Source organism: Echeneis naucrates, chromosome 13 (assembly GCF_900963305.1).
Source record: "Echeneis naucrates chromosome 13, fEcheNa1.1, whole genome shotgun sequence".
In the NCBI taxonomy this organism is placed as follows: domain Eukaryota; kingdom Metazoa; phylum Chordata; class Actinopteri; order Carangiformes; family Echeneidae; genus Echeneis; species Echeneis naucrates.
The window spans coordinates 6,823,337-6,884,150 of NC_042523.1; the positions used below are offsets into that span (position 1 = coordinate 6,823,337).

The 60,814-nt window shown below is 42.1% G+C and overlaps 4 protein-coding genes across 5 annotated transcripts; 2 read left to right on the forward strand and 2 right to left on the reverse strand.

The window, feature by feature from the left end:
• Positions 1 to 538: 538 nt before the first annotated feature.
• foxo1a (forkhead box O1 a) lies at positions 539 to 25,717 on the reverse strand. The gene is made up of 3 exons (XM_029516718.1): positions 24,665 to 25,717; positions 5,192 to 5,383; positions 539 to 4,819 (listed from the first exon to the last, which is right to left on the reverse strand). Exons 1-3 carry the CDS (start codon positions 25,355 to 25,357, stop codon positions 3,632 to 3,634), a joined length of 2,073 nt encoding a protein of 690 aa, XP_029372578.1. The 5' UTR covers positions 25,358 to 25,717; the 3' UTR covers positions 539 to 3,631.
• Positions 25,718 to 27,438: 1,721 nt separating this feature from the next.
• Positions 27,439 to 31,615, forward strand: slc25a15a (solute carrier family 25 member 15a). Of its 2 annotated transcripts, none has more exons than XM_029516720.1 (8): positions 27,439 to 27,710; positions 27,835 to 27,890; positions 28,357 to 28,615; positions 29,300 to 29,440; positions 29,539 to 29,714; positions 29,803 to 29,961; positions 30,882 to 31,008; positions 31,462 to 31,615. In XM_029516720.1, exons 2-7 carry the CDS (start codon positions 27,836 to 27,838, stop codon positions 31,001 to 31,003), a joined length of 912 nt encoding a protein of 303 aa, XP_029372580.1. In that variant the 5' UTR covers positions 27,439 to 27,710; position 27,835; the 3' UTR covers positions 31,004 to 31,008; positions 31,462 to 31,615. The 2 variants fall into 2 exon arrangements, with proteins under 2 accessions (XP_029372580.1, XP_029372581.1); XM_029516721.1 differs by having other exon boundaries at positions 27,832 to 27,890; positions 31,462 to 31,596.
• A 1,146-nt stretch (positions 31,616 to 32,761) lies between these two features.
• stoml3a (stomatin (EPB72)-like 3a) lies at positions 32,762 to 36,393 on the forward strand. The gene is made up of 7 exons (XM_029516722.1): positions 32,762 to 32,890; positions 33,490 to 33,593; positions 34,324 to 34,396; positions 34,635 to 34,717; positions 34,825 to 35,028; positions 35,488 to 35,622; positions 35,747 to 36,393. The coding sequence occupies exons 1-7, from the start codon at positions 32,812 to 32,814 to the stop codon at positions 35,933 to 35,935; spliced, it is 867 nt and encodes a 288-aa protein (XP_029372582.1). The 5' UTR covers positions 32,762 to 32,811; the 3' UTR covers positions 35,936 to 36,393.
• Positions 36,394 to 37,005: 612 nt separating this feature from the next.
• Positions 37,006 to 44,750, reverse strand: mtus2b (microtubule associated tumor suppressor candidate 2b). Its single transcript, XM_029516719.1, has 9 exons — positions 44,694 to 44,750; positions 42,150 to 42,216; positions 41,566 to 41,780; positions 40,240 to 40,345; positions 40,078 to 40,151; positions 39,843 to 39,941; positions 39,644 to 39,763; positions 39,328 to 39,425; positions 37,006 to 39,009 (listed from the first exon to the last, which is right to left on the reverse strand). The coding sequence occupies exons 1-9, from the start codon at positions 44,748 to 44,750 to the stop codon at positions 38,802 to 38,804; spliced, it is 1,044 nt and encodes a 347-aa protein (XP_029372579.1). The 3' UTR covers positions 37,006 to 38,801.
• Between the last annotated feature and the right edge of the window lie 16,064 nt (positions 44,751 to 60,814).

The window sequence follows — 60,814 nt, forward strand, 5'->3', positions numbered from 1 at the left end:
TGACTTGAGGCTTGACACTATGGCTTGACTTTGACTTTGACTTGAGAATTATCAATCCCTCATTTCATGAAAGCAATAGTAATAATAAAAAAGATTCAAAACCAAATCTACATAAAATCCTGAGCTCATGCTCATGTTTCAGTACTCTTTAGGCATCCCTGCTGAAAAACAAACAGAAGTCATGATACTGATACGATTGATAAAAATAATTGTAGCAGTGTGTGGCTGCATTCGCTCATACAGACTTAAACAGCAGGGATTCAGCTTAACTTCACCGATTCTCACCACAACTTGTGACTTGCACGTGACTTACTCATACCTCTGGATAACAGTAGTTACTCGCCACCACCGAACAGTGACCGACAAGATTACTCACATGCAACAGAACAATAAAGGCTCAAACAGCCAATAATTAGCTTTCAAGCTCATTTCATGGTCTTCTTCACTGATCTGCCATCTACAATGCAAGTCACGTTAGTGCCAAATCCAAAATTCACAGCTGCTCATATCCTCTTCTGCACCTTTCTCATTGTTCAATGACAGATCAGACACATCTTTAACACAGAAGTACATTTATTCAGGTCTTAATACATTAATATTGAACAAGTTACATATTCTTATTGATTGCAAATCACACGTCACAATTCCAATTTATTGTATAAGTTAAATGTAACAGATTTTTTTATTTTAAAATATGTATTGGGTACTCTTCCTCCTTTCACGAGGAGCACTTTGTTATAAAATGTAAGTAAAAGTGCAATATCTTTCTATTCATAAAATTACAAAAAAATTGGTCCGGAACCTGCATTCTGAGCAGAACGTCTCCGACAGACTAAATATTGTGTGTTTCATTTTAAAAATGAAATATATCTGAACTTTTTTTCAGTAATTTGCTTTTTGATGCTATTTTCTAAAAACTGTAGCTAAATACAAGAAATACAACATTGTCAGTTTACAAAAGCTTAGCATATCAATCACTGCATCATCTAATTTTCTAAATAAACTTCATTTTTTTTCCCATATAACTATCTGGAACATAGAGTTTTGACAACAACAACACCATAATATCTCACAGCGCTATGTTACAATAAAATATCTCTGTCATAAATCCAAAAAGGAAAAAAAAAATAAAAATCAAAAAAAAAAATAACAATAGCAACATAAAATTAAGGAATACAATGCATAGATTCAATCATTTCAAAATGTAGAGATATAATTTACTTAGTACAGCTCTTTTACTTTTTAGAGTGAACCCTGTGACACTGACTACATGGATTCATTACAGTTTATCCTGACTTGAGTGACCGGCACAAATATATATAATTCTGAACATATATCGCATGATAAAAATGCTGAATATATCATTTTGACTTCAAAGGCAAATTTGGCTATAGTACAATATGGCATGTTTGGGTAAGAAAAGGCAACACCTGGCACCAAAGCCTAACAGCAGCTTCTTTCACGGCTTCTCTGTAGAGCCTTTTGAAATGTTAAGTATTTCATTTTACTCTTCTTAAACCTGCCTGCTTCATGGCTTTCGTAAAAATCTCTCACAGCGGCGGCAGATCATGTGCAATTTCTGGTTTTGGGTGTATGCAGGTTTTCATTTCAGCTAAACACCAAAACTAATTTAAAGAATTTGCACACACCAATTCCGTACACAACACATGATCGGACACACGCTGCTATATGTGGTTTCTGTGGAAATCAATTTTTTTTAATGTTGCAATCGAACTGGCAGTTTTCAGTTTTAGTTAGCTGTGTTTAAGCCAATTGGTTTTTCAACCACAGAGCTGGTCGACTTCATGAGAAGCGGTGATGTTAACAGACAAATCTTGCACACAATATGTGACCAACAGGCTGACAGGCTCATTGTTAGTACAGCAATAAGTGGGAGAAGTTGGGAAAATGCAAATATACAAGCTTGATAAGATACTTAACAATTAGTAGAGCTCTTCAGGGGAAATTTTCCAAAAAAAAAAACAAAAAAAACAAAAACAAAAACAAGTATGTGTTATCAAAAAGATGACTGGAGCTATCGCGCTACCACCTGTTACCATTATATAAAACATTTAAAAAGACACAGACAGGTAGAGGTAGGAGGGGCAGACCGAAAGTGGAGTTTCATTAAAAGCGGTAAAGCTGTTCCTATTGACGACATCAGAGGAATCATACTGTACTAATCTAAATCAGTCACACTGAGGAGAAGATGAAAATAAAAATAAATAAAAATCTGATAACTGAACAGGAGGACAGGCTGGTTACTCACAGTGAGTTTAATGACTATCTCTGCTTGGTTTCAGCCTCAGTTGGTATGAAAGCAACACATGTAAAGCTGAGAATATTTCCCAACGTTCACTAAGGTAACCCCGACGAGAACGACCCACAGCCACTCGCTTCTTCTAATGAAAGCGGGGGGGTGAAAGTAAAGGAAATTCACTATTTCTCTTCAAGACTGGTGAATTTGAGCATCTTCTGGACCGTAGACATTTACATTATAAAACCCTTCAAGCCTGCAGTCTACTCTGTTAGGCACGATAAATAGGCCTCTGTGGTATTAAGGTTCAGAGTGACGAATAACTCAGAACAAGTCTGTCGTCTGAGCGCAGGTTATGCACCAGCATAAATCTATATTAACCACAAATAATTTAGGTCTCAAATATGTACTAAATCTAGTAAACACCAACTACATCATTTTTAATATACATTCGTAATGTATGTACAAGGAATCAGAAAATGTATTACCATTTTACAGCCTAATTGAGAAGGATTCTCAAGCACAGATCTGTCAACTAGACGTGTGATTTGAGGAATCGGATCCAGTTTTCTCTGTGAACTCATTTCTGCTGCCTTAATTTTTGCTTCCAGTCTGTAAACACTATTTACAGTCTTATAAAATACACTACAAGACCTGATTTTACAAACTACATGATGACATTATGTACATTCAGGCAATAACAAAGCCGTCTACTATGTAACATCATCCGAGGATCCCTTGAGAAGTCTCTTGCTTCACATCATCCACGAACCCATGAGCCAGATTACCTTCATAATTTGTCTGTAGTGGTAATCAGTTATCCCTACACTGTACATACAACAAAGTTTGATTGCAGAGACAGTAAACAGTGTGGTATGAGTTTGTACACCTGTACAGATTGTGCTGCTGATGATAAATGCGAGTTGGCAGTGTCTCCTGCAAAAAAATAAAAAAATAAAAATAAAAATAATAATAATAATAAAATAAAAATTTGCGGATAAAACCACTGTATAGTATTTCTAACCTTGGTGATCAAACCAGAGGAGGTGTGTTTCAGTTTGGCTCTTACGTTAAGGCAAAAATGTTTGGCACTTATTGTACACTTGTTTGTACAGAACGTGATATTTCAAAAAATAAATTTTCTGATTTCGTCCTCTTCAGTTCAGGGGCTCTAATGGTGTTGCGTCCTCAGCAGAAGACGACTCGCTGAGAAATGTTGAAATGTTACAGAAACTGCAGATGATGTTGGGATGACGATTACTCATCCTGCGACACATATTTTATTTATTTATTTATTTTTCTGTCCAGGTCCTGTCTTGTCTCAAACAGCTATAACAAGTCAGATGCACGGACCTTTCTTTCATACTCCAGTTTCTACCCTGACACCCAGCTGTGTGTGGTGGTCTTCACCCCGTGGGGGAAACCCTGTTGGGTCACCATTGGCTCAAAGTTGAAGTCCAGCGAGTCCCCATCCATCAGAGTGTCATGGAGAACTGTCTCCATGTCAAACTCGAACTTCTCGATGGACATGTCATCCAAGTCGCTGGGCAGCTTCTCTTGGTGTAAGGGCGGCACCAGGCCCGGTCGGCCGTATCCATTGGTGTTGAGGGGGCAGAAACCAGCGGGCATGCCTCCTCCACTTAGGTGGCCGGAGAGGCCATAAGGCATCTGCATTGGGCTTTTGGCTGTAGGCAAACGTGTGGTGCCCCCGCTGTGACTCAGGGACATGAGCAGGCGCCCATTCATAGTCGGTGACGTTGTGGGGGCTTGGCTGTGCACGTTGTGGGGGTGTGTGTGGGAGAGGCTGTGCAGGTGACCGTTTCCTCCCCCAATGAGTTTGGCTGCATGCTGACTGCTGCTGTACGGCGGAAGCATGCAGCCTCCGCTGGACTGAGACACCACCGTGTCCACTGACGGCATGAGCTCCCCGTGCTGGTCTGTATCTGATGTCAGCAGCTCCTTCAGGAGCCCCGCAGGACAGCTGTACGGGCCCATACTGGGCCCGAAGCCGGGCTTGCTCTCTGGCAGTGTCTGCAGCGGCATGGGCGACAGGGTGTTCATTCCTGCTTGACCATACACACACTTGCGATACTCCTGCTGAGGCTGCGTGACCATACTGGGGGAGCTGTAAGTGGGGTAGCCAGGACTCGGCTGCATCATAGGAGATGGGGAGGACTGGGAGGAGCCAGAAGTCGTTGCACCTCCGCCGACTTGAGAATTGTTGGGCGAGAGCAAGTTAAGGTTGTCCAGAAGGTTTTCCATAACATTCTCAGAACTGTGTCCCAGAGAGCCAGTCATTTCTGTTAGGCTGGGCAGCGTGGCTGTCATTTTGGCTCCAGGGGCTCCTGGGTAGCCCATATGCACATCTGCCTCCCCAAGATCATCCTCAGGCATGAAGGGTGAGAGGCGGCCACTCAGAGTGCTGGCGTTGGAGCTTGTCCGAGGCCTGAAGCTGCTCCATGCATCGAAGTCGTCGTTGCTGTGGGAGTTGGGGCTGCCAGGCCACTTAGAGTAGGAGCCGGGGCTGTCTGCACCACCGTCTGGGCCGCCCTGCAGAGACAGCTGTGGGGAGACAGTGTGACATTTAGTCTGAAACCACTGGAAATAATACTGGCTGGCTGATAGAAAGAAAATCAAAAACAATAATGTCATGTAGCCATAATAGGATACTGGGAATGGAAACCAAGCAATAGTTACAGACAATAGGAGAGATGCAATTCATTATCAGTGCCGACATGATTCCTACACACAAAGAATCATTCCATGAGTCTGAGAAGTTGAAAAATTGCAGATCTTAATTTTAATGTAGCATTCTCATTTGCCAGATTAAGATGATGTTTTTTGGGCTTTCACCGCTTAAATCCTTCTTCAATTTTCAATTCCGAAATCCAATATCTGTACCCCCTTTAGGCCAAACGCATTATATTTGTTTACCTTTTTCTTAGCTGCTCTGCCCCTGCTCTTGGAGAACTTGCTGTTGTTGTCCATGGAGGCTGCTCGGCGTCGGGGGGACTTGCCGCTCTTCCCACCCTCCGGGTTTAACATCCACCATGAGCTCTTGCCGGTCCCCTCATTCTGGACGCGAACAAAGCGGCTGTGCAGAGACAAGTTGTGCCTGATGGAGTTCTGGATAAGAGAGGGCGGAAAAACAGAGGAGAGCTGAGTGAGGAGCGGACAAATAGGAAGAGACGCGTGTTTGCCCTTTTCCCCAGAACACCAAAGATCTACTTTAGCGTCCAAGTGCAAATCCCCCAGTACAGGTGGCTCTTGTCTAGAAAACAACAGGCCGGGCTTGCTGGCTGACTTATGGAGGAGAAAAGGAAGATTTTAAATTCACACAGCGTCCTCATGCTATTTGCAATTCAAAGAAACACAAGTACAAACACCCATACACAATAGGTGCCAAAAAGTTTACTCCATGAGCAATACATCCTGAGCAGACTGAGGATTAAACTGCAGACACTCTTATCTCCAAACACACTGTACAAGTGGGCCTTTATTTCCTTTACAAAAACAGAGGGGCCCATTGTAAAACACTATTGTACCAACACTCACATTCCACCTGACTACGTGTCTTGTCTAAACCAGCACAGAATCAAAGGGAGGAAACAGACTAATCTTTCCTTCTTACAGGCACATGAATTCTGCACTCTAATGTTGCTTAGTGACACCCCTGGTGGAAAAACTAATTTTTGTCAGGAAGCTAGTGAAGCATTATTAAAACACTGCAAACAAAACAGCGAGAATATTGGCCAAGCATCTGCTGAGCAAACCTCAGAAAGTGAGGAGCCGGCGTTTCAGGCCTGCTTTACTGCTGCTGCCGCTCGTCTGGGACAGAGCATTTTTGAGCTCATTTGCTTTTAAACCTGTTTTAACTTTCTGACTCTATCTAAGCCCTAACTATTGTTTAAGTGACATCCACCCTCAGAGAGTAATTTATACTCTGTGTGCTCTGCAATGGCCTGGCTTGTTTTGTGGCCAGGCCATAACATGAAGTAATGAGCCTTGGCCAGACATTACTGTGCATGCGTGAAGCTTGTTGTTTTGAAAGAAAGGCTGGAACTCCCTGCACACATTCACACTCTCAAACACACACACACACACACAGAGCTTAGCGTGCATAGTGGCTAACGTCATGAAGCCCATTCCTGTTGTGACTCACTGCTTCACATCTGGCTCACAGTCTGCCGTCTCCTCCGCCTTCACCTCAGCTTCTTCTCATCTCTGCCATCTCCTCTTCTCATTCTTGACTCTCAAACCTCATCCCACTCACAGCACATTTGTTTGTTTCAATTTTAATTTCAATTTCCCAGCTAACTACTCAATGGGTTGTCTAGTTTTAAGTTTTTTTTCCGTTGCACATAGTGATGCCTTCAAAATTGCTTGTTTTTGTCCAACAATCCCAAATGGAAAGATTAAATTCAATTTACAATAATATAAAACAGGGAAGATTAGCTAATCCCTACAAGTAAAAAGCTGTTTTGGCATTTTTGCTGAATAAATTAGTTTAGAGATGAAAGACTTTCTGCCTTTAATTTTGTTGCTTTGTTAAATCTCCCATAATGGGATAACAATCCATTTTATTCAACTTTAGGGACATCAGCGACAAAGTAAATGAGTAAAACCGAGTTCTCCTTTAATTATTAAGTAACATTATTGATTTCTGAAATTCAACTGATCCGCTCCATAAATAACATCATCTTCCATTTATTCCACTTTTTTTAAACAACTCTACTTCTTCTACTTGCCATATTACAACTTATCCTCTTCTCGCTGTACAACCAGACTCCAGGGCACATGAGGTCGCTCCAGAACACTGGGCCCTAAACAAATGAATGAAATTACCTCTGACTCAAATGACCCAACTGTCTCAGCGAATAATATTGGTCTCGTTTGCATGATCTGGAGGAGTTGACAACCATTCCTTGATTAGCCTAGCAAATGCTTTTCTCCCACTGCCCTGCCCCCACACCTTTTACTGCACATTGGTCGCTATGACAAAAAGCTGAGGAGAAAAGTTTGGTCATGAGCCTCTCTTTCCCATGACCGCTAAGAGTGCTGGTAATTTCAGCTGTGCTGCAACAAGGAATGACTGCAATGTGAGCGCAGACGCCGGGATGTCCTGTTGCAGCCCTATATCATCCTGATGACAGAAAGCACAGAAACAAACTCCACTTCAGAGTACTCTGGTTTCTATTTTGGTTGACGTAACAGTCAGTTTGCCGGCTGCAATGACGACCCAGAACGTTTTAAAACTAGTTTAAAAGTCCTGATGCAACAGGGAGAGTACGAGGGTCATTAAAAACTGTTCTGATGGGAATTACCAGAACTTGATGTGCTGTGTGTGGCTGAGGTTGACTGCTGGGGCCAATGGAAAACCTCTCCCACTGTGTGTGCGTGTGTGTGTGTGTGTGTGTGTGTGTGTGCCAGCTTATGTGACAAACAGCAGGGGTATGGTGTTAATTTTGTTGCTCACTCCACTGGAGCCAGTGATATTGTGGTTTGATAAACACACGCGATTAGGAGGTAAACACACACATATGAACGCACAGTCACACTCACACACACACACACACATGCGCGGAGAGATATGCACATGGCCACCCATAGCCTTGAACATTTTCTTTTTGATACATCAGTCTCATTTTCTTCAGAGACTACTGTATATCTGACAGTGATTTATCTTCAGAATGCAGGAATCTAAACATTCCAGCTAATCACTGAGTACAAAGTTCAACTGTAATCACAGAAAACTTCTTAGTATCTCTTAGGAAACAGTATAGGCAGGATTCCCCGCCAGGCAGTCATCACAATCAACATTCCTCAGCAATGTTACAAAACCTACGATTTGACAGAGCTGAACTCTGCTGATTACTGCTGCTAGAGGATGCTTCTATCTTTCCTATCTTGTGTCATACGAAAACATGACACTTACAACCTCCAAAAACAAAATGCAACACATCATGGAGAAAGTTTTGAGCAGGAGAATAGCGTGGACTCAGTGACATGAACTCACAGCACACTGTCTGCAGTTTCTAGTTAAACTGAAAATGAGTAGACAGTAATCGGAACAAATGGCGTGACAACAGGCAGTAATCTGACAGAAGTGTTTCTCCTAGGGCTCCCTCACGCAGCCAAAGATAATAAAAAAAATAAATAATAAGACTTCTCTCTGTCCTGAGTGAGCCCACCGCGAGGAGCACCACCTCAGTACTCTGAGTCAACAGAACAGAGCAGTGCTTGGCAAAACACGAGGAAGTGACCACATGAAAGCGCAGTGACAGGAAACAGAGCTAACTTCCTGCCTCACAGGAAGCATGGCGGTCCTGAGGCAGAGAAAAAGGCAAGGAATGCGAAGCCGCAGTGTCGTCAGTCAAGAGGACACCGCAGATTTTGCTTTCGCCCTCCCCCATGTCCAGCTACAGACACTAATACCCGATGTCACACTTTATCTGTTAATAGACAGTAATATTCACTTTGCTGTGCGCTGGCTCAAAGAGAGTTACATGACTGGATACGTAATGACTCAACATGGCCTCAGACCCTGTGTGTGTGTGTGAGAGAGAGAGAGCGAGAGAGAGAGAGTGGGCATGGATCAGTAAAGAACACACTGTGCTGGTTTAAACTCCCTCACTGGCAGCAATACTGAAAGGCCATAGTGTTCGGTACATCACCCTGGCCTTTTCCTCTCCTTCTCTTTATTTCTCGCCTCCCTCCCTTTCCTTTCTTGTTGCCTCCATCTTTTAATCTTCTCTCCCTCTTGCTTTGTTTTGCCCTCTCTCAACTTTTTCCATCATCTTTTCATCTCTTGCTTTTTGTCCCTCATTTGGTTTCATTCCTTCTCTCCTCTCCTTCTTGTCTTGTGTTATGTCACCTCCTTCTCTTTCATCTCCTGTTCTCATTTCACCCACTGTCTCCCCCATTCCTTTCTTCATCTTGTGTCCTTCCATCTCCTCTCCTCTCCTCTGCTGTCTCCTGCAGACAGTCGCCAAGTACCTGCAGAAAGCTGAAAAGAGAGTGTCAGGCCGATGTTGGCACAAAGACCTCTCATAGCTGCTCAAATGTCAACTGATCTAATGAGAAAAATCCCCAGAAGAGTGGAGTGCAACACCACCTACTTGCAGGGCTGCTTTGAATCAGGTGAAGCCACAAGAGAAACCTCAGCTGCAAAGGCCATACAGCTATACGCACATAGAGTCTGCAGCAATGCTACCTCCTCACAGGCTGAAAGCGTGCAGCAGGTAGAAAGTTGCACGCTATCAACTCTCTGAGTAGTTTCACATACAGTTATCAGTGATATGGAACTGATGGAGGTGAAAAAATGTGGTTTCCCTGCACTATTTCCACTGAACGCACCAAAGAAAAGGTGCTGTCCTCAACAAACTTTTTCACCTTTTGTTGCCTACGTTCCAGCAGGTGAATTCTAGTACTGTAACTGGCTATTTTCTGTGTCACGTCTGCGGCTGCGACGAGGACAGCCTATAGGAGCAGGCAGTGCACCATTTCTTAACCGCCAAAGTAAGTAGTCCTAAAGCTGTAGCTTGGTCATGTCTGGAGCTTTTGTGCTGAGCGAGAGCTGTGCGGTTAAGGCAGAAAACGTGTAAACCTGTTATTAGGCTAACACCGGCTCAGCAGGTCAGCCTTCTTAACAACAGCAGCTCCAGGTGAGATGGCGGGGCAATGAGTGATGGGGAACCACCACTCAGTGGGATCATGGAGTCATCAAAAGAGAAGCTCACAGCAGGTTTTTTTCCCCCCTAGGTGTCAGATATACTTTAGTGAACACAGATTACAGCTGATTCCCTTAGATTATAAAAGCAGGCTCTCTAAAAGTGGGCTAACTGAGTGATAACACCTGCAGACGGGGAAGGAGCAGCACAGACATGAGCAACAGGGATGAGGCAGTAGTTATTTTTCTCTTCTTCTTGGCTGATGGTTCTATGAGATATGTGTCTATAGAGCATGAAAAAGCCATCAAGTGAAAAAAGCTGACATCACATGTCTGCTCAGATAATCTCATGTGCTTGCTGTTTTATTAGACAGTTTCTGAATTATATCTTAACTTGGAAAACGTCTAGAGTCTATTTATCCAAGCCTTTGGACATATTTTGTAGGAAAATATATTTATGGCCCTAAAAGTTTTCATGAGAAGTATTTAAGATATCTTCGGGAACAATTTCACAAAGCTTTCAAGCCATTTTGACTGTTGCTTTAAATCTTCATGTCCAGCTCCATTAAAAACCTGTAAATCAGTATGCAGGATTTCTACCTGGGTCCTTAAATGGGGAGATTTCAGATTTTTTGTTTTTTTAGGCATGAATAATCAACAAGGACATGACCTAATTACATGAATTTTTAGGGGCCTGTGACCAAATTTTGTGTATTGGGATATTTGGTTTTTAGTGGAAGAGTTTAAAATGGCATTTCACAGATTCGTTTATCTATTTATATGGTATTTATCTTTTGGGTGATAATAATAATATTGTGCTTTAAGCAGTCTGGACATATGTATCATCAGCTAAACGCAAGGACTCAGTCTTGCCCTCACACAAACGCACACACACCATTACCACGTTCACAGGGCAATATGAATAGCCTGTAATGACTTCATGCGTTTGAAGTTTCATAGGTAATCATCAGAGCCAATATTGAACCGACCAGTGATAATCACTCACCTATTTACTCAAGTCAATACAACAATGATGATAAAAGGCATTTAAGATTTAAAAAAAGAGAGAGAAAAAAAAAAGCAAGGCACAGGAAATGTAAAGCCTTGGCTCTTTTTTTATTATTTACACCCTTGGTTTCATTAAAATGGTCTGGAGAAAAGGAAATGATTGTTGTCATTAATGTTGCGTAGCAGCAAGCAACACACCACAGCGCCCCAGGTTGGACTGGGCAGGGCGGCATAAACGAGTCACTGTTAAGAGTGATATAAAAAGAAATCTGTTAGGCCACAATTTCTGTAAAAAAAAAAAAAAAAAAAGTCTCAGATTAAAAATGGAAACTGACCCTAGGATATGGTTCGAACCCGAAATAGGTTGCTTTTACCCTCTCCCCTCCATCCTTCCTTTCTGCAATTCCTCTCTTGTCCTTTTCACTTGGTCCTCTGGGATATCACGCACGTACACTTCTGGCCACAGCTGATCGCGCGCTTGTGTTGGAGCAAAAAAGGTCCCTTTCTCACCCGCTGACGTCAGCTTCCAATAATTGAATTTGGCAAAGAGAGCGCAGAGAGGAGGGCCCGGACACAGGGCGCTCAGTGTGGAGCGCCTAAAATTCACTTTAGAGTTCTATGCACTCAAGTAAGTCTATATCTTCCAGGAAAGTACCTCTTTAAAATGGTCACTGTCAGATGCTGAGTTATATGACCATTAAAAAGGCAGAGAATGCAAGTCATGCAGAAGCAAATCTGTCTGCAAATGTATTTACTGACGGCCTCTTGGCAGGATCTCCTTTTCACAATCCGCTGCAAGGAGTGCAAGCAAGTTCCCAAACCCCCCATCTCACACACACACACACACACACAGTTGAATTTGGAAGCCTGAATGGATAGTGTTTGGTTCAGCTGAAGATTGATCAGTCTCACAGACGCTACAGACAAATGATATATAGCCAGTGGGTGGTTTTGTGCAGAAGCAGCTAAGCCACTGACAGCCCAGGTTCTTTCATCGCCATATGATAGTGTGAGACGAGTGGAGGAGTGAAGGGGCTATTAACAGAACTTCCTGCCGCATTGTATCCGCACAGGAAGAGCTGGCCAGTCCTGATACTGATCCCACCAATGCCTTTGGTTTCTATGTAAAACACTGTAAAAATGAGGCACTGGCAGGTGCAACGTAAGGGAGCAGCTCAAGAAAACAGTGGGTTCAAGAGCCACCGCTTCCTAATCAAAACTCAGTAGTCTGACTGGGCAAAACAAGAGGAAAAAGTGAAGACGGGGGCCTTTGTGCAGGTAGGCTTTAAAAGGGAAGACATAGATCTAACTGCACATCTTGTAAGCGGCTAAGATTCCCCCTCATAATGGTTCCAAACAAACAGAGTTCGGTGAGGGAATAAGAAATCATCTTCTATTTCCGTCTGGCTTGGCCAAATCAAACTGTCCTTGAGAAGTTTAAGCTAACTTAAAGGAAAACAAACAAAACAAAACAAAAAAAAAAACCCTTGGCCATTGCTTCTTCTTAACTATGGCCAAGTTGTCAATTTGAATTTGTGTTTAGTCACTCTTAGGCTTTAGGTTGTTATTCAAGAAATTCTACACTGTTGTTTGTTATGATGTATAATGATATGATTAGTGCCTTGACTATAACTCAGGAAAAATTTCCCAAGGAGAGATTTAACATTGTACCTGTTTTTAAAAGTTTCAAATGCTTCGAGTTGAAATCAAGTGTGAAAATTGTTCTTGAGGAACGTATTCAAAGTCTAATTAATCTAACCACAGAACCCTAAAGCCAACTGAGCTGGAAGGCCTATAAACGTTGGGTGCATTGGGGGTTCACATTACATTTTGCATTTCTTTCTGACGATACGCATTCTTAGGTAGTCGGGGGCGATGGCAACTGTTACACATATTTCTAAAATAATGTCCCAGCAGCATGTGAGTTGCAGTCAGCGTTTGGTGTTTACATGCTCAGCTCCCACCTATGCTTGCTGATTTCCTGACCCAGACTTAAGCTGCACATAGCTCATGTGTACAGACAGGGCCCGGGTTGTGCTGGCAAAGCTTACCATGCTAAAATATGTGCATGTGTTGCTATGTGCAACACAATGTGAGTCTGTAAATGCACAGAGCGGTGTCTGTGGAGCGGGGATATTTTTCGCCTCTGATCAGCAGAGCGGCTGGGCTGGGCCTATGCCTGCTCTGCCTGGATAAAGATGCAGTGTGTGGACCACTGCTGGGTGCCTGTGTGGCGGCCTGCATCCACAGGCCTGACCCACCACGAAAAGGTGGTGAGGACAGTGTGTGTGTGTGTGTGTGTGTGTGCGTGCGTGAGCGGCGGGTTTATATTTATATGCTCGTTACCCCAGTTCAACCTAGCAAACATGGGGATATCCCCAAGCTGTTTTTATGGCTGGATGTTGATTTCAGCAACAAATATCCAGTTGGTGACAGAGTTGGTAGGAATTCTCTTTGGTACTTTTCTGTTGTTTTATTAAATTAAATTTAGCTAAAATACACATGTATAACCTTTGAACTTACTTTGTATATAGAGGTTAAATTATATGCTGATGATATTCTATTTGTATTTGTAATCCTTTTACCCCTATCCCCAATGTGTTAAAGATGAAAGAATAAAGTTTATCTGATCAACTGAAACGCTAAATATTACAATATTCACATCTTGTGTCTTTTCCTGTTAAGTAAACTCTTTGCTTAAGAAAAAAGAAATGTAAGTATTGGACCAAAGCTTATGTTGATGTCAGATCCTATGGATGGATAATGTAATCAATATATAGCTGCTGAGAGCAGGTTAGGGTGTTTGTGATCTCTTAACTTGTCTTCCTTTCCTTTATTTACATGCATTGAGTCTGAATGGAATTCCAAGCCAAATCTTGATGATTTTTACTCTCCTTCGATATTAATAATGCCAGAAAGAAACTTGAAAAACTAGATGTCATGCACTTACCTGTTTACTGGTTGTAAGCATGACTCACTCTGTGCAGCTGCAGCTGCAAAAAGGTTTCCAAAGAAGAAAGACAAGAAACCTAAAGCAGCCATTACAGTCACTCAGATTTTTTTTTTTTTCAGAGGCTCATTATGAAAAGGAAATATCAGTGACAGATCAGAAAATATATAAATATAAGATGGCCGAAAGGGACGTTATTAAACACAATAAACACAAAGTAAAACACAAAGTGTTGACTATGTGGTGACTCTGCTCTGATTGTCACGGTTAAGCCATCGTGTTTTGAAATTAAAAACTAATATTGTTATTATGCCTCTTTTTTTTTATTAGTACGAAGTGTTATTGCTCTTTGGTCTTTATGTCGTTGAACCGGCCTAGATGAAACACGTTTGGTCTGTTGCTATGCTAAATAAAAGTCTTACAATGTCTTTCCTCTGCTGCCTGGAAAAAAAAAAGTTTTATTGGTAATTTAATTCCTTTGTGGATTAATTGATCAGTCTGCTTGGCAAGAGAAATGACACTCAGCATTCAAAATCTCTAATTAACATATTCATGAAAGACTGCACTGGTCAAAGTGAGAGCTCACATTTTCGTGAAGCATAGTAACAACTGTGACATTAAACCAAGGCACCAAGACCTGGACTTGGCATCCCCGAATCAGAGGGGCCATTATCAAACTGGCATGCATACAAGTCAGGACAGAAGGTGCACATGAGTAAACCAAAGCCTGACTCCAGCATTTACTTTGGCACTATTTAAATCAAGTCCATAAAGTTTTATTTAGCTGATTGTGAGTAAACCACAGAACGATTGCCGCATTATCTAAACATCACTATTGTAGTTATTTAAAATGATCGTGTAGAGTGGATCAGCAGCAGTGTGAAACCATTTCCCTACACAGAGAAGACATGCGAAGAGCAATAAAGAAAAAAAAAAAAACAACAACAACAAACAAATAAACGATGGAAACACTGGGAAGAGGAAGAAACCGCTGAATCTGACGTCATGCTCTGTGCTACTTCCTCTCCTGGTGACATCATTACCCTGGTACTGCATACTTTCTGCTGCTCTCAAAACTGTGTCTTCCTGTCAGGCTGAACCCTGCAGCTGCTACAATCACTGCATCCAGCTACATGTGCTGACATTAAAAATGTCAAAACCACAATATAAGGCAAGCTCATTATTATATTCAATTTATGCAGCCATTTATCACTGCAGGAACTTAATATAATAAATGTTATTATATTATATTCCTGAGGTCATGGTGCTTTGAAAAATCCAGATTTTTTTATTTATTTATTTATTTTTTTGCATTTATCATCAGGACAGTAATGAGCACTAGATAAGACAGATGATAGCAGACAGAGTATTTAAGTAATAGAGGATGTTGACAATATAAATGCGCAGAAGAAGGCCAAGAGTTACAAACAATTTCATTTTGCTTGTACTGTTGATTTTTACAAATTACAAATATTTTACAAAATAAAACACCCAATGACAATGCTGTCAAAGGATGAACATTGTGATTCTGGATTCTGGATTCTTCACCTCCCAACATAAACTGCTGTGTCCTTCTTCTTTTCTCTTGTCAATTGCTTCAATCAGGACCTTAATGAATGATTCATTCAGAAAGAAATGGACGCACATGTGGCACCATATCTGATCTGCCTGGCACTACCACAGTTCCTAGAATCAAACACAGGAACCTGAATGGGCAGCTGCACTGGAAATTGCCACCCTCAGACCTTACAGTACGTCTACATGCAAAACCTACATGGTTGTTTATATCTGGCACAAATATCACAAGGAAAACTACATTTTTGTTACTCTCACCATCCCACATTGGGTCTGGAAATCAGTAAAAAAAATTTATTTTGGACCTAAGACTGTTTTTATTCACTTTTAGCCCATGGTGGTCTCTGCGAGTAAAAGCTGATGTCAAGTGAAACCTGACTGCTGGTAACCTCTCCCCTCTGTGGGGTTTTTCTTTTATAAACACTATGTCAAGCAAGAGTTTTGCTATACAAGACGGACAATAACGCTGCTGTGTTGCAATACAAGTGAAAACCAAAACTGAACACTCTTGAGGGCACTTTGGCTACACTCTTATGCGCTTTGACCCCCGAGACCAACTATTAGCTCCTGTGACAACAGGAGCGGGAAACTAGCTGTGTGATGCACAATCATAACAACACCGCTGATTAAAGTTAGTGTTTAAATTTCCACCCATGCTGGCCAGCTCTACAGCTCCATTGAGTGCTCATGTATGTGATAGAGGGTCTGAATGCATGTGTGATTGTGTGATAATGCCAGGCCAGTCTGACAGGCACCATGCATAATCGCTTTAGGGCAGGAATTGCACAACAATGTGGGTCTGGGTAATGCCTGTGGTTTGGGGCCCTCAACAGTAAGCGGTCCCGTAAAAGTGCTGAACTGCTCGCTCCTTGTGTATTCGCAGCCACGCATATGCACACGCACACACACACACACACACACACACACATAAGCTATGAGAAATTGATGGGACACCACATTTTTCATGTGTGAAGAAGTGCTGAGGGTTTTCACTTCTCACTTCAATGGTGAAATTATTTAAATCTGTACATTAGTTCCTCTTCCCACACCATAAAACACAGCTGATGTCTTCCCGTTAACCCCACAGGAGTTTTTTTTTTTTTTTCCCACTTTTCTGACTGATGAGAACTTGCAATGGCAGACAGAGCCGCAATGTAATCTGTGAAACAAACTGCCATGCCCGGGCAAACCCACTGCCAAAACAAATGATCACATGCTCTCGTCCCACTACTACTAAACCCGCACTCAGAAAAACATAACAGTCTGACTCATCCTAAATGACTGTTTACCTGACCATGGAGCTGGATGTCAACTCTATCTTTCAGGTTCTCGCGTAAAGCAGCCTGCGTAGGTACCTGTCCCTTGTCCTGTTGAAGGTGCTTCTATTCTCTGCTGGTATCTTTTCTTTTTCTATTTTTGTATCACTTACACTGTGTGCAGTTACTGGAGGCTACACTGATCTGTCCTCTGGTCTACAGCCAGAAAAAAGGACTGACAAAACAAAACTCTGGCAGGAGTGCCGCAGGGTTGTGTGATGCCAGTGTCTGAGGTGGGTTGGAAACACCCGTGTACACATTTGACATGATTTGTTTGACTTCACTAAATGAAAGGGGCACTTCACAGGGTTTTTCCTGGGTCCTTTCCAGTGAGATACAGCCGCTTTAAGTGCAAAGCTATCAGCTGTGGCACCAGCTGTGTGTTATAATACAGTGAGTTCAGCTAAGGAAACTTACAGTTTAATGAAGTATGTTTAACTAATTTGCAGTCAGAGTTTGGCCCCAAGCTGGTAAAATAGCTGCTTTCACTTTGCTCAGAGCCTAGCAAGCGATTTCATTAAAGAAAAAAAGAAAAAAAGAAAGCAATGTAGAAAAACATTTGAATCATAATGAAGAATATTTTATATGAAGATGTGGAAAAACTAGCTATATGATGGAACACAATTTACTTTTGAGGTGCTGCAATTCATCACACAATATTTTCACAAATCATAAAATTTGCTCAGATTGGAGTCCAAAAACCATGACTGAGTAAAGCTTGTTTACATATTAAACAGGTTCTACATGTTTTTGGGACATTGGAGTGAAAACAGCAAACAAACTTTCTGAGACAGGTCTACAAACAGTAAAGCCTTTTCAACAGCCAGCCGCACGCAGGTAGACAGGCGTGAGTCGCTGAGCGGTATGCATCTCACGGCATCTGTCGCCGCCCATTGGCTTCCGCCCACGCCATTCTGGACATGCTGTTACTGTTACTAGCTTTACTGCAAAACTGCGACCCAGACAGCACTGGCACATGGGATACTTGCTTGAGGTTTAAACTGGTGTGACTTCATAGCTGCAGAATGCCTGCATCCATAAATAAGTGCACATGTACCACACACAGATATAAACATTCAAACGGCATTTGATATCCCTGCTTTGCCACACTGACCTGCTTTCCTGGCTCTGTTGAGCTTCAAGTCAGACATTCATCTCCCATGATGTTGTTTTTTTTTTTTTTTTTTTTTTTTCCTTTAGTAGAGGAAATAAGAGGCAGACACCAACACAGGGTGTTAATGCTGGGAGGGGAGTGGGGCAAACAAAGCAGAACATGATGGAAAACATGAAGTTGTGAAATAATCTGCGGGGCTACTAGTTTCACAATATTGCCCAATCAAATCAGTGTGAATGAGCATGATTACATCACTTGGAAACGACAATGTTCTTCAATCGTCTGCATCACATTTTCATTCCATGCGGAGCCAACGGCACATAAACAAGTGGGTCTATTTGTGACAGCTGATTTAACTACACTTGTTTTCATCATTGAAGTCATTTATCAACTAAAGAATGTTCTGGTTTATTTCAATTGTAAGACATTGGTCGTTTGTTTCTTTTGTGTTACTAGGAATGGAGTAGTCTGTGGGTGTGAGTGTTAATGGGGCTATTTGTACGTTTTAGAGGGTATAGTACAGGGACAAGATGTGCGGAGGCTACATGGTTAGTGTACCACCTTAAGAAGGAAAAGCTGTGATACAGAATAGAGTTTACATTGATGGTGCTTTCCACTTCCGAAGACAGCCCTGGGTAAGTAAAAGAAGAGGGTTTTAGGCTATTCTCTTAACATTCTTCTTGACTGCCAAGTTTACAGATGTTTTTTGAACTTGTGATGGTCATTTGCAGTTTTTTGACATAAAAGACTAAAAAAAAAAAAAAAAAAACCCAACAAAAACTACAACAACAACAAAAAAACCCAACATGTTAAAAGAGATTATGTCAGTCCAAGCGTCTACCAGGATGTTTTACGAAGAGCAGAACAAAGACTAACAGGTAGTTTTCATCAGCACTCACAGCTGCTTTTTAACACCCGCAGTGTTGCCAGCCATGGTGATTCAGCACATCAAAGCACTAAGTGATATGAAAAGCAAAGGCGGGTGAAGAAGCAGTTGTAAGAAGATACTGGATTAAAATCAGATGAGGAGAAAAGGAAAGAATATCACGCCACAATAAAAAAAGATATAAAAGCCTGTGCTGGAATGTTCTCTGTGTCAGCCTGTCTGTCTGCCTGCCATCGTGTCTGTGCATCTGCCAGCAGCAGGGCTTTAATTATGAGGCCCAGGTTATACACATATACACATACACACACTAGCGTCCCACATATCTCTAACACAGTGCCTCACAGTTCCGCTGACTAACCAGTGGCACCAGACTTTGGCCTGCGGCTCCCTGATTCCAGTAAATGTCTTGTTATGCAACTCCTAACAAGTGTCACCCAGTCTGAACTTCGAGCATTCTGGGACTCTGCTGTGCCCTCCCTCTCTCTTTATCTCTTCATTCTCCTCAAAAGACAGTGAGCGGTTAGCTCCTTGGTTCAGCTGAAAGGGGGAAGGGGGGGTCCTGTAACCCTTGCAAACACTAAGTGTGGCCTGCTTTGTGCAGAGGCAGAATATCAGGAATGGGAGAGGCAGGCGGTGCAAGCAGGAAATGGGGAGTAGGGTGAGGAGAGCTACTCTAGCTCTTTGCCTGAGAAACACAGCTGCCCCTCATGTCTTGGGGCAATGCCAAAGTTGGACTCCTAGACTGCCTCAGGGGTGGTGGGAGGTGTACATCTATGTGTGTGTGTGTGTGTGTGTGTGTGTGTGTGTGAGTGTTGCACCAGTAGAAACAGGAGGACTGCTGTTCTTTCCAGCTCCCTATCCCACTAACGCACATTCAGACCCAGAGAAACAAGCAGTTTGTGACTGATGGTAAAGTTTAACCAGCTCAGTGCTCACTCAGCAATAGAATGCATTAACTCCGCTTCTGCTCAGCTTCTGTTCCCCATGGGCCGCAGGTTCTTGGGAATTATTATTTTGACCAAATGCAGCAATTTCATTACACCTCTGCATCATCACTACCATGCTTATAAGGACAGTCTGGCACAACTTAATTATCAATCACTTAAACTTGAAGTAGTTACAGTCATCAGGAGCTTTTCATCAAGTTTTTTCTACTGTTGCATGAGGTTCCTTGTATGGTGGTGATAGTGTCTTGACAAAGCAGGTCAACCTACGTTGTCTTTGTAATACAAGAGGTTAGAGTAAGCCCTCTGAGAAGCACAGGGGCAGACTTAAAGCTGCAATGCGTTGCAGAGGTGACAGACACACACACTTCTTTGTTCATTGCTTCTGGTCTGGTAAGAGTTGTTAATGCTGATGTTGCCAAATTCGTGATAGCGAACTTTGGAAATAGCTCTTTTAATGTGACATTAAAGCAGAGTTTGATACAATTGGTAAAGATTTGATTTAATAGAAATTTGTGATTAAGATTCAGGCCAATTTACAGTTTTTCTTCAGCAATGGAAGTAAATGAAGTCTTGGCGGTCAGTGCAGGCAATTCCTACGGGTTGATGACCTACAAACCCTCTTACCCTACAAAGACATCGTTTGAACAAATTGTGTTGCTACATATCCTGATGCATTTGTTGGTTGGTTGGACAGAGGTCCATCCTTCACCAGGAGAATATGGTTTCACATGTTGGAAGAACGGCGCAGTTTTCGGACAGAAGGTGACAGCAAAGCAAACAGCGATTGCAACATATTTGTGGGACGAACTTTCTGAGAAATACTTGATTTGCATTGTGGTGTTCAGCTGCGGAGTCGGAAAAAAAAAGATTTTTCTCAACAAAAAGATCCTATGAGTCTTTGTTTTCAAATCTCTAAATCTCCTTGTTTGTTCTCTGCTTTAATTTCAGGAACACTAAGACACTGAATCGTGACAATTTAATGACAGAGGTTAAACATTAGGTAACCTTAAATGTTTCATTGGTAGTATATACAGCAGAACAAGGAAGATTTCAGTGATAAGGGACTTCCGGCTGGCAAATGGATAAAATGTGACTCATTGTGGTAATATTGCATGAACTGTTGCAACATTTCTTCCAGGTTAATCTGGGTTCATGAGGTTTCATTTCTTGACATTCCTGACTTTAAAGGCTATCCCAATGGGCAGTACGAAGCATAAAGATGAAGAGATGCTTTATACATCCAGATTGAGACCTCTTTCTTTCAGTGTAGGTGTAAAGTCAGATCAGAGCCACCTGAAACCACACACACACACCCTAAGCTACTCCACTACCTATCTGAACTTCCCATTTTGGTGATACCTGCAGTGTTTACTGTAAAACTAAGTGGGATTGGAGTCAATGGGTTCATTTACATGGTAATGACCCTGGTGTCACCTGCTGTACATTCTGCTCGGACCTATGTTGTTTGTCTGCTCCAGCACAGTTTGTTTTGACATCCATGGGAGTGTTTGCCAGCATAGGCTTTGGAATTTCAGGTCAAGAGAGCGCAGAGTACAGAGAAAACCTATGACCGAATTGATCTCCAAACTGACATCAAAGAGTGCCTGAGCCATGCAGCTCCACTGGCTGAAGCCAAATATTTATCCTACGGTGACGTACGAATAGTAGAGAAATACAAGAAAGAACAGATGTTTGGCAGGTATGCAAGTACGTGTGTGTGTGTGTGTGTGTGTGTAGTGATACATTACACTGTATTAATGCACGTGTGCTACTTGTGCTTGTATTTCAGTCTGAAACTATTTAATATTAATTACCTTTTGTCAAGTGACACAAGCTAATTAGAAATAAATATCCAGCTCAGAAAGGTTTGGTATGGTGATAAATAATTTGTGCCATCTGTTCTGCTTCCTGTTGGATAGTGTCCTGTGCCAGGGCCAGTGGCCAGTCCACTTGGAGAGCTCCTCCAAACTGGTCCCACCTGGTACAACTGTCCTCAAAGCTCACACTGTTGCAGATGGGCCAAGAAGTGTGGAGGCTGCCCTGACTCAGTTCAGACTCAACTGAATGTGGTCCTTAAAATTTCAGATTCAATTAGATTAATGAAAGCTTCACGTGCTTGAGCTGGTTAATGTCAGGAGAGTCCCAACTGCTCAGTGCTACTCAGAAATACACAGAAATTATAGTAAAAATAAATGGAACTAAAAGTAACTTACAACAAACACAGTCTGTCAGGATGACCTTTGTGTTGTGGCTTCAGCCACCGAGGTCTCTCTCTCACTCATGGCACAGAAACTTCAGCTTTCATGACTTCACATTAACCATTGCATTGCCCGATATTCCCACACACCATAGATCATACTTTCATTCTGAGCATTGTTTCATTTTCTCTTGAGGGCTTGCTGGGTGAGAATGAGAGGTTAATTAGTCTCAGTGCTTTAGTTTGAAGGTCTAGAGTCATTTCGCAAAGCTGGTGCCTTTGGAATATAGTCTGCCACACAAGTTACATATTTGCTTGTCTCCAATCAATCATATCACTCCAGAAGACACAATATAACAATGCAGTGTGAGATGAAAAGCTATACTATTATACCCTCTTTTTTCGGACTGATTTATTACTGGACAAATATTTGGTCAAATATTTTAATGGAGGGAATCAAAGAGTTAAACATTGACTGATTAATTACTGTCTGGAAACAATGTTTTACATTGAAAAAGAAACAGCACAAGAGTAAACACGGGGCTGGACAGAAAATTACCATTTTACATTGTCATGTTTACCACAGAGGCATTCTCTCTTCGTCTCGCCTCGGCTCATAAGTAAGCTTGCTCTGAACAGACAATGTGTGATAGCCCCCCTGTGTGAAACTGAGGGGCGCTCTATGAATAACTCCCTTCGCAGCAGTGAATGGCACTTTTCTTTCCCACAGTATTACTCAGCCTCCACCTGCAACATGGCAGGATAAGCAGCGAGCCCAGGCGGTGGCTGAGCGCCCCTCTCAAAGCTGCCAATCACACAAAAGCTGTTAAACGGATGGAGCGGTGGCGAACAACTCCACTGTTTATTTAGGTGTGTTACTGGAGACACAAAGCCACTTTCACACTCTCGGTGGCTGTGAATGTAATGCATGCTTTTCAAGATGTAAATGATCTACTTAATGATGTTGGAGACAATTAACTCATGGTGATTTGCTTCAGCTACACTCTGCTATATAATAACTTCCCACTAACACTGTAACCAGTGAATTTCATGGAGAAAGTGATGACCACAATTGTTTCATGGTCACCGAGTGGCTGAGATGACTGCTGACAATCATGTGGCCAAATGAAAAATCTGACCATCTCATCAGAAAATCAATCAACAAATCAATACAAACTCACAAACGTAGCACAGATTCAAATCCCGTGTATTGAATAAATGAGGGGATGTTGCTTTATTTAAAAATGGCAAAACCTATTCCGACAATATCACTGGCGGAAGCAACACATCTACCCAGCACCTGGCTGTTTACACTGAAGGGGTTTTCCCACTCTCATATAATTTGACGGACAGCACTAACGTTTGACAACTCGCCACGAGTTTTGTCCTTTTTATAAACACCGAGGTCAAATGAATGAACGTGGAGCACCGTGGTGCTGAAAACTGTATTTTTTCTCAGTCAACCCTGAAAAAAATGTCAATGAAACAAAAAAGCTGTGAATGAATTATCTTTTTATGCAACTCTGCGAAGACAAGAAATTCTCACTGGCAATTGTGACGGATATGAGTGTGTCACCTCTCGCGACTTACAAATGGGAGCCTGCTCTGATAAGAAGGAAGGCAACAACAAAAACACCCCACAACTGCTTTACATTTCATCAGCAACCCAGACAGCATTTAACAGAGGGAAGCCATAATAAATCTCTCACTGTGTGACTACAGACTCAATATAATTTCCCACTGGGAGAGTAGACTGTCATCAATTCATTGTCAGACACAAATGAAACTGTGTGTCTCCAAGAGGAGGTCTACGCCCCTCAATAGTGTTCGGTGGGAGGGCTCGTCACACCACATGAGAAATTTTAAGTCTCCCTCTTGTGTAATGCTTTGGATAGTTTCCAGCACACATGAATGCTTCTGCTATATCAGACATCCCAACAAAGCCTCAGTAAGGGCACACTCTAATATGGAAAATAGCACACTAACTTTAAAATCACCCATACAGCTATATATGAAAAAGCCTCTTCAATCACACTAAACAACAACTCAGAGTATTTGGTACATTCAGGAATGCCAGAATGAAAAGAAAATCCCTGTTGAGTCAGCAGACTCATATAAATAACATACTGCAGGGAGAACTCATTTGACTGTCTAAGGTCACTGTTGCAATTGGTCAATGTGATCCATTGGCATGAACTGGATGACAACGAAGGGAGCAAATCATGGAGAGCTCACCAGTCACTTAAATCTTCATGCATGCTCTTGTGACAAAGCAATGATGCAGGGCAAATATTAGCTGAGGTCTGTGTAGGTGAGCGGGCAGGAATGACAACGATGATGGAGAGAATAGAGACAAATAAAGAAACGTTCATTCATTCAGCTTCTAATGCTTATCCATTTCTGGGTAGCAGGAGGAGCTGGAGACAACCCCAGCTGACACTGGCCAAATAAAGAAACAGCGTTGGCAAAAGAAAGGAGAAAAAAGAAAAAAGAAACAGCAAATGTCTGTTAAACACAAGCCAGAAAGCCCTGGGGAGGTATTACAGTGATACCACAATAGATAAAAATATGGCCCAAAGCACAATAAATCCCAGTTAGTATGACAGACACACCAAAACTCCCGACTGGAAAACTTTGTTTGTGAACTCTCCTGGCGGGGACAGCAGGCAGCACTCGGATACATCTCCTGGATGGAAGAACCAAATGAAGTAAACAACAACAACAAAAAAGCAAAAACAAACGTACCTTCCAACCTGCAGAGCTGTTGCTGTCCCCCTTGTCCTTGAAATATGGCACACTCTTCACCATCCAGTCATAGATCTGAGATAGAGTTAGTCGGTTCTCGGGAGAACTTTCGATAGCTTTGGTTATGAGGTCTGCATATGACATATTCCCCCATGCGTTTCGCCGGGAGGAGCTGCTCTTCCTCTGCGCAGCGGCGGCGGCTGCGGCCGCTGCGGCCGAGGACGACGATCCGACCGGGGAGGAGAGTAGAGGCACCTGCTGCTGCTGCTGCTGATGCGGGAGTTGGGGGTTCGGGTGCTGCTGCTGATGCTGCTGCTGCTGATGTTGTTGTTGTTGTTGTTGTTGCTGTTGTTGTTGTTGCTGCTGATGTTGCTGCTGCTGCTGCTGCTGCTGCTGCTGCTGCGGAGGTTGCTGGTGGACGCAGTTCTCCTGACACTGGAAATCTGAGCACAGGATGACGGGCTTCTGCTCCGTGAAGTCCTCGGTCTCCTCCAGCAGGCTGAGGTTGTTGATGAAGTCGGCGGTGCCGGCGGGCTCCTGCTTCACGGACGGCACCGGCGACGACGTGTTGGAATCGCCCGGGTTGATGAACTCCGGTCGGGGCAGGGGCCAAGTGCAGGACCGGGGCCGCGGCAGGGGCTCGAAATCCGGGTCGATTTCCACCAGGTGTGGCTGCTGGGCCGCTTCCGCCATGGTCGAGAGGTGACGGAGCCGAGTGTTTACAATGTCATGTAAAAGAAGCAAATAAAACCCTTTCGGCTCTCGAGGAAAGAACAACAAACAAACAAACAAAAATGAAAGGAGCCTCTTCGCGCCTTTGAAATGAGCGAACAGGAGATGAATCTGTCCGGGAAGACGCTGCTCCGCCTCGGCGAAAAACTCTACACTGACACTTACATCCCAAGCCGGCAAAACATTTGAAACAACAGTGGCAAAACGAAAATGTCCTTTTCAAGTGAGGGGAAAAGTTGTGTGTGTGAGCAGAGTGCGCCGAGCCGCTGGCTTGTTGTTGTTGTCCGGTCGCAGTGATGAGGAGCCGTCCAGCCTGTTGACTCTCTGTGTTGTACAGCATGTCAGGACTTACTGGAAGTATCATTTAGCGCCCGACACCGCCCACTTTTGATTGACAGCCGATTAGCGCCAATGAATGACGCTGAACGACTTTGAGGGGGAAGGAGAGGGGGCAATAAAACTAATCCTAAACTCCTTGTTTTCATTCTTTACCCTGGCAAATATGTGGGGAAAAAAAAAAAAACACAAAAAAAGGTAAATGGAAAAAAAATACTCTGTTTCTTACGGAAGCGTATTGCATTTACTGGATTAAAAAAAATAGACACATTATCTCATTATTACGAGATTCTGGTCTCGTAATAACGAGAAAAGGATCTCGTTATTACGAGAAAAGATAAAGAAAAAGTAAACGTCAGTAAATCCTCTCTCAGTGGCAATAATGGTGCTGTCGCAGTTAATCTGCTATTACTATCTTCTCGGTTTGAGACAATGGGAAATACGTGTGTTTTCTTAAAAATGAGGATGTATTAATATTAGTATGCCAACACTGCGCAGGCATCTCAAGTCGTTAGGACTGTTCAGAAGGAAAGCCCAGTCTGACGTGATGGATGTCGCTCTCTTTCTGCAGGATCTCGTAATTACGAGATAATGTGTCTATTTTCTTTTTTGAATCCAGTGAGTTTCTTTCTTTCCTTTTCTTTCTTAATAAAATAATGTGTAAACTCTAATTCATCCAACAAGAATCGCAGTGAATTATTTCAAAAAGTATAAAAAAAGAAAAGTAACTTGAGAGTGTTTCAGCCTACTTTTCCCGTTGGATTCCTAATATTCATGGTTGTAGTCGGATGTTCATGAACAAAACGTTATTATTGTCACCGAGTTCAAATTGAATCGATTCAGATATTCTAATTCTTCAATGAATCTGATTGGCAAGTTATCTAAGTTATTTCTTTTTTTATTATACGTTTAAAAAGATGCCCTCCTCCCAAAAAAATCTCAAAAACATAAATTTGGCACATATAAAATACTATTATATACAAAATACTAACAATACTGTATAACAACATCAACAACAATAATAATGGATTGGGGAATTTCAAGGAAAAAAATGTTTATGTATATATTAAAAGACCCGAGGAGAGTATCTCAGTGGTAAGTTGACTGAAGTTTCTAGGAGATACTCTTTGGTGATTTGTTGTCTAACTGTGGAGTATCCTGTCTCCATGTGGCCATTCTTGGTATCACAGCCAGCATAACATCTCTTCCGTATTTCAGCTCTCGAAGCCTGTTCAGTCAGTCTGTCAACGACAGCCCTCTGAAAAACGTGATTTGCGTTTATCATTTATTTTACCACCCATGTGCTTTTTCTTTTCCTTAAAAATGTATATACTAAAGACCTGCTCTGTATTGTCATTTATCAGCTTTCAAGACAACACCTTTTCTTTTATACAGAAAATAGTGTGAAGTCAGTGGGTTGAAACGGTGTATGTGTTCGTTTCAAAGTAAAACTAATTTCTAGACACGTTCTAATATAAAGCTTAAAGATTGATAAATAAATAATTGATAAATAAACGATAATAATAACCCTATTTTCACAGCATTGTCAACAGTCGCCAGAAAACTATCCGTATGAAAAATAAGACCTCTATGGGAGCCAGCAGTGACAGTTGACCGATTGTAGTTCCGGTTATCAGGCTTTAAATTTGGAGATGAACCGTTTCCTGTTTGAGTGGGACTTCCTCCGCACATTCACTTAATGCGCTTAGTGAGCGCACTTGCAGAAAGATGCCAGTGGATTTCGCGAGACGCTACCGGCAAAACGGAAGTACAGAGACAAGCTGTAGGGCAGTTGAGCCGAAACCTGCTGACTCTTTCCAAAAACCATAGTGTAATGCTGCAGGGTTGAGATGCCCTAGGGGAACTTCACGGTGTTACCTGGTTGGCTGCTGAGGAGTCGACGAGGTCACGGTCACCCAGACACACGCCCCGCAAGCTAGGCAGTAAAATAACTCGCCTCAGACTGAGGAGACGGCAGGTGAGCATGAAAAATGTCACTTCCCACGGATTACGGGTCACTTCTCTTTCAATTTGGTGATTGCGTTTTGTGTTTGTGGGTCGGTTTGCCTCACTTTTTGAATTATTTTCATCTTCTGAAGCAGCATGGCACCACATCCGGTAGTCCAGGCCATCATCGATTTCACAGCTGGAGCATTAGGTGGGTTTGTCCGCTGAGTAAGTTTGGATAGGAAAATTAGAAATGGGCTGCCTTTATTTTGAGCCTCTCGGGTGTTTTACCATCTCAAAGCACTTTACAATTTATGTCCCATTTAATAATTCACACACGCATTCAAACACTCTTGGTACAACAGCTGGCTAAAAATAGACTAAATTGCCTGATTTCTTTTATTTTCTTTATTTATATTTATTTACTTATTGCAAGGCTAAAACTTAAACACAGCAAAGTAATGAATCACCATCCTGCCTTTCCTGTTCAGTTGAGAGGGAAGAGTACAATTAATATTTTGTCATAATCTCAAGCAAAGGCTCTATATCTGGTTTATGGCTGTATCTTCTAAGAGAAGGAGAGGAAGTTCCTTATGAGGCTGACTTTGGGCAGTTCCACTGTGAGACATCATGAACTCAGAGGTATGATGGCATCGTCTGTTGTTGTCTTTGCTCAGGTGGTACAGCTTGTGTGCTGAGCGGTCAGCCGTTCGATACCGCAAAGGTGAAGATGCAGACATTCCCCACCATGTACCGTGGCTTCACCCACTGCTTCATGTCGAACTTCAGGCAGTCAGGACTCCGCGCTCTTTACAAAGGCTCCATCCCAGCCCTTATGGCCAATATCAGCGAGAACGCTGTGCTCTTCTTGAGTTATGGCCTCTGCCAGGATGTTATCCGTCTCGTAATCAAGGTGGATAAAGGCACAGAACTCAGGTTCGACTCTTACCTGTCACTGCATTTGTTCACGTCACAATCTCTGCAACTGCCCACTCTGTCCCCTGTCCAGTGAAGCTTTTTGTTGTGTGCCATATTGCACAATGCAAAAAAAAAAAAAAATGTCTGTGATCACATATTTTTTTTTTTTTTTTCACATTTAAATTATATACAGACTTGAAGAGCTGAAGTGTGAAAGATATGATTCTGAAATCAGTGTTGGAGGTTCAGTAGAAGTTCAGAGCATATGCCAGAAGATTGTTACAAACTAATGAAGTGAACAATAATGGGCTATTTTAAAAGGATTGCTTGTGAAATTTAAGCGCAAAGTTATCTATACTGTAAGCCATTATATACAGTTAAATCTTTGACATTGCCAATGCCCGATCTTTCCTTGTCAGCATGAGAAAAGCCATTCAAATGCGATGAGGGGCAACATGATTCCATGCTCTGGAGCAGAACACCTTACTTTCACAAAATTATCTTAGCTACGCTCAAAGGATGCATTTCAGTCAGTACACTTAATTTCCAAAGCCATCTGTGTGTCAGCCAATTTGAGCAGAACAAGAATGAGCTATTATGTGAGATGACAATAGGAATCATTAGTATGCATTCTTCCAGAATGCATACTTTTCCTTATTACTTTTGTTCTGCCTTTTTTTTTTTTTTTTCATTATTCATCAGTGAGATACAGAAGGCATCGGCAGGGTCTTTGGCCTCTGTCTTCTCTTCCATGGCCCTATGCCCCACTGAGCTGGTGAAGTGTCGCCTGCAGGCTATGCATGAAATGGAGGCAAGTGGCAAGATAGCAGGCGGACAGAGGAGGTCAGTGTCACTGGAGGTCAAAGAAGACACTGCAATGAGCAGCACGTGTTTTGTTTTTGTTTTTTTTTTTTTGTGACTTTTATGTTTTTTAATTTCAGCACAGTGTGGACAGTGGTGAATACAGTCTTAAAAACTAATGGTCCCCTGGGATTCTATCAAGGACTCACGTCTACCATTGTGAGGGAGATGCCAGGTTACTTCTGCTTTTTTGGGGCCTATGAACTGTCTCGGTCTACTTTCGCAAAGTATATGGGCAGAGACAAGGACAATATAGGTATGTTTATGATATTTTTCCTTCTGTATTTAATGGGGTATTCTTAGAGTTTGTATGTATGTGTATAGAATAATATTGATCTTTGCAGGTATTCTTCCACTCATGTTCAGCGGTGGTTTGGGGGGAGCTTGTCTTTGGCTGGTGGTCTATCCCATAGACTGTGTGAAGTCCAGGATCCAGGTGTACTCCTTAGCAGGGAGACAAGCGGGCTTCATGAAAACTTTCATGGGTATCGTGCGCACTGAAGGTAAGATCAGCCTGCGAATTGTAAAACTCTTGGATCTCAAATTTACTCCACATTGGCTTCCCAGATGCCTCTGAAGTTTCTTCATTCAGACCTTAATTTTGACAGCAGGGGAACAGAACCAGCTGGTTTATATCACATGACTATATAATCATAGCTTGAAGGGCAGCAACTATATAATTTACTTTTTTTTTTTTTTTTTTTTACAACCTTGGCTCAGTGGGGAACAGTGTTGACTTAAACACACATTTAGTGTCTAGACGTGACTTTCCATTTCTGTTTAAAACTAGCTAAGATGCTCAGAAATGACCTCTGCAGAGACTCACTTCTCACCTTAATAAATCTTTATTCAAATTGGATTCTTTTGGAATATTTACTGCATTTGAAAAGTTTTCTGAGCTTCTGAAAATTAATTGTGGTCTCACAGCCACCATGGCTGTTATAGTAATAGGCCTGCTTTCTGTAGCTATGTTTCCGAGTTTGACCTGCAGGCTGTAAAAGTATGGAGTTTGTGGTTCTACTGCCTCCTGCTGCCAGTCAGTGTTTGTAATGACCCAGGATTTAAAAAAACAAAAACTTTTTTTTTTTTTTTTTTTTAAAGGGAAAATGAAACGGCTCAAAAGGATATTGGGGACACATAAAACAGCAGCCTCTAAATGAATACGCCTGCACCATCTGGTGCTAACCAGGCGGAACAAAGAGATGAACAGTACATGGGGTGCAATACGTTAAATATACATTTGTTAGACTCAAGGAGGGGCCAGTATTTACATCATGTTGACACAGAACCTTAACAAAAGCCACAAAATGAGTCCCAAATGGACTCTAGAAGGGGAACTTTGCTGTAGTGTGAATACTTTGCCTTTTTTCATTGGCTTGACTCATCCATGGGGAATGACATGTTTTACTCTCTTGTCTCACAGGCTTCGCTGCTCTGTACTCAGGCCTGACTCCCACCATGATACGCACCTTCCCTGCCAACGGGGCCTTGTTCCTGGCTTATGAGCTTAGTCGCAGTTGTATGATGGAAGCAGTTGGTACCTGAAGCAAGTATGCAGTGAAAACACTTTTAGCTGTTCAAGTATTTTTTGAATAACCTGACTATTGTCTTGAATATAAGATTCCAGGTGAGCTTAAAAAAGAATGACTGTTGTGTTTCTGTTGTAGCTGTATTTGAATACCTTGCAAAGAACATTCTGCAACACAGGCCACAGTCCTTTCAAATAAAGTTTGTTCTGTAAAGTGTGCTGTGAGCACATTTTTCAGTGAGTGTTTGGAAAAGATTAGTCTAAGTCAGAGAAAAAGCTAACATAGACCAGCCAGATGAACTTGTTCTCCAACATGGTTATGCTTCAACAATATTTACATTTAAAGGGCAATTTGCTGTTGGCAGTGTTTATTCCCATGTTTGCCCTGGAGGTAAAAAAACAAAAACAAAAAAAACAAACAATTTAATTTAATTTCATGTAATTCTTTGTGTTTCCATTTGCTTCTCTTCTTTAGCGGAGGCAACCAACTCTGAGATGAGTTGCCCATTGTGACCACAAGAGGACCCCATTCACACTGAACAGCAGTTAGCTGTACTCATGCATGACATGCATGTATATGGTTAACAGGTGAAGCCATAATATGCATAACATAACTTAAACAATTAAGATTGTAAATTTGTTTGTGATTTCTTTTTTTTTTTTTTTTTTTTTTTTAATATTGGATCATTTTAGAGCTCAGTTCACCTGAAACACTTTAATCTGCTGGAGCAGTTTGAATTTGATCTATTCAAGATTCACTGATTTTAATTTGGCCCAAAATTTTATTTTTCAAGCATCACAAATTAAAATGAATTATGCATCACTCATTGACTATACATAAATATGTATGATAAATATGTTCTCACCACAAAATAGTACACACATTTTTTTGCTGCTTTAGACACCATTGATGTTACACAGCTGCTGAATTCCTGTGTTTAAATGAACAAAGTGAGCTTGAGGTGTGTAGCCTAAGTCACTGTCAAGTGAGCAAGTCACCATGATTGTCCCTTTTAAAAAGATCACTGAAAGCTAATGATAATGAGCTGCTGGCATGTTAGTTCACATAGCTGTGTCATATGACATGCAGTGTGTTATGCAACTTCACATTATAGACGATACACAAAAGTACAATTAACACAGAAAATTGTAATCTTGCTGCTCTTTTTGCTCCACTCTTGTGCTCATCTATAAGTTTTTCCATTTTTATTTTCATTTCAAATTTTTACTTGAAATTCCATAGGAGTGTGTGAACATACCTGACATTGGACATCATCTGTGAACTGGTAAATGTGCATGACATCTACTTGGTATATTTTTGCAAAGCGAGTTCTTGTGTATTTGTCCCTGACAAATAAACAATACAGATGTAACGTAATATTTCTTTACCTAAAAAATGTCTTGCTTACTTTTCCCAGATGTTACACAATTTAAATGTGGAGGGAAATGTATTATTAGGGGAAACCTGAACATGATCACACTCCTTGTTGTCACAGCAGCTCTTATGTTTCACGGCGTGGATGCTACCTATCGTTTATTCATAACCTGCACTCAGCAGGTGTCAGACTTCAGGGCATGATTGTGACGGTATAATGGGAAAACTATGAACTTTTCAATAGAAGGGCAGTCAGGCTCTGTGGTTCATGTTACCTGTTGGCACCCAGAACTGAGTTCACGCATGAGTTGATGTGTATGTCTTTGGCTCATGGAAAGCTACAGTAGATGAGGGAAAGGAGGCAGATCACGCACCACAGGGAGTAGAAACAGATAAACAAGAGCAGCTCTTTTTCACTTGCCTCATTACACAGGCTACACATCCTTACTGATGATCTCAACAACATCCAGCACAGCAGAGATGGTTACACAAGGTAAACTTCAGATAAACTCTGTGGAGAACGTTGAAGGTAAATAATATTTTTAATCTTTTATCCTGAAAGGGGACAGAAATTGTGATTCTTTTTTGAGAGTGAACATTCAGGGGTAACAGGTTATTTGAGAGCTACCAAGAGCTGGAACTAACAAATATTGTTTATTTATTTTTTTTTTTTTTTCTGTAATGTTACCCATTTTAAACGTTTAGTTTATATCACTTCATATTCACTTTTAAGGAGACAGACTGGAGACCTCTAATAAAGGTCAACAAAAATTAACAAGGAAAAACTAAATCTGACATCAAAAGCACAGTAGTTTTAGGCAAAATGCTCTGGCACTTCTCTACTTGAAGTGTTGCAACATTCCTCAGAGATTAATTACCTCATTAATGACAAACATGAAATGTGTATCCACTGCACCTTGTTGCCCGACTGCTTCAATGTTTTGTGCCACCTTTACTAAAAGGTGCTGCACCACATATTACTATATTATTGTCTGATTGTGTGATTGTAAAATCATTACTACAATCTTCAGTCTAGACTGAGACACTAACGTGTAACAATAGTGTGTTGGAAATTAGTGGGTGTAGATATCAGGAGCGACTCTTAAGTGTTTTCCACTCTCTTTTCAGATAAGAGCTCGGGGAAGCTGGGTTGTTGCGGTTGGCTGTTGGCCATCATCTCTCTCATTTTTGTAATCGGATTATTCCCATTCACAATATTTATGTGTGTTAAGGTAGAGTGCATTTTTGTGTACTGCTGATCAAGACTAGAGCATTATTGTTATTTGATGGAGAAGCTAATGTCTTTGCGTTGGACCTGCTGTGAGTGTTTTTTACTGTGGATTTACTGCTTTGTTTTAAAGGCAATTTTATGATTTCAGCCAAGTTTTATCAATAATCCTCATGAATGTTTGCCAGGCCAGGGAAATCTAAAACTCAAACCATCTATTTTGACCAACTACTTAACCAAATATTTTGAGTAAAGCACATTTAAGAGACAGAAGTGTCCTTTTTCTATTAAAGGATCTGTAGTCAGGTCCTTTTTAAAGCCAATATGTGGATATGGGATTACAGCATCATTCAAGTTACTCTGCCAAAGTTAGCTAGAAGAACAATGTGTTAACCCTGCAGTTTAACGTTTCACTTTATTCACCACACAGTAACTAGAGGCACCATGGCAACAAATTCAAACAAAGATCTGCACAAACTGGCTGGGGGGGAAAAAAAAAAAAAAAAAAAAAAAGTCTGGCTGTGGGACTGTCAGATGCAGTGTAGCCTACCACAGTTAGCGGCTGATGCCTTACCTAACCCTGAACTGACCTGGGTCAGCTCTCGATGGTGGTCTAACCTTCACAGTCATGCTTCTGTGATTAGTTCAGTTAACTGGCTAATATAATTTCTCTTTGTTTGCACTCATTTGTTTGTCTTTCTTATGCTCTTTGTACGGCTGGTTCTAACTTCCAGATAGTGAAAGAGTACGAACGCGCCGTCATTTTTAGACTTGGCCGGATCACAGACAGGAAGCCAAAAGGACCAGGTTTGTCACATATATTATATGCTATCTACACACCAGAAAAATGTACCCAGGCTGGAAAATGAATCTTTTTGGAAAGTTGGTTATAAAATATCTTCCACTATCTGTCTGGAATTTATGACAAGATAGTTTAATGAATGAGAGAAGCTTTTCTTATTTGATCAAATCTAAACAAAGAGCTATCAACTATGGCTGTCAACGATGGATACACAAAATAAATGTAATGTTTGTGTCTATGCAGGTCTTTTCTTTATTCTGCCATGTACTGATAACTTTGTGAAAGTCGATCTGAGAACTGTGTCCTTTGACATCCCTCCGCAAGAGGTACTTTTTTTTTCTCCCTTCATTTTTTTATATTTGTTCTATTTAAGATATTGTGTATATTTTCTGTATTCCGTCTTGCAAGTTTTTTTTTTTTATAACCTTTACAGATCCTCACTAAAGACTCCGTGACAGTTTCCGTGGATGGCGTTGTGTACTTCCGCATCTATTGCCCCATCTCATCTGTGGCCAATGTGACCAATGCCCACTCATCTACGCGCCTGCTGGCTCAAACCACCCTGAGGAACGTGCTTGGCACCAAAAACCTTGCAGAACTTTTGTCTGACAGAGAAGGCATCTCGCTCAGCATGCAGGTGAGGAGAAATTCTGAGGTAGTAAGATTTCTGGGAAGCTTGGAGGACATGAGGGAAGAGAGAATCTTCAATTTCATAACTGTGAAAGGAATTTTCAATCGTAAAATCCTGATTCATTTATTTTGTCACGGCCATTGCGGGGGCCTTTTACAGTCAGGTGTTTTTAAATGCACAGAAGAACAGATTTGTTTTCTCTCACCGTTCCTCAAACAGCTTCTTCCCCTTTTTGTGTTTCTGTGAAAACAAGAATTCAATGTTTACCTCTTTGCCATCAGTCATGGAGCATTATTATCATTTTACTAACCACTGATAATTATGTTTGGATATTTATTGGCTTTTTTTGTGTTTTAACCAGAGAACAAATTTATCTCAAAATAAGCCAATCAAAGGCTTAAAGGCTCTCCAGAGCTAACAGTGTTTTTCTGGCTGGATTGTTTTTTTATTTGATATCCCCTACAGGAAGCTCTGGATGAAGCCACTGATCCATGGGGTATTAAGGTGGAGCGGGTGGAAATCAAGGATGTCAAGTTGCCCCAGCAGCTGCAGAGAGCCATGGCGGCAGAAGCAGAGGCCAGCCGGGAGGCCAGAGCAAAGGTGAAGAGAGCGCTGGATGATCTAATCTTATTTCCTCTATATTTTTTTTGTTTCAATAATGACAACGAAAGAACAGTAGGAGCAACATGAGCAGAGACCAAGATCTCCTTTGTCTGTGTTTCAGATCATTGCAGCAGAGGGAGAGATGAAGGCCTCCAGGGCCCTGAAAGAAGCCTCCCTGGTGATCTCTGAGTCACCTTCTGGGCTCCAGCTACGCTACTTGCAAACACTCAACACCATTGCAGCAGAGAAGAACTCAACCATCATCTTCCCTTTGCCTATAGATATGTTGCAGAGTTTCATGCAGAAGTGATAAATCTTTTAAGAGCTAAAATTAAGGCAGATTTGCACTAGTGTTATGTGTCTGCAGTTATAAGTTTAAGTCGTATCTTTTAAACCAACAGCACTTTTTAAAAGGGCCAGTGTGTCATCTTTAGTGCCATCGGCCCAGCCCTCATACGTTTCCAGCACATAGGGGCACTAAATACTACAGACTGGCCCTTCGAACATATATTTCTAATATTTTTACCCCCCAAAAAAGAACTCTGTCATGATAATGTATTTAAAGGTTTATACATTACTTTTTTTCTTATGTTTTAATGCTTAAATACAAAGTGCAACATATACATATAGATGTTAGTGTCTCATCACGGACCACAATGTTTCAATTAGCTAAGCTACAGTTGCAGTTCTGGGGAAGGACAAATAAATAAAGATATGAAATGCACAAGAAATGTAAAACAAGAACGCACATTAACCTAATAAAGACATGCTTCCATATAAAATTATCCACAGCATGAGTTTCTGAAATACTGAAAACAATCATTGCAACAGAATTCCTGTGAATAAAAACAAAAACAACAGAAATGCTAATGTCCCTGTGACACGTCAACCCCCTCTGACATTGGGTGTAAACTGTAAACAAAACCTCTTATTCTAGTGTGGAACTAACATTCGCTAAAAGAGTACAAGGTCATGTCCATAGGACACAGAGGCAATCAGTGCAATCAAAGTACCTGATGGCAAGAAATATAATTTCCCCTCCCTTTCAGAACACAGTAAAACCCACCAGCAACCAAGTTAAAACATAATCAACTTGTCTGAACAATAAACAACTCACCTCCAACCCAATTTCCATTTGAGCAGATTTTCATATTTTAAATCTGGGGAGCTAATTATTAAATCCCATTATTATCTTAAAGCAATTACTTTTTCAAACTATTCTCGTATATCTGGTGATCACACAATGCTCTTTTAAAATATGTACACACATTCTGTACATCCAAATAATTTTGATACAAAGAACAACCTGAAAAAAAGACTGTTGTTATGTAAACATGAGCATAAAAGTAAAACAAACAAAAAACTACGGTAATACAAAAAACCAAAACAAAAAGACAACAGGTTATGGCAGTTGCTTCCTTTCGATGATTCGTCACTCTCAACACCTGAGATTATTCTCTGCAATGAGACATGAGGTAACAGCTTGCAGCTTTTTTCTTGAGACGAGTTTTCCTAAATGCACGAGATGGACCCATTGAAGATGGAGATCTGGAAGCCGTTTGTTCTCAAAGTTTTTCTTGTGGTGAAACAGAGTTTCATGAGACACAAACAGTTCCACTTTGCTGCAAGAGCAACGATAAGGTACACTTAAAGAAAACGAAAGAAAAAAAACAACTGATGAAGAGACGCTGGATTCACGTGTTCAAGTCAATACTGTTTTTTCGTTTTGTTTTGTTTTTTGACAGCAGCCACTATGTTCGCACTATCTATGGCTGATTTTTGCAGCAGTTACCTGCAGACGTATGACAGCCATGGCACACGATGGACTGCTGCATTGAATGATTTCGTCTTTGGTGGTCTCTGCCTTTTTGTTTTCACCCATGTTTGTTCGTTTGTCGGCAGGGTTACACAAAACGCACTGGACCGATTTGCACAAAACTTAATGGAGAGATGGGGTATACATTTTGATTCTTGTGTGGCTTGATCCAGGATTTTTTTTTTTTTTTAAATCACTTTCCCTTCTCACTGACATTTCTTGTCAGCATTAAGCCTTGGTAGAGTCTCTATGAAAAGACATGCTAGGTTTGTTTGAAATAAGTACATTTTCTTAGCACGACTAAAAGTGATGGAGCATTAACTCACGTGAATAATGTAAAATAGGTCTGAAATCTTTAATACTCGTTCTTCTTGATTTCATTAAATAAATCCTGCTCTTTCATTATAAGCAGGAGGTATTTTTTTTTGCCCCCTCCTACTTCCACTCTATTTTGTCACACTGTAGGTAATCCTAAAATAAAATTCATTATAGCTGGAAGACAGAACATGCTTTAAAGAGATCAATACATGTACAGTTTTTTTTTTGTTGTTGTTGTTGTTGTTAAAAATTCTGATCATTAACTTTAACTTAGCTAAACTGTGTTGGCAGTTCAATGAGTTTATGAGTTGGTACGTTGTTGTAATCATACATTTCAGGTCAGTGCTGATTTCTAATTGTTTTTAGGAAAAAGTGGGGTGGATGATTGAGGTTTGATGTATAGGTAGTCATTCATACACTTCTGATACGTGAACTATTTCTGCATGAAAATATTGAACTTGCCCCAGAGAAGAATCCGCACTTGTATAACTGACTGAAGGTAGTTTTGTGGTTTTCCTTAAAAGTATTGCCTGTGCCGTTGCTGGTGGGAGAGATTGGGCAGCAAAGGCGCTTCTTGTGTTCGTTGTTGCACTTTTGATGTTCTGCTAAGTCTCATTCGTCCATCATCCTGAGCGCTGGGATGTGACTGTGGAGATGTTGATGGAGGCGAAAAACATGGAAATGAGGCACTGTGACTCTGATCCCATTCTCTCGACGTCTATCATGACCCAGGTCTTTCATCTCATCAAAGCTTTTTTGGGGCGTTCAAATGGAATAGAGAAAGAGGAGGGCAGGCATTTCCACTTCGGACAATAAGAAGTGTGGTCATTAATACAATTCTTTAGGTCAGGGATTAAAATTCCTACAGTTTGAATTTTGGAAATGCCTCACATGGGTGGATGGCAGTTCCCGAAAAACGTATTTGTGTTTGTCGACCTAAATTATGTAAAATCCTCCCATTTTAACTCAGAGGAACATTCAACGTAGTTAAAAAAAGAAAAATTGGGCCAGATAAGACAGACTGGTTGGAGTTTGGAGAGTGTCACTGATGATATGAGTGTGGTCGGGCGGGGGAGCCCTGGCCGGAGATTGGCCGATGAATGGGGGAGGAGCTGGGGGACATGCGAGGGCTCAGCTCGCCTGTCTGGAGCCGCCACAGCAGTTCCTCATTGGTGCGACTCAGCCGCTTCTTCTCGTTGCTCTCCTTTTCCACGTGCACCTGCAGGTTGGCGTTCTCCTCCGAGAGTTGTCTAAGGAAGAAGAGAAGAGGAGTGAGAAGGACTTAAAACGGAAATGGCACATACTAAGTGCGCAGGCTGACATCTGAAATTTCCTGCCACTTGCATAATTATGATCCCTGCCTGTTTTTACAGTAGTCCTACTTTGAAAGAGAACCTGGATATGTCTGACAGTACTTTTGCCCAATGCTGAATTTGCTTTAAATCACCACACAGGCAGTATAACTCTTATTCGTTCACTGTTCAGTCGTGGCGTAATTACTCTTTTAAATTCAGACTGACCTTTAAATTCACTTCTACGGCATTTCACCTTTGTGTATTTAGATTCACCTGGACACAGCGAGGTTCTTGTCTATCCGCTCCTTCAGGTCTTCGTTCTGCTGCTGTAACACTTGGAGTCTCTCCTCCAGGTACACATTCTTTTCAGCCTGCTCAAAAACACAGAACAAAAAGGTGCACAACATTAAATTCTTTTGACATTGCAGCCTCGAACATGGTGATCGGATGATGTGGGTTTGCAAAGGAGACATTCGTCCTAACCACTGTTTGTCATTTTATTCTGCAAATGGCTTGAAATGGGAGAAACAGATCGAAACAAGCATCACGTTCCTTTGTTGCGAAACACAAGCAGAAATTTGAAGCCTACTATTTTCTCCAGCTCTGAAATCTTCAGCTCCTGCTGATGAATTTGTTGATTTTTCATTTCCAAAACTTCTTTCAGACTCTTCAAGTCCTCCTCGATGTGTTTATATGGAGCCAAAGCATCCTGCCAAAAACCGACAGTCTGAGTGAAAACCACCCTCAGCCTAAATATACTGTGCTGTAATGAATGATGAAGCAGTTACCACTATCTGCTCATCTGTGCTCTTGCGAAGAGCCTCCTCGAATCGCTTGGCTCGGTCTCTGAGGCAGCCATTCTGAAATGTCAGTGTATCCACCTGATCCTGTTGGCCACACAGATTTTGATGTCACTAACCACAAAACGTATGATACTACGTATCTGCATCTGTAAAACAAACAAAAAACAACAACAACAAAAATAAAAACAAATAAACAAAGCTAAACAAAAAAAGCTTTAACCTGCAGTGACAGTCTGATCTTTTCAAACTCTTCTTCTAGGGACTTCCTCTGCTGTTCATGGGCCATCTTCAAATCTAAACACAAGAGACATACAACATTGTGTAACATCTCCGAAGAATGAGTCAGTGAGGAAAAGCGGCAGGTTTTAAACACAGTGTTTACTCTTCACAGTCCTGGCATGTTCCTCCTGTAGAGTGGCCAGTGTGTCACTGTGAGTCGTCTCCATCTCCATCAAAGACGCCTCATGGTTGTCACTCATCTCCTCAACCTGCAGACAATCACAGCCATCCTTTACACCAGTGATCAGCTGCACACTGTGTCACGAACTAACTAAGCATGCATACACACCAGGAGTGTAGTAATGAGTTGTGTAACATGCTGTTAGCAGTTTCGGGTTCCTTTAAAAGGGAAAACAATTCACAGTGAGATCTGAGGCCACAAATATCGGCACCCCCGCAATTCTGTCAGATAATACACCACTTCTCCCGGAAAACTGTTGCAACTTGAAATGTTTTGGTATCCACATGTTTATTTCTTTTGTTTATCATCGGAACAGCACAAAACACGGAGAAAAAAATTCACACCGCACAGAACTCACAAAATGCACTGGACAAAATTACTGGCGCCTTGTCAAAATGGTAAGAAATCCTTGCTTTTCAAGCTTGTGATGCTCCTGTAATTTGAATTTAGACCCATTTGTGACAAGTAACGTGTGGGCAATCTAGCAATCACACTTGCAACCAGTTAAATTGGAGAAAAGTTGACTCAAGCTTTATGTTGGGTGTCACACTGAGCCCGGAGAAAATATGTTTTGGGGCTGCTTTGCTGCTTCTGGCACTTGATGTCTTGACTGTGTGAATGGCATCATGAAATCTGATGATCACCAAAGAATTTTGGGGTGCAACATAGTGCCCAGTGTCAGAAAGCTACGTTTCCACCAGAGGTCATGGGTCTTCCAGCGGGCCAATGACCAAAGGAAACGTCAGAAAGCACTACAAACAGAGCTAGAACACTTCTGAGGAGATCTCAAAACAATCTGAAAAACCCGGAGCAGTTTGCGAAAGAAGAGCGATCCAAGATTCCAGTAGAGAGGTGTAAAAAAACTCATTCACGGTTACAGGAAGCGATTGATTTCAGTTATTTTCCCCAAAGGATACGAAGTTAAGGGTGCCAATAATTCTGTCCAGGGGCATTTTTTGAGCTGTGTGTGGAATTGAATCAGGTTTGGGTTTTATTTCTCTGTGTTTTGTGCTGCTCCACTGCAAACAAAAGAAATAAACACGTGAATATCAAATCACAACATCTTCCTGGGACAAGCGATGCACTGTCTGGGACAATAGCAGGGGTGCCGATGTTTTTGGCCGTGACTCTAACTGGGACACACAATAGTTGATTGCAATTTTCAAATGCTTTCAAATGCAATCACGCGCCAACGTCTTGCATCGGACTTCTGCAGTTATTAAAAAGTCTTTGTTGACACACACACACCTGCTCCTGCTGTTTGACCCGTAGCTCCTCCAGCTCGGCTTGCTGCTGGGCCTGCAGGCTCTCTGCCTCAGCCATGTGCTGCACTTTCAGCCTCTCCTCCAGCGCACCCAGCTCCCTCTGCTGCTGAGCCCGCAATCCCTGCAGCTCAGCCTCAAAACGATGCTCGAGTTCCTCCTTCTCCTGCTGCAGTTGCTCCCAGTGTGCAACACTGAAAGCTGGAACATAATGTGGAGACGGATGATGAAATTTCTTTCGCTGGATTAGGTTTTATGTCACATACTGACTACAAAGGAGAAAACTTCTACACCAAAGTTAATTTTCGCCTCCTGTATTTGAATATTCTTGATAAAAGCATGTGCGTTATGAACCTGTCATAGCGGCTTTTTAAGTTTCTGGTGCATAGTGTTTTATCATGGACTAAATGCAGACTTCAATCAGCAGAATCGTTTCATGAGGAGTCACTTGGCCCTCCCGTCGCTTGTGGTAGTACAGTGTATAAAACATGCTATACTGGGAGATAATCATGGCACATTTCTTTCAGCATTCCCTGTGGTGCCGATTCTATCAAGCCGTATCCCACTTACCCACTTCATCCCTGATTCTGGCAAGCTCCAGGGACAGTTCCCTCTCTTTCACAATGGCACTCTCGGTCTGAAATGCAAACACACACGAGTGTGAGTGCCTCTGAACTACACAATGAGGCACCACAGCAAGCATTTGATTCAAACAAATGTGACAGTGTTGGGAGAAAATTTAAGATGCTGAAAAGCAAAAGTGACACAAATTATATTACAGACTTAATTAGAGTGATAAGAGCATTGTGCTGATATTACTGATATACTGCCAGTTGCTAGCCCTCCAAAAGTCCTGCTCCTGAGAAGGCTATAATGTTGGAGCAGTGTCAATATTTTGTTGTACTGTTAATATAAAAGGACCTTCCTGCTACATTTACAGTTTCTTTCCATAAAAGTGGAGAATTGGAGAAGGATTTGTTAAAGTAAAGGAACACAACAACCTGAACATCCCTGTTATTCTAAGGTGATACAACCACCGTCTAGACTCACTGAATAATTCAGAAAGTCATTACACTGAAACTCATTACTTTACAAGAAAAGCAGGTTCGAGTAATGCTGCCATAGATGATTATGTCTGTATGTCCTCCATAACTTTTTAGCAGCAAAATGACTATTGTATGACTGTGAGCCAATAACTAACCCAGTAAGTATTAAGGTGAGAGCCAGTCTAAAAATAATAACTTCCTGTCACCTGTTGAAGAAAGTCTAGCATAATACAGTATCTCTCTGGATTCAGTGTTGTTTAATGTTTAATGTTATGTGCAGTCAATTTAAATCAAACAAATGCTAGTAACAGAGGTTTTGGTAATGATAACGTCATTAATAAAAGAGATTTTCCCAAGAAATGTTCACATTATAAAAATGTTTCAACTCTGAAAGATATCATTTATGAGAAGGAATGTCAGTCTCGTGGGGGTCTGCTGGAAATAAGCGGTAGGAGTGAGTGAGTTTGCTGGGGTTGATGTGACAGCTTTTCAAGGGGCCCTCATGGCGCCCGTGCCTGAGATATATATGACCGCTAAAGACACTGAATTATATAAATATTCATATGTTGTTGGTTGTGAAATATTTCCTCACAGTCCCTAACGTTGATCAGCAGAGACCCCCCCCCCCATGCAACTCAAGCGATGAAACTTTTTTCAATACAATTTAGCTGATTGGCTTGTTTGTAAAGCTTCACTTTACCATTAATACACGTGACTAAAGGTCAGTAACTGTTACCACAAGCCATGCAGCTGTGTGCTGCCTGATGCACATAGATCACAGTGAGACAAAGAATAAATGCAAGGCGGATACATCAGTCGGTGAAATGAGGATTGATCCCAACTTTAAACGCGCGGTAAGATAGTTTAGCACACTGTTGCTCAGATATAAAGCATAGATCACAAAGCAGGGCTTACTGGAAACAATGAAAGGGAGAGACTGCTCGGAGCAGGTGAAATATGTAGGAGATACTGTCTCTTGACAGCAATGATGTCACCTACTAAGAGGTTTTACTTGGAACATGCAATCATCGGGGAGAAACTGCAACCTCATGAGGGATGAAGGGTGGTCTGCTGCTTTTTCATTTCGTTTCTTACTCCACAATCCCACCTCTGCTCCTACCCAACATCCCCCAGTCCTGCTCAAACAACCCCTTATTTGATCAGCAGGGAGTTATGTGTGATATGACATGCATTCTGATTTCCTTATTCAGCCTTTAGCCAGGCAACATAATGCATTTATGTTTAGTGTTGCAGCTGAATGGGGACTGCTTCCATTATCAATTACTGTAGATGTAATATCTTTGTGATTCACTGACTCATTTCTAAGTATATAGCATAAAAGAGGGGGAAGTCAGGGGTTGGATTTCTTTGACTACAAGTTCAAAACTCAAAGCTATCTAATCATCAGTGAGGTAAAAAAATAACTATGATAATTCTAATAATCTGAAAATCAGAGAAGATGGAACCAGCTATTGTTAATAGATATAAGAAAAAAAAAATGTTTGTCTCTAATTATCAGTTAGTCAAAAGATGCATGATTCTGAGTGTTAAGGGTTGCTCAAAATCCTTCAACTGTGCAGTTGCTGTCTCCTTGTCCTGAAGAGATTCAGGCTACAATGAGCACACGGCAGGAATTTCATGTCTGAGAATGTGAGCTCCTGTAGCTGCAGCAACATCAGGCCAACATGAAAATAATGCATCCTAAATGGAAGTTATCCTATATCATCAATGTACAGTCATGTGCTAAGACAATAATTAGCCTAGCATATGTGCATTAAGGACACACAGCTGAAATACAGCAGCAATAGCATGTTATGTAATGTCCATTCAAACTCCAAGAGCAAAGAAAGAGGGACAGTGCGACAGACGAGCCAGCTTTGACTCAGCACAATCATGCACAGATTTATTCTCTCCGGCAGCCCTGTCTCCACAAAACAAGTGAACATAATGCTCACAAACAGACACACTCAGACCCCCACCAGACACACACATGCGCACAACCGCATATACTTAGAGGAATCCTCGGTGCTGAAAGAAGCCTTCTGTCTGCAGAAGATCCTGCCTTTACCGTTTGGTCCAGACAGCGCAGAGGGAGGAAAATGAGCCCACAGCAGCAATGGCCCATACTAGGATAGCAGACAGCAGCATCCCTGAGCCGGTATGGGGAGGCAGCAGTGACAGATGCAAGTGCCAGAAAGATACAGAAAGATAGACAGAGGAGAGAAGGGGGAGGGAGCAGGGCGAAGGAAGAAGAGGGGAGGAGAGACGGGAAGACCAAAGCCTCACCTCGTTTCCTGGTTTGCGACCGGCATTTATCAGAGCTAGAACAAAGACTGCCAGCCCCAGCCCAGCTCTGCCTGCTGGCCCATCCCTTAAACCCCCACCAGCACGCCCTGTACCACATTCACACACATGCCAGGGAGTAGAACACACACACACACACACACACAATTGCATATACACGCATGTGCCGTCTTTTGCATCTTTCAGAAAAAAAAAAAAAGAGAAGGAGTAGAGCAGAAAAAGACGGGGGAGGGAAATGATCAATAAGCAACCAATTATTTGCTCTGTTACTCAGCTCGGGGAGAACACCAACATGCAGCAGGCAGTTCAGCAAACATCAAACTCTCATACGCTTAATCGAATATAATGGATTCTAAATGGATCTGTCTGAAGGTATGAAGTCTAAGTTGCAGCTTTGGTTGTAAAGTTTCTTGCAAAAAAAAAAAAAAAAAAAGACTACATGCACCTGTCTATACCTGTATTTCTTCAGCCAATCTCATACAAACATTTTTGTACAAGCTAAAACTAAAAGCCAACTAAACGCTAATTAGAGTATGTTGTCACTGTTCGTACACATCTCAAACATACACACAGCTGAAATACAAGATCTTGGACCATAAGCTGAAAATGGACATTACCCATTATTGCAACCAAATAATCATTCAGGGATATACATTAAGCTCACGAACACCAAATTAAAGCAGCCGAAGGGGAGACCCATCCCACCATATTTATCATTTGCAAGTATATTTTTAATGCTTTTTGTGTATTTTGAGGTTGTTTGTTAAATTTAAAGCCTTTCAGGATAAAGTGCCTTATAAAATCAATGCTGTATTCTGCCTTTCAATTCAACAATAAATCTAAACCAACCTTCCACCTGAGCTTAGTGAGCCTTCTGCCTGTCTCTCTCATCCTTCTCACTAAAAGCCCAGCTCAGCCAAGGCAGGCCACTCTAATTTCATTTCTCATCTCGCACTGTAGCGTAGAGCCCATGGGTGGGGCTAAGAAATTGATGAAATGCAAGCAAAGGAGCAGGAGAGGGCAAGCAACAAGGCAGTTAATCTAGGTTCTAGAGGAAGCGGTGTGCACGCCAGCTGGTTCTTCTTCAGAGTATTTCCACATCATTGGCAGTGACAGTTCACACAATAAGCAGGGCCGAATCAACATATTCTGTCCACTTGAACACATAAAAATCCACAAAGTGGAATACTGGAAATCCCTTTGGATCTCCCCACAAACAGTCCAACTGCTACTTCAGAGAGATTTGAAGCCAGAGATTGTCTCTGTGATGCTGACAACAAAAGGCAGAAGCTACAGGTTTCTTTTGAGCCAGTGAATGCGCTGCGCTTTCTTATGTATGCAAAGTGAATGAGTAGCAAGATAAACTAAGGAGGCAGGAGTGATTTAAGCAAATCTGGGATTGAGTTTGCATGATTTTTCAAGTGGTCCATTTAGCATTAAGCCAGTTTTGTTTGTATAAACCCCATGTTAGTGTTATCATGCTTAAGATTTATATATTTGTTTCAGTATGCCACTCTCTGCTTTTCATTTCCATGTGATGTGAAAACCTGCAAGCAGCGATTTGATTCATGCCTGATATTGGAAATACATCCATCACAATGGCAGTGACATTCACTTTATCAAGTTATTCTTGTTTTTTGTCACACTAATGTATTTAAAAGTAAGTACAGATTTGGAAATTCATTCACAGAAGTTTTTGATGCAAGAAAAGATCGAATTTAAGACAATTAGGAGCAAAATGATAGAATCTGGAAAAGTCTAGGGGATATTTCTGGGATTCAGCTGTGACGAGCCATCTGATGAATGTTGTGACCCAAGCCTCTTTGCACAGACCTTAAAGGGAAGGGAAGAGTAGGAAAATGCAAATGGCCCCGTTTTATAATTTAGAATGAAATAAAGTAGAGTTCTCAGTATTTCACTTAACAGTAATCATGCTTAAATTGTCACGATCACAAAATCTTCAGAATTGTATTATTTCATATTATTATTATTGTTATGATTATTACTGGTCATGGTATTAATGCTATTATTACTTCTTCTGTTGCTAATTAAATTGTGAAACATTAACAAAGAAACTGCAAATAATCACGCTGATGAAAAGTGTAGCAGTACTATTAACACAATATGAATATTTCAGTATTTAAATGTCACAGTTTTTGTCATCACTGGTGTTAACAGCTCAGGGCTCATTGCTCTCTACCTTGTTACAGAAGTGCTGAGTAGTGATGCTGAAGACGTCCAAACACAGGGAAGCTTTCTTCAGCTGGGCCTGAAGGCTCTGGAGCTGCAGGGCCTGCTGCTCACAGCGCTCTCGCAGCTGCTGGATCAGAGCGCGGTCCAGCTCCTGGGTCCTCCCGGTCCGGACTGCACTCTGGACCGCTGCGGTCCGCCCCCGAACTGTAGAGGCAGTGAGCAGAAAGGTGGACAAAAAGAGATGAGGCTGAAAGATTTTCTGAAACATAATGTCACATATCTTCTAGCTTCAGTATCATAAATCTAACTGTCACCAGGTTTCCAGTGCAGATCTGTGTGAAGCATTTTCTCCTGTCACACCACCTGAAAAACCCCTTCCTCTATTTTAAACTGCACATTAACTGGGTTAATGGAAACCGCCCTCTGCAAAGGCTAACACCATTGTAAAGACTTTGCAGTGTGCAAGAACAAACCCGCCAATCAACATTCATTTTTAAAATTTAAGAATTGATGAATTGATGACAAGTAATTTATCAAGAGAAAAAAAAGGTACATAGTGTTTCCAAATAACCAGGATTTCCTGCTATGGATTTGTTGTATAGTTATTGAATAGTAAATTTAGCAGTTGTAGAAAGAGAATATGAGCTTCAGCTATTTTATTCCTTGTTTTTTGTAATATATATATATATATATATATTTAGTTTTTTTATATATTTAATCAATGGAAAAGCTGCACCCAAGCAACATCCCTTGTTAGCTATGTCGAAGAGCTGAGTGACACCTACTCGATCAGATTCACTGCTGATTGGTCGGGACCTCAGTGTTTTATATCCTCCGACAAGGATAAATGGTCTGTCCAAGTTACTGTTACTCAAGATTGCTCCCTGCTCACACCAATCAGCAGCAATTTCCTCTCTGGTGAGTTGGGCACTTGTGCTGGGAACAGTACGTGCATCTCAGGTTATTCAGTCTGCTCTGCGAAGGAGAGTGCTGACTTGTGCTGTGGAAATATGACCCAGCAGGATTGCTCCTGAACAAGCCATCCCAGCGTTACAGCAACTGTGGCTTGTTGCTATGACGACAGCGGGCTGCCATGAGCCTTGTAATGAAATGTGCGTTGGGGCGGGGGGAGTGAGAGAGAATTTTAAAGGTGCAGTACAAGCTGAGGGTGCTACACATGCTGACTATTTCTTCGTCCTTTTGTTCCACTTAGTGACGAACCAAACACACCATATCAGATATATAGCCTACGTGTACACAGTATGCGTTTACATGTGCACACACGCTACAGTGTGATGACTGCGTGTGGGTGAGACTCACCAGAGGACTGAGGCTTGGGCGAAACCACCGCAAATCTTTTCGGGGAGGACTTTGGTGGCATCACAGCCTCTGCCTCCCGCTGCATCTCCCTCTTGGAAGCTGTGCAGTAAAGAAAAATTACATGTACCTACATGAACATTATCTATTGCCTGCTCCACCATTCAGCAGTTACATTTTTACTTATTTAAACAGAATTTACTCAGATTTTTCAAAACATATGAATTTAAAAATGTATTATATATTTCTATGATCTAGTCTACAAATGGGAAGTCGCCACTGATACTAAAGAAACTCATTGAACATTTGTGGACCGTTTGATAGCTTTGGCACATTTTGAAGACTGTGGTAGCGGTATTATTTTATTCTTTAGTTTTTACATGGGAAATCATCCAGAAAAATTCAAAAGGCAAGTAAAGTACAGTGAGGTACAGTGACCACTAGCTGGAGTTGCTGCACCACTTTGCAACTGATTCTCTAACAGATGCGCGGTGGCATAGTGGTTACGCGCTGTTGCCCCACAACAAGTAGCTCAATTCCCATGCCTGGGGCCATTCTGTGTGGAGTTTGCATGTTCTCCCCGTGCTTGCGTGCATTCCTCCTCCTGTTTAGGTTAACTGGGGACTCTAAATTGTCTGTAGGTCTGAGTGTGAATGTTGTTGGTTGTGGGCCATGTGATGGACTGGTGACCTGTCCAGGTTGTACCGGCCCTCGTTCCGAGTGAGCTGGCTCCAGCACCCCCTGCGACCCGGAAACAGATAAGCGGTAGAAGATGGATGAATGATTGAAGTCACCGCTTCTCCTGCTTTACCCGGATTTACACCCTGTGACCACTGGGTGGTGTCAATATCCTGCATTCACAGATAAACTGCAAAGGTGCCATCGCTGACACCAACGTGCACCAGCCAGCAGCAAAGACACATACACCATCTTTGTGGAAATGCATTGTACCATATCACTGCTGTGATGGATTGCCAGCACTAATATCATAGGCCTCCACCCACATTATCTGTGTTAAATGACTATTGTACACAGGCAAACTAACCGCATACTGTTGCATGTAGGTAATTGCAGGTGCTATCGTCATGCTTCTCAAAGAGGCAACTCAAAGTAACAATGATGGACAAAAAAATGAAGAAAAGATGAACGATGCTTTCATGATGACCTTGTGGTGAAATGTTAGAATAATCAAGTAATGGTGCTAAACGCATTTACTTCTGCCTTGTGGCTTATTGCTCACAAATTTTGCTTCAGAATAAATTATTTTCTCTTTTTTTTTTTCTTTCTTCACGTAAACGCCCAAGCCACACTCTCTGAAGCAGGTGAGCTACTAAAATAACGTAAGTTTAGCTATTCCTGCCTGGTGTAGTACAGTGACACTGGCAATGACTAGAAAGCCTCAGTGTCTGTTGGAGTCTCCCTGTTCTACACAGCTCAGTGATAGCAGAGAAAAGTAACAGTGGAATAAGCCTCACAGGGGCATGAACAGCAACATGTGAACTGAGGGCTGCAGTTTATCAGCGGCCAAGCGCTGTTTGAGTGCTGACACCTCCCCGTCTCCTGACTCACACTGACATATCCAACCTTCAGGGTGACTGGCTCAAAAGAGAGACAGACCTCGACCCAGAACGGTCACAGAAACAGCAACAGCACATATTGTGTCTGGAGATAAGCACACAAACCTGTAGACCCTGACATCTAACCTCATGTGTTGTGGGGACTTACCCAGCGGGGAGCAGCGCTGCGGGGGCGGTGTGCGGCGCTGGAGGCTGGGGCCAGAGGGAGGCTGAGGTCGGCTCTGAGCGTGGGAAGCTTCACTTGTTGTAGCTTTGTGTAAAGGTGTGTCATCGCTGCCACTGCTGGGATCTGTGAAGAACATCAAAACAGTTGTCAGACATTGTCAAAGTTTTCAAAGGATTTCTATTTGCAAGGACAATTGAAAAAGAGACTTGTCCTTTAAATAATAGTATTGGGCCATAACTGTCTCTACAAACTCCAAAGGATTGATACTTTGGTCCTTCCACCACAATAGAGTATATCATCTAATAAGAGTGTCTCATAAATCTGTATACTTATAGTACAGGGTGTAAATAATTACAGTTAGAATATAGATAGATCTGACATATACGATGTAGAAACATCGTCTTTCATTTACAAAACATAAAAAGCAGCTATTTTGTCCAGAGCATATTTCAGTGCAGTGACAGAGCTGTGAATCAACTCTCACTGACCTATAAAAGACCTGGTGATCCTTTTTAGGTCAATGAGAGTGAGATTTCCCATCTTGTGTTCCTTCAGTGTTAGGATTAGGTATCAGCATCACCATTAAACCTCAGAAATTCAAAGCGTGGCACAAAAAAAAAAAAAAAAAAAAAAAAAAGGCAGAATGCTGCAATAACCTTAATTATTCATAACAGCTGTTTTTGCGCCTCTTGCTCTCCGTGGATAGGAAAGGCTTTGACTCAAGGACAAACTGAGACTGTTGCAAGGAGTAACCGAAGAGAGAAACAACACCATGAAAAAAAAATGTGTCTCCAAACAAACCAGAGGATCCATGCAGATATTACACATTGTTGTATTTCTTCTAATGAGCTTGATTCTTTTTGCCTGACCTATTTGGCTGATAAAGATGCCCAGCGCTGTATAAGTCTGTATTTAGGTTTGAATTGTCAGAGTGAAGTGAAGATTTGTAAACCAGTTAGCTCCAATTACTTAAGAGGAAATATTCAGCTCTTCCATCAGTGTCGGTGCTGACACGTGCTGCACCGACAGGTAACCTTCAAAGGGCAAAGAACTGCAGGTGCTCAGAGATAAAACACCCAGTGTTGGAGAAAAATTATTCAATACGGTATCACATTCTGAAATGATTGTGGATGGCATTAAAAACTCACATTAGAAAGACATCATTAAATCCCTTTTGATCTTAAAAATGCCCGGGGCCTGCAGAAAAAAAAAAAAAAAAACCTGCAGTGGGAGCACAGTAACTCTTTCCTCCCACATCGCCAGAATTCACCCAGGAAACTCAGCAGATGCTTTTTTTTTTCTTTTTTCTCTGAACTACTTTTCCTGAACTCAAGACGGCGCCAAAAAGTGGACTGGTCATCAGAGTCTGCCTCACACTGTTACATGACGGGTTTTAGCCTATGTCTACTGTACAAATCACATACCCTGCTGTAACCGTCCTCTCCAATCAGCGTTGTGCGAAGCAGAGTCTGACTCTGCTCCTGACTAATTCACATGAAGCGAGACTAGACAGGTTAACAACATCAAATACACATTTTTTATTTATTTATTTATTTTTTTTTTTGCTTTTTTCGATAAAGCTTATCCTGATTATTTACCGATGAATGTACAATTTTCACAATTTCAATTTGTTTCAATTTCTGCTTTGGTCTATATGTATTCACTAAGCTGTCTTGACTGCGTGGTGCAAATAGACAACTTCGGACAAAATGCCGTAACAATAAGGTATTTTTGTTTCCTTTTCTTTTTTTCCCTCAAACTACTTTGATTGTCCAACAAGAAATAACAGCAATGGTGAAAGGCAATTCTGCAGTAGGACACCAATGTGAATTCAAGGAGATCCCTGAGGATTTTATTTTATATTAAGCAACAAGCCGCCGTTAAGCTGTGATAAAGGCAGGATATTGTAAAGTGATGCTGAAATGTGTCTGCCCTGATATACCGCACACTTTTTTTTTTAAGCTGTTCTTTTGAGAAGACAGATTTATCAAAGGGGTCGTGCAGACTTTGAGAAAATTTGTGCATGGAGGTCTGTCTTTCCCGCAGGACGTGGCAGGGATGGGACTGATCCAAAGGAGGAGAGCCTTAGTATTTATATTTATGCCGGAGAGATTTGAGCTGCTTAAATTGCTGTGAAGTCTCACTTGGAACTGATATGCAAAGCTTAAAGCTGGATTGTCAAGTATGCAGTCACTGGGAGCTACATCATGTTGATAACATGTCACAAAATAGGGATGAAGGCGACATTCAAACAGCCTGTTCTGTCCAGCCAGCGGAGGAAAACAGCAGATACCCAAACACGCCATGCACAATGTTCCTTTTTGCTTGATAATGACTTGTTTCCTGCAAATCAACAGATGACACATGAGCACATTGTGTGTTCCCGCTGAGCAGGACAGATAAATTCGATATGTCACCAGCAGCCTCGTGTTCATTACGGCATCGGAGAGGATGAACTCACTCCCAGTCAGAGTGTTTTGCTGGAGTGCACGGCGGCTGAAATGTGGCTGCAGGCGGGACGTACGGCCGTTCTAATAGAGCTGTGTGAGCCAACTGCCTGAAGGGAAACACTGCCGTGCAAGCTGACAGTCGCATATACGCTGTATGGAGAACTAGTCCCAGACATATCACCCTCCGATAGACGCCCATCTATTCACTACAGCAACAGTAGGATTACACATCTGTTTTCGCTGCGGGTGCCTCACGTATTTATGAACAGCTCCACAAAGAAAGACAACAACGTCAATAACAGAGAGAATAGGACACTTACATGACTGCAGGTTGCCATCTCGAGGAGCTGTGATTGTTTTCTGAAGAATGAGGGTTAAAAATGGTACAAAGTAACCCAGCAAAGTGTACATTGGAGCCTCTTAGGAAGGATGCTGTGGAAGGCGGGGAGAGAGACCATTATCTGGCCTCACTGCGGTGAAACTTAGTGAAGATTATAAGGCGAGAAAAGAAGTGGACCAGAGGCGTCTGGGGTAAAAACAGATTCACAGATTGTTCTGTCATACCACACCCGACTCTCTGTTTTTACACACACTACAGCCGCAGGCACCACTTTCTCGTTTCAGGGATTATAAATAGGGAGACAGGACTGCCACAAACATGTGAAGCAGTTACTGTGTTCAAGTGTTCAAGGCTTTGGGGGGGGGGGGGGCCGGCATGAGACAACAGCTGTTTTCTAGTTTTTTTACGCCCCCGGTCTGCATCAGCAGTGTTCGAGGAATCCCTTGAATCCGGCCAGTCAGAAGAAGACAGTAAAAGTAGTGATCAGGGAACGGCAGCAGTCAGCTGTCTAAGAGTGGAACAAGTGTAGTGACACTTGAGCAGAGGACAGCTATAAGCCGTCGTCACACTTGTGCCTCAGCAAAGCCACTTTTGGCTGGCTTGAATTCATTTCATACAAATATTATAGAGTAAGCGGCAAAGTAAAAGTAACTTTGTCTTGATAAGAACCTGCAGAGGAGAGAACAGTATGTCATTTGTTCACAAGCACGGGGAAAATATGAATCTCCACAATGGTGCTCAGCGCGTGCATGCACACACACACACACACACACTGCTGATACTGGATTCAGTTTAGGCTTTCTCTATGATAAATAAAAAATAAGCCACAACTGACAAGTTCTCTGCTTGTTATGGCATATTTTATATTTTCTTTTCTCCGCCACGCGCAGACATTCCCGGCTTGTCAAATGAATTTTAGTGGCAATGATTTCTCTAAATGACAGCTGTGGGATGTTCTGGAGAGGTGGTGCCATGATGAAATGCTGCAGCTCACGAGCTGAAGAGAGGGCGACTTTAAGATTCCTCCATTATTACCTCTGTGGTGAAAGCAGCTCTCAGCGCCTACTTGTGATCAATGATTGAAAAATGAAACAAAGCCAGTGGTTGTTACCATAGTAACTAGGGATGGCAGGGCCAGAGCCAGAGCTGCTGGTGGACTAATAAGTTGGTGTAGATATGATGAAACATGAACATGATATCTGTTTCATCAACTTGAACGCTGCGTGACGTCTGATGCCGTTTTCAGCAAGTCAGCGTGAGATGAAGTAGCAGAAACCGTCTCAAGCTTATTCATATAAGATGTGTGCGGAGAGTGACTCACGCTGAGAGGGCCGACAGGGATCGCTGTGACAGCTGTCATTAGACTGGTTGCTGGAGACAGACGAGACGCTGGAACTCCGGACGAAGCCGAAGGCGGCCAGACGGGCGGGTGGGAGGGCAGAGAAGCCTGGTGGACGGAGACCAGACTGGCCTGGTTTGAGGAGGAAGCTCTTGGGGGCAGTTTCTGGACCTGACCTCTTTTGCTCTGCTGGGGGGGGAGAGAAAGGTTAAAATATGCAATCTGACAATATCTGTGAGTGAATATCCGAGAGCCACTGAGACTGGAGACACACAATATTAGTGGGTTTACTCTGATAGAAACGATGACAGCAACAGCCTGGATAACATCTGCTCTGATTAAAAAACAATGGATCTGTCACTTTCACTAAAGTCACTAATGTCTAATCTCTCTATTACTAATGACTGATCTCTGACAACCTTATGGAGTGATGACATGGCACGTAAAAAGTCTGAGAGAGCCTCGTGTGGAAGAAGACTTATAATTTGAGGAAGTGGAAATACGGAGTTTGAGTGGCATTGCTATCATATGCTTTGCACTTCAAAGAGTTTAGCGGCCTCATCCATAATCAAATGAGCTGGAGAAAAAAAACAACAAAAAAAAAACTTTCTCACACTGATGTTCTCAGAATAGCAAATGCAGAGAAAGGAGGAAGCTCTCATTTAATTATTTCCCCACAATTGTCTAAATAGCTAAAAAACAGTCTACGTTTTACTGCATTGGCACAGAAACATGCGGCACGTCGAACACGCTCCAGTGTTCTCTTATGTGAATCTCTTAATCTGACTGAAATAACTATTAAACTCTTATTTCCTAATGAACGCTGATAAATTTTATATGTATGTGATGTATGTGAATTCACTGCATTTCAGTTTTATGCTACCTGATCACAGTCTCACCTGCAGAGTCCTGGCTGGATACTCCGGACTGGCTTGAGGCCTGAGTTGATCTTTGGCCTGTTTGTTGAACTCTGGTCTTGGCTGCAGGCTGCCTGGTGACGGCCCCTAACCCCAGCTGAGGCCTCAGAGATCTGGGGGAGCGGTAGACGCTGCCGCTTTCTTGCGAGACCTGGAGGTGAAGTCGGAGTCAGCCTCGGTTACAACTATTTGCTTTCCTCCTTATGGGCTTGAAGATGATATCAAGCATCTTCAAACTTTGTCTGTGCTGACTTAATGTTTTTGGATGTGCTGTACTGGGTAAAGCAACAAACATTGCTGTTCTATGATGTCTTTGGTATATTAGGAGGTGTAGCCACACTGTGAGGGTATGTGCAGCACCCGTGAGGCTTATAAGAAAAGTGGAACTACATCCACTCACAGGCATTAGCGGAACTATGAATGGGTGTATATCTCTATATGTCGGACCCTCTGATAGACCTGGATTAATGCAGGCAGAGAGGTCAGTTTCTCAGGGAAGTCGAACAGGTCTCCTCCCTCCACTGTGCCATTTTCATGTGTTAAATTAAAAGTCAGCTTCTCACCTCTGGCACTTCCTCGTGACAGCTGTCCAACTTGCCGCCTGGCCTTTGACAGATGTTGCTGCCTGGAGGCTTTGCCCCTGTGGCGGCTGCGCCTGGAGGGTGGTAGCCTGCCTTCTGCATCTCCTGTCTGTATTTGTCAAACAGCAGGTTGGAGGAACATAGCACCGGCATGGATTTAGTTTGAAGACCAGCCCTTGGATCTTTATGAGCTGGTGGGCTGGAATAAGAAGATAATCTCATTGGATGTGCAGACCCATCGTGTGGCGCATCTGCGACTTGAGGTTTTGACTGAGGACTCGCCCGGACATAGGTGATGATTTTAGGTCGGACATTTTTGGGCTTCTGGGGAGAGGAGGACCTCCTGGGTTCATGTTCTTTTTGCGAAGGCAGGACAGGTTTGGGGATGCCACTGCTCAATAACATCTTACCTGGTGGCTTGACTGTTTGAGTTAAACCTCTCTGAGGGGAGTCGCTGCGTTCCAGGCTCAGTGCCCTGATGCCTTGGACCTTGGCTGGAGAACCAGGCGGCCGTCTCTTGGGTGAACAGGAGGTAGTTTTGGAGGAAGTGGGAGTTGCTGGTCGACTAGGGCTTCCCCATGGCTTCCTCCTCTCCAGACTTGAAGACCCGGAGTTGACAGTGTTCTCAAAAGAGCCCTGCTTTTTTAAGGAGTTATCAAAAGAGAGCTGCTTCTTTAAAGTATTCTCAGACGAAGGCTGCTTTTTAAAAGACTTGTCAAAAGAGTTTTGCTTTTTCAGCGCGTTATCAAATGATCCTTGTTTCTTTATAGATTTAGATGGAATGGATGACTGAGCCTCCTTTGAAGCTGTTTTGGGTAGACTGTGGTTCACATCAGGGGCCTCATCAGCCTGTGTGCTTTTATCCATTTTAGTGTTGCTTTCTTCATCCTGTGTGGCAGGTAAAACCTTGTGCTTAGTACTTCTCCCTTGATCACAATCACTCCCTGAAACAGCGCTGTCTAACTCATTCATCAGGTTACTGTTCTTGTTGTGCTCATCAACAACATCCATACATGGAGCAAATCCATTACTCACTTGTGCCTTTGGTGCAACCTCATCTGAGTGAACAGTTGAATTCAAGTTTATGTCCACATCTTTCTGAATAATTGTGCTTTTTCTCGAGGAGGGGGAAAGACAATCAGCTGCTTGAGAGGCGGTGCCTCTCTCAGAGATGGTGTTGCAGGTTTGGGAAGCCAGAGTCAGGTCTTCTGAGATGGTTGAGTACGGGCCAGAGGCGATGTGCCAGGAGTCTGTTGTCTGGGTCCTGCCAACAGTGTCCATAGCGGTGGCCATGCTTGAAAAGGTGGACAGACAGGACACAAATACATCAGTTTCAGAGCTTAACTCAGTCCTGGACGTCTCTCTTTCCTCTAAGAAATGAGAGGGGTTGGATTCCCTCTCACTGGCATCATGCAGAAAGGATTTCCTCTCTCCCTTGCTCTTATTATTGAGTGTTGGTTCCGCTATGGCTCTGCTGCATGATGACGGCTGTTCAGGAAGCGCCCTCCGGTCGGCAAGGCCGACAAAGTCCTCTCCATCCTCCACAAGGTATGCCTCCAGCTCCTGACACTCCAGCATCTCAAACTCAGCCAGTTCTGGGTCGTCACACTGCGAGCCTGTTCCCCAGATGATGACTTTGTCCTGCTCTGCCGTTTCAGTCACCGGCCCCAGCAGAGTGGCTGTATCTGCCGTCCTCCCAGCATCCTCTGTCCGTATATCATTAGCGTTTGCATCACCGTCAGCCAGGACACCTCCCTGATGGTTGTTATTCCTCAACCCCCCTCCACTGAAGGGCTCGCCACGCTCGCACATTTTGATACAGCTCTGAGTTTACAGCACCCTCAAGAGCACTTTAAAAATCAATCATCCATGACATCAGTTAGGAAAAAGTCTGCCCTGCCTTCCCATCAAAGAGTTTTAGCACAGCAAGAGCCAAGAGCAGATCTTTGCATTCCTTTCCGGTGTGCCAGTAATTGCAACATTAAATATCATGTTGAATTTGGAGGATGGATCTTGATGACATCTGGACTCTGTATCCTGCATAAAAACAGCAAATATCAGTTCAGTCCTCTTCAATACATCATTCTGAATTAATAAGTCAGAAAATAACTGTATTTATTTTTGGAGCCTGAGCCTGTCAGGGTAATTTCATAAATGTATTTTTACTCATTTGAAGTGTTTTTATGAACAGATTTTTATACTCAACAAGTAAATAATATTCAGTATATCACTGTGAGCAATGTAACACCTTCTCCAACAGATGTGGCAGCTATAAATGCACAGCTGTGAACCAAGAAAAACCTTAAAATAGGACAAACCCTACCAGTGGTTTGTCATTTGTCAGAATGCTTTTCCTCGCTGACTGAAAGCTGACCCCATTATACAAGAAGAAAACCAGAAATGTACAACATCGTTTGTCAAGAGAAGACAGGAGAGGAGAATGCAAACAAGACCGCGTTCACCGCTGAGGTCAATCACAAAGCCCACTTACATTCTGCTCACTCAAGTGAAGCACTAATTTCAATATAGGTCAACAAGTTTAACAAGAGCAAAAGAAAGCAACTAAGAAACACACTGACCTTTCAGGAGAGAAAAAAAAAAAAAAAACAGCTGCAGAAATAAAATAATTCAGAACAAAATTGATTGAACTGTCTTTAAAAAAGTCCACAAAATTGCACAAACTGAATCTCTCTCTAGGAAGCAGCACAGGTGGATGATGTCAGTTGTATGTGGACACTTCCTGCCAGCAGAAAGGGAACACATGTGACTTGAAGGTGTTATAACGCAGCTTGTGGGGAAGCATGCATTGTTATATTTTAGGATTTTTCAGGCACGTCTGTCATAAAAGGTACATTTCCATTCTGAAGTAGTTTCTGAGCTGTCCCTACAATGTTCCTACTATGATATCCCTGCTATAATTTAACAGGCTGCTAAATGTGTCAGAGATCCCATGATCTCTGCACACCACGGAAAGAACTCGTCAAAGTCAATCTAAATTAAACTGATGCCTAGCTCCAGGCTAGAAAAAAAACATTGCCCAGCTGAGATCATTAGGAGGAAGCTTTTTAAGTCCTTCAAAGATCTTATGACTGTCAAAATCAGTTTTGGGGTCTTTGTACACTTGCACAACAACATTGCAGCTCATTAATGGGTTAAAAAAACAACAACAAAAAAACATAAAACAAAAACTAATTTACTAATTGTTGGCAGTTACTATCAGCCAGCAGGTGTGTTCATTAATTCAGATATTCAGCACAGAAGGTTTAAAGTCAACCTTTAAATCAGGGGAGCTCAGCGGTGGTCTGATCTAGTTTTTTCCTGACACCTCTTCAGCAAAAAGCTCTCAGTGGACTCTCATTCAGTCGAGGGCGCATCGGCAGACTCACCCATCCTTAAAAGCAGCTCTCTAACAAAAGCATCTATAAATACGGATTCTGGTATGCAGAATTTCTTTCTAGCTGAAAGGGAAGTCATCAGTTACAAAAAGAATAATTACTGGTGAGTTTTCTGTTTGTCCATGTTTAACTCAGATGATTAGCCCGAAACCTCACTGACTGCTGCTCAACCTCATTTCTTTGCTCCAATTTTGTGCTGATAAACTGACACACGTGGCAGAAAACTGATTCTCTTTTGTCCTTCTCATGAAAATAGATGCTGTCTGTCTGAAAATAGTTTTTCTAGCACGAGGGGGGTAATAAATCACTACATAACAGCTACAGGCTATATATACTAAGTTTCCTTGTTTCCTCATCTTTGCATTCCTGGAAGTGTGCTTAACATGGAAAACAAACTGGCTCTGAAGACAGAAGTGTCCGTTTGCAGCATAGATAACACACTACACTAAATGCTGTCTCAGCATCTGCACTGCAGAACAGAGAGCCCAATAAATCAGATTCCCCTGTCTCCCTACCGGGTCATTCACAGCGCTGCATGGTGACACTGATACTTTTCAGCCAGATAAGGGCAAAATAAATAAAGAAAGAAAAACACAACTGGCAACCAAACATGTGATAAAGCTCTGATAAGAATTCCTATGGAAAGCAAGTTTCCTGACAGGGATGACAGGAGATGACAGGATAAATGAAGTCCTGTGTCAGAGAGAGAGGGAGGCAGGATCGGTAACAGGGCTGTTTCTGCTGCTGCAATGATTGCTTCTCCTTCACTTTAATTGATTTCCAACTCCAAACCAATGCAGTGCAGGACACAGCACAGACACAGCAATACCTCAAATAAGATTCCTCGGCACTGTGGTGGAATCCTGAATGTGCCTCATCTGTTTTTAACTTTGAAACTATGTTTTTGTTTCTATCTTGCAGAACAACCAAAATGAGACTTTGATTACTTTCTGCTCCGCTGTCTCTCATGCTGGATGAATTAAAATCATTACAGAGATGATTAAACTTTTTAATTTATCTCAGCCTATTTTTGCTAGCACAAATCTCTCGAGGGCTGAGGAGCAGGATGCTGTTAGCCTGGCTGACTGAGAAAAGTGCAGCCCGAGTGTCCTGATCGACTTCCTTTGCAAAAAAGGAATTTCTGATTTCTGACAGTCTTACTGTGCATGCAGGCTGCTTTCTAAATTGGCACCATCACTTCCATCCCTTTGCTTTATAACACACATTTCCTGAGTGTTTTCCTCACATGGTTTCTCCTGCTGCTACAACAGCTGATTGTGTTTCTGTGGTGACACCATCATAGCAGAGGGAGATTAAGGAAATGTATTTGCCCATACAAGATGCCTCCTTGAGCATGTTTCCCCATCCCCCCATTGTTCAGCAGCTCACCCTGCCACCTGCCTCCTGATATGTGACATGATGGCAAGATCGGGGCCCCTCAAATGAAACCTACCCCTCCTCGTTGCGATTGCGCGCGGATATGATTAGATTTTTTTTTTTCCCCCTCAGGGAAACTAAACCTCTGTTGCCTTTTTTTTTTTTTTTGCAGTAATACAATAAATTTGAGGCAGAGCACAGATCACAGTTTTCCTCCCCCATTGAGCCACCAG

Coding starts and splice junctions, on each gene's coding strand:
- slc25a15a (XM_029516720.1), top strand. CDS start 27,836: ATGGCACCACATCCGGTAGTCCAGGCCATCATCGATTTCACAGCTGGA. Junction 27,891..28,356: donor TTTCACAGCTGGAGCATTAG/GTGGGTTTGTCC, acceptor GTCTTTGCTCAG/GTGGTACAGCTTGTGTGCTG. Junction 28,616..29,299: donor GATAAAGGCACAGAACTCAG/GTTCGACTCTTA, acceptor ATTATTCATCAG/TGAGATACAGAAGGCATCGG.
- stoml3a (XM_029516722.1), top strand. CDS start 32,812: ATGATCTCAACAACATCCAGCACAGCAGAGATGGTTACACAAGGTAAA. Junction 32,891..33,489: donor CTCTGTGGAGAACGTTGAAG/GTAAATAATATT, acceptor CTCTCTTTTCAG/ATAAGAGCTCGGGGAAGCTG. Junction 35,029..35,487: donor GCATCTCGCTCAGCATGCAG/GTGAGGAGAAAT, acceptor TATCCCCTACAG/GAAGCTCTGGATGAAGCCAC.
- foxo1a (XM_029516718.1), bottom strand. CDS start 25,357: ATGGCGGAAGCGGCCCAGCAGCCACACCTGGTGGAAATCGACCCGGAT. Junction 5,384..24,664: donor ACAGCTCTGCAGGTTGGAAG/GTACGTTTGTTT, acceptor TCTCTTATCCAG/AACTCCATCAGGCACAACTT. Junction 4,820..5,191: donor GCAGAGCAGCTAAGAAAAAG/GTAAACAAATAT, acceptor GTCTCCCCACAG/CTGTCTCTGCAGGGCGGCCC.
- mtus2b (XM_029516719.1), bottom strand. CDS start 44,750: ATGGGCCATTGCTGCTGTGGGCTCATTTTCCTCCCTCTGCGCTGTCTG. Junction 40,346..41,565: donor GGGTCAAACAGCAGGAGCAG/GTGTGTGTGTGT, acceptor GATTGTCTGCAG/GTTGAGGAGATGAGTGACAA. Junction 40,152..40,239: donor ACATGCCAGGACTGTGAAGA/GTAAACACTGTG, acceptor TCTTGTGTTTAG/ATTTGAAGATGGCCCATGAA.